The sequence below is a fragment of the Styela clava genome, chromosome 3 (genome assembly GCF_964204865.1).
Source record: "Styela clava chromosome 3, kaStyClav1.hap1.2, whole genome shotgun sequence".
Classification (NCBI taxonomy): Eukaryota; Metazoa; Chordata; class Ascidiacea; order Stolidobranchia; family Styelidae; genus Styela; species Styela clava.
In genome coordinates, this window is record NC_135252.1 from 23228675 (window position 1) to 23300023 (window position 71349).

Below are 71349 nucleotides of genomic sequence, written 5' to 3' on the forward strand. Positions count from 1 at the left end.
CTGTTCTTGTAACACTAACACCGCACTATCGCAATGCTTTTAATATCAATTTAAATGATAAATAAATAAAATTTCATGGAGTTATTTCAAGAAATTAATTGAAGATACTTTACAATATTTATTACTTATCGATAGGTATTTGTCTGTCTGTTTTTCTGTTAGACACTCGCGATATCTCACGAAAGCGAGGTTGAATCTGCTCCAAATTTTGCATGTGCATTCATCATTAATCGGACCAGAAGTCTATTGATTTAAATCATGTCGTATAATTAGCGAGTTATTAATTAATTAGTGATGGGACATGCGGTGTCGCTATTGATTCAGAGCGAAGGATACACACCGCTAGATCGATAAGTCTCCGATCGCTATCTAGTTTTAAATGTCGCCAAAATCTGGAAAAAAATTATGCCAGGCCCCGTCGGTAGTTTGGAATGGATGAAAATGATCTAATGATGGGACATGCGGTGTCGCTATTGAGTCAGAGCGAAGGATACACACCGCTAGATAGATAAGTCGGAGGTCTCCGATCGCTATCTCGTTTTAATGTCGCCAAAATCTGGAAAAAAATTATGACAGGCCCCGTCGGTAGTTTGAAATGGATGAAAAATGTCTCGCGCTCACAATTGACTGTCTGATAAATGTGAAATGTTGCGAAAGCGTTTTTAATCTATCGCGGGCCTTTCAAACACACAACACATTTCAGCACTGTATTTTATATTCTCGCTTTCTAATCTAGGAAATTGGGATTATGGATTCATTCCTTTATTTATCTTTAGATGATTATATGATAACTCGCTTTTCCCAATGGAGACGACACAGTCCCTGGCGAAAACAAAAAGAAAGTAATTTTCATCTTCCTGGTGGCACATTACATACCGGTATATCGTCGTACCGAAAAAGACCGCGCGGCGACGTTGCAGGTTTTGCACACCATAAATTGCGATTAACCGAAATTAGAAAAAGCTATTCGAATACAGCTCTAAACGAAAACGATACGAAAACAGAAACGATTAGGACATTCCTACCCACAACTATATCATGACCTAATAATAGGTCTATGAAAATTGCTTAGCACATGAATGTGACCTATTCATGCTCAATTGAATATATTTAATAACTAGCCAACTATAATTTACTATATATCACTATGATTTGAAGTGTATAAAGCCTTCATAATTTGCTACTAATCACACTTCATGCAGTTTCTCAACTCATAAGCTATCGGCATTTTCGATACCTATTTTTAGTGATAAAATTAATTAAAAAACAATCGAGGCAATTACTGGTAGACCCATTCTGTAATTTCTGAAAAATTAGAAATTTTCATTCGGCGTTTCGCAAGTAATTTAATATTATATAAAGTGTTCTGAGAACCAAAAAAGTTGAAAATCACTGTTATATTTAATGGACGTAAAGCTGACTGCCAAGCAGCCTATAATAGATAGTAAATTCAAGTTGTTTTTCGACACTAGCATTTCAAGGTAGAGTGGGAAAAAAAACAGCAACAATTTTCACTTCCTATCCATGTCGCCCGTCTACCGAATTTAAAAATCTAAAATACCAGTTCCTACGGGTACAAAATTTTGTCTCTTAGAAACCTATTTTCGCTTGAATACGTGACTTTATGTTTTGCAAAATAAGCATGCCCTCTGGTAATACTGCAAAAATAATCCACAAGAAAATCGTTTTGTGCTACGTGACTGAAGAAATTTTACTTACGCGCTGTTGAAACAGACGCGATAACTAGTAAAGCTTAAATTAATTACTTGTTGAATAAATTGTAGGCAGCGCCAACAGGTTATAATATACATACAAGTATACGAAGATGATGAGATTAATTCTGACACCGTTATAACAAATATAGGAACCGCGACATGCTATCCGTTTATTAGTTCATGTTCTCATGGTGATAGACGACCGGTTGGTTGTTCCCTGGCTTTTCTGGTGTAGAATGTTGTATCGCGAATCACCATTCTACTGCGAGAAGAATTTTAATTATGTCGTTGATATGGTCATCCGCGTGGTGGAAGCAGAGCTGAGGAGTCGGGGGAATTTACAGTAAAATCCGGGATGGAAAAAACTAGACCCCGACTTCGTGTTGATGAAAATTTTGTCTTCAACTACATCTCAGAACTTCCATTTTGCTAGTAAATCGAATTTTGATGATAAAACTTTGACTATACTTGAGTATTATTGAATAGACAGTTAGAAGCGCTTTATTCGACTGAGTTAGTTTCACTTTTAGTTCACATGGAAAAGTTTAACTTAGATTATCACCATTGAGGTTTTAAAATTCTGATTCCTAGTACATTGAGACTGCGAACCCAATGCTTTATACGTATACGATGCTCTTGTACAGAGTCACAAAGCAAGAAATGGTAGTTAGTCTCGGGCAAAGCGTATATATAATATAAGCGAGGCAACTTTTAGACAATGGACGCCATCTTGTGCCTATTGTTCTCGTGAATTCAACACGGTGCCTTATGGGAAGTTCCAACACAATTATTGAAACATATCTATTATTTTCACTAATATTTTAGGTAGAAAAATTTTGAAGGTTGCGTTTTGAAGTAGAATCTTAGCCGAACATGCTTATATCCTTTCATGTTGGCCAAATTACATTTATAGTACATTAAATTGTTTTTGAAGACAAGTATACCGGTTCCGAGTTGCTTCCGAAGTAAATTGGCCATTCTATTCGTTATAATTACCCATTTGACAATGGAGGTCCTTATGACGTCACAGATGAAAAGTTGTATTTATTCGTCGAAATTACCGGCCGACCCAACTTTGATTCAATGGCCGTTTCTATTTTCTGGTTAACATTTTTTGTCTGTCAAGCTCCATAATGCCTTACTGCTCGGCTCCAAGCTGCGCTAGAAGAACAATTGACATTGTAGGATTGTTGTGGGGACATTTTACTGCCTCAAATTAGCGTATCACTATAAAATCGTCGAAAAAATGGTTCTACGCTGTGTTTGGGGTCAAATTTAACGCATTAGATGGTTTTTTATTCTTAATTGCGTTATATATTTAAAAATTAATTAACAAAATTATCAACGCAGGTAAATACGCATATTTCTGACTTACCAAATTTTGATTTTACCAAAACACTCAAGGTTAAGCCGGGACAGTCCCAGTTTTATCATGTTATTCTGCGTCACGTCGATAGACTTGAATGTCCCGGTTTTGCAGTATGACATCCATAAACAGTTTTTCTATTTGATTTAAAACGATTGGAGGCAGCCGATTTACCACTGATTTGCGTCTCACTTCACTGGTTCAGAAAAATTGTTATGTCATAGTTATGATATAAAGTATGAACCATGCGTTAATTTAACACCCAACTGTACTGTCGTTGTATCATCAAAATGATGATATTTTAATAAGATTTACAGTTAATTTTGATGCCCAAAATATACTCACAATGATATGAAAAACGTTTAAACTACTACTAAGCCCCTGGAACCGAACCAAGGTTGGCTTGTCCAATCCGCGCCGTTCGCTTCAGAAATATGGCAGGCCTAGTCAATGGTGACATACGTCTTTTACGAAACGGCGTATACGAAGCTTCTGTGGCACTTGTGGATCTATTTGTAATTCCGTCGCGTATTTACTTTTCTATTTATTATATTTATTACACGCTCAGAACAAGGCCTATCAAGCTTCCACTGATAAGTAATCCTCTCATCCTTGTATTAAGTGGGAGAGGTGGTAGGTATGGGATTTTAATCTGCGATGGCAACACAGATTAAAAAAAGCTTCAACCATGGCATCAACAAAAAAGTGAGAAGAAAATTGTAACAGGGCAGTGGTTCCAAACCTTTTTTTTCGAGCAACCCAAATTTTCCAAAAAACAAATTTTGTAAAATCTCGCAACCCAACGATATGCGCAAATACTAAACGTTATGTTAAATTTTCATGGCCGAAAAAATAAATGACTAATATAAAACAAAGAGGGAAAGCTGCGCTAGTCTTTAGCGAGGTTTTAATATCGCGGCGTGGCTTTAAGAAAATAGAATTTTTACGCTGTGATTCTTCCTACGTATATAAATACTATTGAGCAACACTTACAAACAATAATATCAAATGAACAATAAAGTTTACTATAAATTAGAATTAGTAACTTTTTTGTTGAAATAACAAGCGACCCAGAATAATTCCGGGCGACCCAGTTTTTGGGTCGTGACCCATAGGTAGGGAAACACTGCATTATAACACACGGAAACGTAATACAATATTTCAGGAGATGATAATAATGGACGATCAAACGCGAAGGTCGGAGAAGATGATTCGGATCCAGGTACACTGCGCTCAGCCATTGGTTCGAATGGAAGAGATATCAACTTTTCTATGACGAAACAAATATCTAATCTTATCGATGAAAAACTGAACCCGGTAATTGGTAAGTTAGAGCTCAAACTACGCCTAAGTCAGAAGTGACAACTGTGGGCGCTCCAGAAGTATGTGTACCAATATGGAAGTAACTAATTTTGTTCGCCTACTTCACATCAAGTTATGTAAAGGGACTAAAGCCTATGGGCAGGGGTATTTTTACTTGGCTAACAAAGACAGCCCTGAACTCGTAATATAACTGAAATAAGAAAAATTGGAATAAAATTATGGCCTGACCCTAACCTGGTGCACATACTACGGGAATAAACCCAAATGTGAATGTATAACATAACCAGTGGTGGGAACTCAAGTTTCAATAATAGTTTCTCTTTCGTATCGGACTCGATAACAACATGTTCCCTTCATTCCGAAAATGTATGTATGTTACTGCGTGAGCAATGTTAACACGACACGATTCAAATATATCTAACAAATAGTGCCAAATATGGTTCTAGGTAAATTCGCCGCAGGAAATTTTGCAGTGGGAAATTTCGCCGCATAGGACAAATCGCTTTATTTAAAAAAAAAAATCGTTATTTAAGAGCATATTCTAACCCTATAAACCTAGCTGTTTTAATCACAAATACTTGTTTTGCAGCAAAATGCTTTTGCGATTTTTCCTATGCGGTGAGATTTCCTACGGCGAAATTTCCGGACACGGCCAAATATAAAGTTAATAGTCAGCTGAAATGCACGTTACCCATTTTTGTGTTCATGTTATGTCCAAAACAAAAAACGTATTTTCTAATATCATGATATTCTAAGAAGGGGTTCTCTAAAAATCGCGAGATACAAAATACGGGTTCGCTAGCAACACGATATTTCAATAACGGATTCGGTAATATATAGTGATAATGCAAGATGGTATTCCATGGGGGGGTTCTCAAATAATGAGATATTCCAAGAACGGGTTCGTTAATACCATGATATTCCAAGAACATGTTCGCTAATCCCACGAGATTTCAAGAACTGGCTCACTAATATCATGATATTCTAATGGCGGGTTCGCTAATATCACGCTATTCTAAGATTGGGTTCTCTAATATTGGTAATCCGAGAACGGGGTCGCTAATAACCCGATACTCGCTATATATCGTGATATCGCCAGAACGAGCCCAGTAATATCGTGATAGTCCAAGAATGGGCCGCTAATATCATGGTACTCCGAGAACTGATTAGCCAACCCCCTGAGTCCCACCGCTGAAGATGACCCAATGTGTGCAGCTTGTTCCCATCTGACCTAACGTAATATGCATATTTACCCGGGCCAATCGAGTTTTATTCTGGTACTATTTCGGGAGACGATCATAATGCATATGTTTAAATATAGCGTCACAGTAAATAGTTTTATTCAGATCGAAAATTGCTGCTGTTCATCGAGGTTCAGATGATGATTTACGATAGAGTCTACAAAATCGCTAAGCTATCTGAAGAGTGAATAGAGAGAAATCGATCAAAAATTTCAATTTACCCAGTGTTCGAAAAATTCGGGGATCTTGACAGTTACGCCGCCCAGACTTTTTGATAGCTTATACGTCAGCGGTTCCCACAGGGACTGATTTGCTAAGTGCGCCGCGAAAATTAACAGAATTGTGTTGACTGTCACTGAAATATCTTTAATATTTTTTATTTATCATAAATGTTCATCGTTTTAATTGATGTGTATATGAATAAATAGATAGAATATAATCCATGTCGTTTCACGGACAAAAAGTTTGGGAACCGCTGGCTTACGCAATGACCAGTATAGTCGATTCATGTTGAGGTGCCTTCAAATGGCCTTAGTTATAAAAAAAAATGTTTTTATATTTAAATAGATCATCTACAGCGATTGGAAAAGAAAGTATCGGTTCTAACAAGAAAGCTAGAATATATCGAAGTCGAAAAAGATAAAAATGGCCGAGATGACAGTAAGTATGGTAAGATGATACGTACAGTAGTAGAAACTTTACCTAGAAAATTAATTCGTTCCGGAAGCCCTTTCGTAGTTGGAAAATTCCGTATGTAGGGATATTTTAGTGTAAACACCCCAGACCGTTCTAAAACCCCACAAAACTCCGACGTAATATTTGTATAAACTATAATACTGTATATGCAGTGGTGGGATTCAAAGTTCTAAAAAAGGGTTCTCTTTTGTATCGAATTAAGTCAACCAAAAGACAATAAAGCTTGCAATCGCGTGCGGTGGTTGAAGCTTATCGGATATAACGACGAGAATAAAAAAGGATAAGCAAATAAGGGCCCATCTAAAGCCATCGTAAAATATCACACAGACTGACAGAGCAACGCTCTTTTCAAGACTACACTATATATACCCAAAAAACACGTTATTGTCTATTTGAAACTGCTATACACATAATATAGAACAGTATTATATGATGAATATACGATTGCTACAGTACTTCCCTGTTGAACAGTAAAAGCACATTGTTAGGTGTTGTGTCTGAAAGTCAAGAAAGATCTAAAGTTCCATTCCAAGAATTTACATATTTATCCCGGGAACATGGAAAGTCGATAAGACGGCTTAATCATATTTTCACGATCAAGTAGCAACATCTGCTGATAAAATTGCTATATCGCATGAATATTATATTTCGAATTTGAACAAATTATAAAATACATTCATCTCAACACCACAAGTAGTTTCGCCACACGAAAATTTCAGTTTTGTTTTCTTAGTCGAGAATTTCTAAACTTATTATTTACAGAAAGTTGTCCAGAGCCAATGATATACAGCGATTGCCCGACTATGTGTCCGCGAACATGTGCGGCTATGGAGGGATCAAGATTTTGTACTCGCAGGTGCCTTAGCCCCGGCTGTGTTTGTCCTGACGATATGTATTTGTTGAATATGAAGACACCAAAATGTGTCACTTACAAACAATGTGTCGGTAAGTATTTAAGTATAATCAATAAAAAAACGCAACAAATTCAAAAATCGCTCGTGAGTTTTTGCACGCAAGGGGACGTTAATTATTCTACAGACAGTGCTTCATCATTATTATTTAGAGATATACTGAGAAAACTATGAACTTCGATCGAAATGTGTGATGAGTCCAAAAATTTTAAAATCGAAGTTCTTAACTATTGGCTGGGGTTACGCAGGACTAACTACCTTTCCTTGCTCTATGGCTACGCCCTTGTAGATGTGGATCCGTATGTGTGTAACGCAGGGATGCTGTGGCAGCAAGAGTAAAGATGACTACTATTTGATCAAATAGTATCGAAATTCCTATTTTTAATTTTACATATAAATGCTTTTTCACATCAAACAGGACCCGGTTCGAGTATCCCTTGATATGCCGGGACCGTGAAAAAGTCACTGTTATTGTAAGAATCATTAACTAGTTCATTACCGTTTTTACCAGGGTATTGCAAAGTTAGGTTTCAAGAAAAATGTTACTGGGTGTCTGAGATATCTGTACTCGTAACATACTCAGAAGCAGAGGTCTTATGCAAGCAGCATAACGCATCATTAGCAAATATATACAACAAAGAACAGGCCGATGAAATGAGCAAGAAATTTCCGAATTGGTTGGTTGGATGGATCGGAATGTCAATCATAGGGAAGGTAAAAAGACTTTCTCATATTCGAGGTAATGTCTATCTTCTGACAAGTTCGCCTCTTCGCACAAGTTTTCCATGCTTTTTTTATCACGTTCAATTTGACTTACGGCTATCTGCCTCAATATTCGAAGATCTGTGCGGCGCCCTTCCAGGGAAAAAATAGCTTTAGCTCCAACCTCACGAAGGAGTTGATTATCAAAAACAATTAACATCAAAACAAATCTGTCTTCATTCGAAACAATATTTTTAATTTTGATGATAATATCATTGGCTAACCAATCTATTGAAACTGCCATTTCTTATTTCTTAGTCTACTTAATTAAGTGATTTGGACAGCGCGTAGAAGAATATACTGCAAAAAATGTTGCTTTTTAAATAAGTTGCTGAAGGCAAAGCAATGAAAATAACTGAAGCGAAAGGTGTGTGGCTACAAACCCCAACTGACGTGACGGAAGTTATATATATTATATGTATTTGTCATCGTGACAAAAATGTAGATATATGTTGATTGCGAGATCTGAAGTAATTTTCGATTTGAAGCGCGGGGAAAATTTGTGAAAACAAAATCAAGCAATTAGTACTGATGCAAATTCAGAATACCTAATCAAGCAAGCGTGTGTACTGTGGAATAGAAAATTGATTAAATTCAAGTTTTATGATATGGAAATGTGACCGATCTTTTGTACAAACACCCGTCAACGCTCAAAAGAAGAAATTAGTAATCATCCATTAAGAGTTAAATATGCAAATTGGGCTAAAAATTCAAATTTTTAAATCATTCCTGAATAATTACTAATTTGTTGTTTAAAACGTGGCGTGTGTGTTTTTCTCAAATCTCGCATTTTTGCTTTGCAAATAGGATTTACATATTTAGCCCAGGGGAGAGGAAAGCCGATAAGACGGCTTAATCATATGGCGAACCACGGCCTCTCGTCCGGTTACCAGTCCAGGTCGGGTATGGGATTAGTTAGCCAGGTATTTGTTTTCGGAAGCCGTAACCGACCAGCGGACCTACGGCGGCGAGGAGTCCAGCAATCCTCTCGCACATAATCATCCCCGCATGGGATTCGAACCTGCGAACCCACGCAATGTAATTAGGGATGCGGTGGCGAGCGTATTCCTAACGCTTAGCACGATGCGCCACACCGCTACACAGCAAGTCTCGCTTTGTTCAAAAGATGCAATATAACAAATATTCAAATGAGATGACAATAAGCTGAAGTCAAGTAGAACTCCTCAATACGCCAAAGCTAGTATACAACACAGACCACAGAAGAGGATTAATTAATAGATGAAATAATTACACAGTAAACAATTTCGTCATCATGACCAGAAGAAAATACCATTCGCCACAATGGAATTTCTGATATTTAAATTTATTGCGGCAGCCAATATAAAACAAGTTTCAATACGCGTTGAGGTTATCAACGTCAGTATTATTCTAATGGACCTCACAAAATAATAATATATGCGATGGATGGTTAAAATGACTTTGATTTGAGAATCAATGCTAAATGGCAGTGTTTGTCTCTTATTGGCAAGTTTAGACAGCCATTAAATGTTCCACCGTCTCTGAAACATTACAAACATTGCAAAGAGTAGTACAGGGTGTCCATGAAGGCCCTTTACAACTTCAATTTTGTTAAGAAGTCAATTCTCGATTTATCTTAACCAGGTTTGTTGTTTTTTAATTGGTAATTGTTTAAGTATTTTTACCTCATTTAATACATCAGTGAGGACCAAAACAATATATGGTATCGATGAATTCCCTTTGCAATTTAAAAATAATTTACGACTTTATGGACACCCTATATTATGACAGTTTATTACATGAAGGTGCTGGTTAAAGTTAAATGAGTCACAGGGCGCCTTTATGTTTTGATATTGACACCAGAACGCACAATATTGTCAATTTGAATACATCGCTGTTGTTTCAGGATTCCGACAAACCAATGATCGCTAACTACAACGGATCACAAGCTAGTTATGTTTCATGGCTCAATTCGTATCCCAAATTAGGCGGAGGAAAGAACAACATTGCGATCAAATACGACAAAACCAAGAAAACCTTTTCAATGACGAATTATTATCCAGATACAAAGTTTGATGGGGCAGTATGTGAAATATGAAGAACACGGAGATATCGTTGGCTGTAAATAGGAGTATCTAATGCCCTGAAAATATACAGGGTGTCTATAAAGTCCTTTTACTATTCCATTTTTGTTATGAAGTCAGTTCTCAATATATCTTATACCGGTAAGCAGATTTTTTTTATCAGTACCTGTTTCAGTATTTTTACCTTATTTATTACATCTGTGATGGCCAAAACAGTATATGGTATCAATAAATTCCCCCTTGCAATTAAAAAAAAATTTACGACTTTATGGACACCCTATAAATAGCGCAGCACTATTGCTCTTAAAATCTACTTTATTATACACGAAACTGGCCTATCTATAACCCATTAGTGACAATCGGTGTGCGAACCCGTCCCTGCTATTGTTTTAGACGTTAAACAATTGCAACTAATGAGTAACATGCACCTTAACTGACGACTAGCGTTAAGTTGGTGATTTCGAAAGTTACGTTTTAGATTTATGTAAAGCGTGCTATGTTGTTTATATCATGTAATTCTATGTTAGGTTCTTGTTGTTACAAAGCTATAAGTTCAGCATAGTTTTGTAAAACGAGGCAACCTGCATTATTAGATCTATCCAAAGTATGTCATGTCAATGTAGCTTTCTTGAAGTGAGGCAACCTGTTGTTAGTGAGTTCAATACGTACGGGAATACTTTTGAAACTCGCTGTAAATCAAAGGTGATCGCATTTGAGGCGGACTCATCTGAGAACGCGGACTCGGGTTGGGAAACACTGATATAAATGTGATGGAAAACGATAAAATTGTCTGGTGATAAAAATTATTATTGTAGAGGTCGAATTGATATAGTAATGTAGAGGATGAAATGATCATTACAGGGATCGAATGAAATAATAGAATGAAACTTTGTCTGTAACAGATAAGTTCCAAGGTCAACTACCCATTCGGGTGTAACATCATCAAAAAAGCTTAAAAAAGGAAAATGCTAATGACGTTCGTAACTCTGTCATTCAATTACATTCACTAATAGGCCTACCCGCCGGCCAGCACTAATTTCACTTTCCAAGTTTCAAATCCTAGTCACTGGTGTGCGTATGTTTAACAGAAATTGGGTGACCCCGGAAAATATTCACAGCCAGGGGTCGCGACCCACACATTGTGAAACACTGTAATAGATAACGCTTATTGGGTATAATTTGCTTTCCCAAGGTTTGACGTAAACAAGGAATTTCAACATCGGTTGTTTCACGTTAGGATGAGATTATGAGTCGAGTACGCGCCACGATAATATTCACCAAGGTGGGTTAGAAATTGACCATGCGCAGCTCTAATTTTGAAAAGTATGCTAAACTGTACTTACTTCGAATCTGTTAGAAGTTTGCCGACGGTCTTTAATTCTTGATAAAGTAATATAGCATCAAAACGACCATGCACAATATATCCAAATATGACGCAAACAAGAAATAGCAACACCGGTTGTTTTACGTTGAGGTTATTCGGATCAGCCACACCTGGACAATATCCCACCAGCTATTGGAGTCAGCGTTTCACTAGTTATAACAAGGCTTACCAAACGTCCCGCTTTTCAGTGTTTTGTCCCGCCGTCCCGATAAGTCAGCCAAAAGTCCCGCTTTTCCAGCATAATACACAAACATGTTCTCGTTACGGTTGTTTCTGTGTAGCGCAGCGCTAGCCTACTTACTGAAGGTGAATGCGATCGTTTCCCGCTGATTCCCATTGATGACAGACGTATCGCATGTAATACCAATACTAATTAGTCTAAGTCAGGGGTCTCAAACTCAATTTACCTGAGGGCCGCCGAGACGGAGCCTTAGTGAGTCCGGGCCGCATCAGTTTTTTCACAATAAAAGCATTAAACTTAAAAAGTTAAATCTTTTCCTCTGTTTTCTATACGCAAAACATGTCAAAAACATAAATGTAAGTAATTCCGCGATGGACCTTTCCCCGAGCATCTACTTCCTTGTTTAAAAAATGGCGTACAATAGACTTTTTCGCAAACGCTCAGACACTTGTCACTCAGAAAGATTTTCAGGCATGTTAGTAAACATTACCTCGTTTTTGCATGCTATTTGTTAGTTTTGGGTTGTGTTTCAGAAAATCAAGTATGAATCAAAGAGCTCAATGATCATTCTGATTTCTTGCGCGTCGTAGCTTAATTGCCGTAATCAAAAATCAGTCTAGAAATAGCTGTGATAGACTAGGCTAAACTTCTCCACCGGTACCGTACTGTTGAAAAACAGGTTGTTGAATGTTTTGAATCAAAATGATGACGTGAAACATAAACCCCAGTTTATAGGGTTCAACTCGCGAAACCACCTCTAAAATAAGCACCAAGATTTTGCAATGGTAAGGTAAAAAAAATTTCTTCGGGGTCAAGGTCCATCGAATATCATGCCTACAGGTACGGTACCCGGTACTAGTAGCCTACCGTACCGCATATTATCATATTATTCGGGAGATAAATTATAAAATATTTTGTTTTTCTCTACTTGTCCTGATCATATATTAAATGCATCAATCATTCTAACTGAGCTGAGTGACTTACGGGCCGCACTGCATCGCACATTAAACTTTCATACCAAAGCGGGGGCCGCAAATAGGCCGCGAGCCGAGGCCATTTATCTTTCAGTTTCGTAGCGCACATCAGGTAACTACCTGAAAATGATTTTAAAATGTTCCTTAGAAATTTAGTAACAAATATTGCCTTGTTCCCACTTCCAAAAGTTGCACGTTTTACAGAAAAGACGCTTTTACTACAATAAATATGTGTTACCATCTGTCCTATTTTCTCTGCTTTTCCGGTATCATGGGCCAATGAACGCAGACTTCTGCACGACGTAACAGTCAAGTTAGTCAGCTGTAGGTGGATCCCCAGTGGTCGGATGAATATCAGATATACTCAACTGCTCGCTTTTGCGTTGAGTAGCCTTTCCATAGTTTTTTTCAGTTACCGGTAATATTAGTCCAGTTATTCTAAGGAGGTGTTGAAAAGTATAGGTAAGATATTAAACACTTGTATATCCTTGCCATAAATAGCAATTTTAGTTGAGCACTAGCTCATAAGACGTTGTTAAATAGGTACGGTACGGTGCGGTAACTCCAAGGAAGGCTAGACCTAGAATAATATGTCACAAACAACGATACCGGTATTTTCTGGCTTGCATGAAATGTTTATGATTAATTTAATGACTCTTCTTGACTATTCAGCAGACTTATACTACTATATAGGCCACAGCATATTTGGAAATAGAAATGAATGGCTGTTTCTGTAATGCACGGTTGTGTGAAAGAGAAGAAATTAATCAATTTTACTAATGTCGGTTGGTCTAAATCTAAATTCATAGAGTCGACAAGAACCTGGGAAGCAATGATAAGTTATGCCGGAGTGGAAAGAAAGGTACCGGTAGCATTGGAAATGATTGAGAGGTGAGAAATGAAGTTGTAGACAAACAGTTGATGTTTCAAAATATAGTCTATAGTCCATACTCATACTGTCATAGGACATTTCAGACTGTGATATATCAAAATTTAGTGTAAATATAGTCTAGTAATGGTATGCAAACACTGCTGGACTGTAGAACATGCAATGAGCATATATACGCTCATTTAGTACATCAGATAAAATGCATTATGTATTCAAGGTATTAGTTAGTATTTAGGGGTATTTTTAAAATCATGCTGCTCCAAATATTATTTTCTTCCTTATTTTAGATACTGTACTACAAAAGAAAACGGCAATGTTCCACCAATCCGACCTAACGCAGGCTCTGATCCCTGCTGCTATCAGTGCTATAAAATGGATTAAACAAGAAGTCTTGAAGCTTAAAGGTATATGAGAATCATAATAGTTGCAAACAGCTTAGATGGGCTATTCATATTGAAATACTTTAGCATTTTTCTGCAATTGGAACTGCCCATCAAATTCATGTTGGGGACTTCATTGAGATTTTCAATTCATTTTTTCCCTCGACTATGAAGATCTTTTGAGGTTAACGAGGTATTAATAAATAAAGCTGAGGAATTTGAAGAGGATATGAAGAATGTAAATGATACCAGGGCACGTCTATTTAACACTGTCAAACATAAGGATTATACTCTCCACCCAACAATGATTCACTGAAGAAGCATGTGGCCCTCAAATCAGTTCTTGAGTTGGCAAACTGCAAAGAAAAATAGTCAAAATAATTTATGAAAGTGTGCCAAAATCAACTTAAATTGCACAGGTTTTTGTTTTTGTATTGACTGCAGAAATCACAGTACACCTATAGAGGAAAAGTCGATTTTTGAGATAGTGGATTTCGAAAACAATTCAGAAGAAAGTGAATTAGATATTACAGTTGATTTAATAAGTATCATACATTTTTTTTTTTCGGACATTTGTTAGTGTCGTAGTCCTGTTTCTAGAAATATTATTGCCTTTGTTCAAATACATAACCACATAAACTAAAAAAAGATTAATTGTAAATTGTAATATTTCTGTTCACTATGTTATGTACATATTGTACATTCATTTAATTTTCTTGACTTTTGCGGTAAATTTCTAAGTGAGAAATAACTGATTCATTTGTGTTTTCGTGCTCACGATGTTAATTTGTGACTTCATTGCTTAAAAATAAATACGTTTGATACTTGATAGCTTCTATAAAATGGATGTAGCTTTTTATGCTGTTCTTGTTGTAAACTGCTTGTGGTTATTACATAAAATTTATTCTCAAATGTGAATCAGCGTTGTTGGTGTCGCTGCTTTCGAGGTCACTCCCGACTCCTGTCACACAATTAAAGTATTTTTTGTTGTTGGTTACATGTATGCCATATTTTCCGTAATCTACCTAATAAATTATGATTGACTGAGGAAGTCCGATTTTGGTCAGGCAAAACATTACAGGAATACATTTGTGTTAGTGTGCTGTAGGGCTCTCGAATTGTATAGTTCTTATGTATGCGTTGTAAACTTATGGTTATTGAATTTCCGGGAACCTCCTATATTCAATTTCGCACCAGGATTGTGGAACAAGCTGTAATGCGTTCATTATGTTCGTTTTCACACAAAACTGAAGAATTTATTTAGTTACCAGATGTGCGCTACGAAACACATTTTCTGGGCGTTTTCATGGTTTCGTCTCACGGCCCATATCCGTGGTAAGGATCTACAAGTGTTTAATAATTTACTTATACATTTTTCAACAACGTCTTAGCATAACTTAACTAATAATAACTAAACAGGGCTATGGAAAGCCTGCCCAACTCAGCGCAAGGTCGAGCAGAAATAACTAATATTCATCCGCTCGCTAACAGCTGGTTTAATTCAATTGTTACGTCATGCAGAAGTCATTGTTCAGTGCCGAAAATGTAGAGAATATAGGACAGATCGTAGCACATATTTCTTGTAGTAAAAGCGTCTTTTCCGTAAAACGTGCAACTTTTGGAAGTGGGAACAAGGCAATATTTGTTACTAAATTTTTAAGGAACATTTTAAAATCATTTTCAGGTAGTTACCTGATGTGCGCTACGAAACTCACTTTCTAGGCGTTTTTCAGGGCCTCGGCTCGCGGCCTAAAACTATGGTCCTGCGGGCCGCAATTGGCCGCGGGCCGCGAGTTTGAGACCTCTGGTCTAAGCGATTTAAGAGTCTTGCTGCACACTAACTATGTATGTCTGAAGAAGTCTGACCTTGGTCAGACGAAACGTTACAGAAAAATATTTGTGTTAGTGTGCAGCAAGACTCTTGAATCACTTAGGATTGTTATCTCTACTCTTGCTACAGCATCTTTGCAATATATGCATACGGATCTACCAGCACAAAAGCATAGAAAAAGGATAAGTAGTTAGTCTCGCAGAAACCAAATAATCAGCGCTAATTAGTCTAAATTCGAATTATTGGTACCGGTATCGTTAACGTCAATTTCTTCCTATTTTTCGAACTGAACCGATATTTGGACAGAGAATATGCGCATGAAATTTCGATAACAATATGGTCAATAAAGACAGGCGAAACAGCTTTAAATGTAGGCCTATGTAGTAAAATCGGAAAATGTGAAGTTACAAAATCACGGCTAAGGGGTTGTTGTCTTTTGAGGCGTCCCGATTTGAAGTCACAAAAATATGGTAACCCTAGTTATAACTATCTGTTAACACGCGTCCCAGATTGAAATATATTCTCTCCGCACACTACAATTTATGCGCAAAACTACAACCAGCTCGAATACGCGGCTCGTTTAGTTTATGGAAAATCCACAACACACACACACAAACTAAAAATGGAATATTTTGGAGAGTGAGCAAAACTCCCACCCACAAACCTGGGTGATAGAGGCTTGGGACAGAGATAAACACACACAAAAATACGTGAATGCCTTGAATTCCCGGGCTGTTGTATTTTTACTGAGACTAACAAGGACCAATTTAATCTGATACAAAGATAAGGTATGGAATGCAATGTGATAATGTGGCGAGGTTTGTAAACAGGCATGAAAACTACACTGATTAAATCAGAACTATACTGGTAAATTCTGTGTAACGCCTCTCATAAAAATATTCACCAAGGTGAACTAGAAGGAAAATAACGCACTTCTTATTTTGAAAAGTATGCAAAACTGTACTTACGTATAATGCCAATGAGAGAAGGCTAATATAGAAGCAAATGTCCATTCACAATAAATCCAGATATAGAAGGTCGCCTGCTTGTAAGGGCATTCAGCTAAACGAACGTGGGCTGAAGGCGCCTGTTCTATCATAATGCAGCTAACGTAACGTCACAATTGCTCCCTACCTCTTTTTCTTCGGAAATCGGTATACATATGCAGGGTTGCCATATTGGCTTTTTAAAAACACGCTTGGCGCCAGAATTCCCGTTTGGCGTTTTATCTTTTTGATTTTTACTCGTAAGAGCATATGATTTATAATATTAGGCGTGCAACAAAAGCCTATCGCTTAGCTACCTGACGTTTTGATTTCTTTGTTTATTTCTTAAATCATACCCGATCAGTAATAGTCTACTTACAGTGAAAAAATTATTGGGTTAGAAATATTGGTTTTAATCTAAACTTGACGTTTAGATTTCTTTGTTTATTTCCTAAATCATACCCGATCAGTAATGGACCTTTCCCCGAACATTGACTTCCTTGTTTACTTCGTGATATTGGCGAATCAGCAAGATGCAAAAAGTGACGTAACAATGCTCCCTTTTCGCATCCGTACAGCTATTGTACCTATGAATTTTTTGTTTTGTTTTACTGATAGTTGAACCCATACTAACCCTAACCCATGGGTTTTAGCACCCGCATATAGATTGAACCCGTGTATATACACATGGGTTCAAATGTATGATCACTACTAAAATTAGTACGGCAGTACCGGTAAGCGCACGTGATTGAAAAATTTTAATAAAAAACGATGTTTTTTTATTAAAAAACACGTAAACCAGTTGATAATCGACAGCACTATGAAAATAAGCATAATTTTTTTCAATAGTAACGTATAAGACACGGGGGAATTTATATCGAAATTTGAGGTAGAAACATGTTGGTATATCGCATACTAAAGCGGCACGGTGTATTGTGTATATTAAATTGTGAAATATTGTTGCCCGATCGATACCACTTTTTACTTGGTCTTTATATATAGATGTCAGCTTGACTGTATTGTATCTGGCATTCAATAATTCCTTCATACTTTTAAACTCCTCATCGTGTCGAAACTACACAAAATGCAACCTTCAACGGAAAAAGACCTTTTTGTGGCTCACTCAATTAACTGATGGCTCTAAATCAGCATATTGCAAACTGTGCAAATCGACTATTTCTTCAAGAGTTTTCAAATATGACAAATCATGCAGTTTTGATTAATGAGATCTGGCAACGCTGGCCGTGAGTAATGTGTGCAGAGTCTTAGACACTTTCTCGGTGTCAAAACTATTTTTAATTCGTAAATAAATCGACGATAAAGACAGTTTTAGGCTAGGCGGGTCTCCACTCCGCAGTCGTAAAGCAATAGATCCAGATGACAGCCGGCCACGCTGCATGTCGGTCGTATCGAAAGGACTCTAAGATATTCAGGCCGACAAACACAAGTGGCGGCGGCCCTTGCATATTCTCAAGTTCAGCCTTGATCCCTGTATACGTACGGACAAGTGAGCCAACGTTCTTGTTTATACCGTCCATTCTATGCAAGAACATATATTTTCATACTATATTGCTCGTTTGCCTGAACAGGTTTTTAAAAAACGATTTGATCGGTCATTTCAATTCCCAACTACAGTATTCAAAATGCTGGGATCAAACAACCCACGAAACGGCGCACTGAACTGGACGTACGCAACAGAAAAGCACTTCCTTTTGCAACGTGTCCTCCCGTGCAAAACAATAAAACTGATTTTTCACGGACCATACTTCATAAGTAACTCAATCCCAAGACAAAAGTCTTAGTTGGTGTAACATTTTGAAAATATGGTATCTACAAAAAAAAATGACCGATCAACCAGAGCAGGGATACTCAACTGGCGGGCCGAATCCGGACCTTTCGGGTATTCGATTCGTGCATATTCTTTATTTGGGATCCTTAGCCCCACCTTTGAAGTTTCCTTTTATAAAATCACTTTTATAGATAACGCCATAACAAACAATCTTGATTAGCTAATAATCATTAGGTCGGCCGAGAAATTAAGTGTTTAAAGATGCCGAAATATAATTTCTGGAAAGTCCGGACCCAAATATTTTTGAAGTTTTGTATGCGGACCTTCGGTAAAAATAGTTGAGTAGCCCTGATCTATTGTAGGCCTTTGGCAGACAAAAAACCAAGCGCTAGTCACGAGTTGAAATAAAAACCATAAAGATGAACTAAGCAGTCGAAATCTCCAACGTACGGACACAAACTACTCAATTTCTATCACTTGCATTTTAGGGCGCTCCCGAAGTATGGCGCCCAACCTGAACCACATACTATGTTCAGGTTGTACGCCATCTTGGTGTACATATTTCCTGAGGTCCCATTTTAGTACGTTCCTCGCTTTAATTAGCGACGTTTTCACTAGTATATTTATTGCCCAGAGGGTCGGATTTGTTATCCTTGCAAAGACTCCGGGCTCTTCTGGCGACGTCACTCAACTATATCAGTGTTCTTTTTCCCTCTTCGTTTGGTTCAAATCAAGTGTTTGAAAATATAACAAAACTTCTTTCAGAAAGTTTATTACATGGCGAAAAAGGACGTAAAAATTGAGAGAAATAAGTCAGCTTGAAATTTAAGCTTCAAACACATTAAGCATAAAACGCGCAAGTTCACAGAGACGCAGTGGGATAAGAAATATATTTCACGATGACAAGGTGCATGGGCAGGGGGCTGAATATGCTTCTGAAAAAGGTAGGGAAATGAAAATTATGATACAAATTTACAGACTTTACAGTATTTCGGGCCTTGAATTGCTACTGCTTCCTTTATAGAAAAGGAAGATTATTTAAATGTAGCAGCATGGTACAGATTTTGAAATCGTAATATCCATTTGGAAGTATTTTCAACAGGCTTTTTAGCTACTACTACTACTCCGGTAGACAACATAACGCATTAACAGGGACTTTCAAATTACCGTATTTTTGCCAAAAATATCTGTTTTATTCAGTCCCACAAATTTTGTTCTAGTCTTTGTCTACAGCTAACCAGGTAAAAACGAAGGTTAACTTATTTTGCCTACAAATATCATATAGAACCACTAATGACGTCAGGAATGGAATTTGTCATTTCATAAAAATCCAATATTAATAAATAGTCAAAGGATCAAAGTTTTGGCTATAATCCGGTTCTAAAGAGATCGATTCAGTGATTTTGAAATAAACCCCTCGATGTAGGGACAAAGTTGAAACGCTGAACCATAAATAATCAGAAATTGATCCCACATTCTAATGAGATATATCAAAGAAAAAAATTTCATCATCTAGGGACAACTCCCTAACAGTATTGATTATTCACAAATAGTCAAATAGATCAACTCCATATTTTATTGACATAATCCCTTAAACTAGGGATTTGGGAGAAAATTCCCTCAATCTAGGGACAAATCCCTAAAAGTTGGTTTCTGCTCATTCTCTAACCCTACAGGGTTAATGTTGAAATCTTCCTATCGTTGTCTCCTACTCTTATCATCAATTTATCGTTTGAAGTTGCCTATTTCTACAGGATTCGTTGAATAAGTTTGCTAGCTGAAGCCCTAGGCTAGTGGAAGCCTTAACAATCTGATGACACCTACTTTCCCTACCTGTGAAAAACGATAAATAAACTAGGTAGTACAAAATCTAGGAATTTTTACAAGGAGAGAAGAGATTTCGAATCTTGGATCGGAATTGGCTTTCTACTAACAGCCACTTATATGCGAAGAGGTCTCGAGATTTAGATGTTTTTGATTAGTTTTCCAAGTTTGGGACCTGGTTAAACCTATCTTCAATCAGCAACCCAATTGCAGAGAGCTCACGGGAGAAGGACGTTCACAAATTATGGGAGTCATGATAGGTGATTTTTAATATAGTTTTCCAAATCTATGATCTCAACAAGGCTATCTATTTGAGCAGCCATTAAATGCTGGGAGTTGGGTTTCATTTTGAAACCAGAATTCAATCAAATGAAGTGAAAATACATAGGGTGTCCTTCCCAAGGTTTCCACCCTCTTTGCAATCGAAAAAATTCATTACTATAGGACATATTATGAACACCCTGGATACATATACTTACTAAATCCATAAAAGCTTAGCTCGGCCATTTAATCAAGTTTTTATTCTAATTTAAGACAACGGTTTGAGCCAAAATACATTTTTTCACATCCCAGTAAGGCACTGGTGAAACTTTTAAATGTCAACGCGTAGTGTTCGCGTCCAATTTTATCGTTTTATAATTATGTCTTCTGAATCAACTCAGTTAAATTGAGAAAAAATTCCAATATTATGAAGCTCAAATTGAAACATATTTCAGGCCAAGATTTTTAATTATCAATTTGTAATGTTAGTGTCCAATTTTAACCTTTTAAAAATTTAGACTTCCGAATGGTACTTAAATTTGTATAAAAAAAATTTCGGTGCTCCCGAAGTATGCGAACCAAGATGGCAGACATCGGAACGTAACATGGGTAACAGGTTAGGGGTAATTTTTTTCCAATTTTAGTCCTATTATCAGTTCGAAGACTAGCCAAGAGCCTCCCGTAGTATTTATACTTAAAATTATGGCCTAACCCTAACTTAGTACACATATTACATTCCGATGTCCACCATCTTGGTTCGCATACTTCGGGAGCCCCAAAATTTCAATATTGGGAACTTTCAATTTAAATTATTTAGACATTCGCAGCCATACTTACCAGCTTGCAGTGTTGCCACATCCATTCACTTTCTTTGCAAAAAGGCAAGGGTTATACAAAAGAGCGAACAAAACTCACTTTTCCAAATGTGCAAAAAATGTATTTAAATTTGATGTTTTGGGAATTTGGTATTTTTGAATGTATGATCTAGATATACACGCAACAATAAAAAAGACTTTGCTTTTCTAGTAACTATATGTATCGCCTTTATCTGAACAATTTGTCCCAAAACTTTTCTAATCTTTGAAAAGATAAATATTTGAAATCGAGGTTTTCTCAGGGGTGTTTATCCATCTCAAAAAACTATTTTTAGTTGGCACTTGCAACAGGCATAAAATCCCTACGACCCAAAGGCAAAAAAAGCAAACCCAAGGCTGAAATTTAGAATACCAGGCCAAAATTTTGAGCCAGTTAAATAGAAATGTCTTTTAGAAGCTGCATCTAATGGTGCAAAGATGTTATGAAGATTTACAGTTACGTATACGTAACTGGTTGAGCGAACTTCACTGGGGTAACACATTCTCACCTTTTTCAGAAATTTGTATCGCTTGTTGAATTGGAATGATGCATTAGTATCTATTGTATCCACCGCCACCTCCGCTTCCACTATAACCTCCACCTTGCCCATATCCACCGCCTTGCCCCCCTGCATATCCACCACCATAACTACCTCCGCCGCCTCCTCCACTGCTTCCATAACCACCTTTGGGAAAAAAGGATTTGTTAATGCAAAAGGAAAGCCTTTTACCGCAAAATGGAAAATCGTTTCAATGCAAAATTAAAGCGAGAGAAATATTGGGAAACCAGTTATGCAGGGGCGAGAGTCGTTCAAGCATCCGGTCCGGCTATGGCCGATATATATCGGCGGTTTACTGCCGATATGATATATCGGCTAACACGCAATATCGGCCCGATATATCGATCAAGCTCTATTTGAGACTGAGAAGTAAATAAATGGAGTTGATTTTAACAGCGGTTCCAAAACTTTTTATATCTTAACCTCTAAATCGAATTACCAAATGCTCAACTAACCCTTTCATAACAAAAGAGCGAAGCTCAAATGTATGGACACGAAAGCTAAAACGACGTCCCATGGATATGCAAAGAGAGCCGCCATGTTTAATGATTTACAAACTTTTCTAATATTGTTTCCTCTGAATCGAATTACCAAAATATTAATTACTCCTTTCAGAATAATACAGGTAAAACTGAATTGTTACGAATAAACACATGCTTAAAATGTGATAATGACGTAACAATTGGCAGTATCTAGAACGCAAAAATGTAGGACTGCCCACAGGCTGCGGTTTGGAAACCACTGATCTAAGTTGAGTGGAATAAAAAGGAGGATCCAAGCATTGATCAGAAAACCTGTCAGTCATATTGGAATCAGACTGGGGCGGTAGTTTATCATCATTTGGAAGCTTGGTTAGTGGCTATGGGTTATTTCAGGGGTATGCAACTAGTTTATCATCATTACTTATCGATTTTAATCCGTAAGTATGTTGATAGATATTTGTCAGTTTGTCTGTTAGATGCACGCGATATCTTACGAAAGCGAGGTTAAATCTGCTCCAGATTTTGCATGTGCATTCATCATATGTCGGACCAGAAGCCTATTAATTTTGGATGAATTATGTCGTATAATTAGCGAGGTATTAATTAATTAGTGATGGGACATAAGGTGTCACTGTGGAGTAAGAACGCTGTTTTGGTGGATCCCCTAACTTTCGATCAATAAGTCTTCGGTCTCTGACCGATATTCTTGTTGAAAGCTTGGTGTGACAAGAGGCTGCTGAAGTAAGATATCTATTTCAGAGATGCCGTGCAAGACAAGGACTGTTAGAGAACACTTGACATAGTTCAGGCAAGTCCTCTGCTTGTGTACGGTTTTGTTTTAGAAGAAAATGTTCTTTGACTGTACCGTTCAACTTTCTAGTGCAATGGTTCTCATAAGTGGGGCGTGTAGACAATTTTTTGAGGGGGCGGTGAAGCTGATTAAAAATAAAAATATTGTTAGATTTAATCTTGCCCGCCTTATTTTGGATATTTACGTTCCATCCACGTATTTTCAACGCGTTTTTTGAATAAAACATACTTTCTCCTTACTGTTTGGTATTTGTAGCTTATTGTTAGCTAGTTATTTTTGATGTGGGCGAGACTTGACAAACTGTAAAAAGGGGGTGTGGATGAAAAAGTTTGAGAAGCGCTGACATAGAATATGGGGCGCGAGGCTTGACAAATTCTTAAAGGACTTAAAAAGTTCGTAAACCACCATTTCAGTAGGAGCAGCAAAGCCTTCTGCTTGTATAGAGCCTTGTTCAGAGAAAAATATGGATTATAAAAAGACTTCCATGCCTCCATAAGGTCCTGATGATCTTTGGCTGTATTGTCCTGTTTTCATTGGTCCATAACTTGTGGATCCTCCGCCATAACTCGACCCGTAGGCAGATCCTCCATATCCATTCCCATCAGCTCCATAACCTGAACCAGAGAGAAATTTGAATATTACAAAATTAAGCGTGATGAAATATAGGTGCTCCCGTAGTATGTGAACCAAGATGACGCACAACCTGAACACAGTATGTGTACTAGGTTAGGGTTATCAGGTTGTGTAACATACTAGAGGAGCGCTGAAATATGTACAAGTCGCAATAGCTTTTGACATTCTTGTAGTTGTCAAAAACTTCGCTCAGAGATCAATCTCCTCCGCTCCCGAAGTATGTGCACCAAAATGACGCACAACTTGAACCCTAATCTGGTACACATACTATGTTGTTGTACACTATGGTTGTTTGCCATCTTGGTGCAAATACTACGGGAGCTCCCAATCTTCCTCATTTCTGAATGATGAGTACGCGTGACCTTGTAATCATTGTATCAGCTAGCAGGTCTGGCCAGAGGCTAGAAAACTTGGGTTTTCATGAGTTTTGGGGCTTATTAAAAAGCGTTTCAAGCTATGCATGATAAGGGTAAATGCTTTTTGTACATTTTAATGGGGGTGGGGGGGGAGGGGTTTCCATCCCCCTGTTCATGTATAGTGCCTTGTTTACAGCAAAAGTGAAAGTAAAAAAACTTTGCTCCAAGCATTTTTCAGAAAACCTGTCAGTCATATTGGAATCAGACTGGGGCGGTAGTTTATCATCATTTTAAGCTTGGTTGGGGACTACGGTTTATTTCAGGGGTGTGCAACTTCAGTAGTACAGTAGGGCCAGATACAAATAACAGGGTGAAACTGCGGGCTGCACCTTCATTTAACATTGGCTTTCTAGTGGTTACAGGCACAAAAATTTAGGTTATTGATCATGATATACGTTGTTCGCATCACTCAAGCTGTCAGGGCAGCATTGTAACGCCACAGGCATACATAAAAAAAAATTTGGAATCGGGTATAGGCTCGGAATTACTCACACGAAACAGATTTAAACTAAAAACAACTAGAGCAGGGCATCCCACAAACTTGTAAGCTCGCAATCACCCTCCAATATGTTAAAATTATCCGCAACCCTATTCACATTTAAAATGCAAGACAGTTGGAAATATGCAAGCGTGACGCTGCTCTAATCCTATCTAATAATAGTGTTTCGAATCAAAAGTCCTAAAAAAGTGCAATACACGTAGTACTTCGTGTGAAATTGGTGTACTCTTGAGGCCCCCAAAATCCATTGGTGCCCCCAAGGCAGGCTCAAGACACCCATTTTTGGAATCCCTGAACTAGAGAGCACATTTCACATACCTCCACTATATCCACCACCTCCTCCTGCAGCACCTCCATACCCTTCATATCCACCGCTGAAGCCGCCATAACCTGGAATAGTAAAAAATGTAATATTACTTCTCACTTAATGTTTTTCAGCCGTGCTGGGAACTAGGGCGGGTGTGGGCAAGTTATGACTCACGGAAGTGTCTCCTCCGACCAGGGTCGTAGCCAGAAATTTTCAAAGGGGGGGGGGGGTTCTGATTTTTTTTTTTTTTGCTAAGTTAGATTGAAACAGCTTGCGGGTTCGATCAAACGCTGGAATACGCGTGTTTTTAACAGAAAATTGATTATATTTTTGTTACATTTGAAAAAAAAAGGGGGGGGGGTCGACCCGCAAAACCACCCCCTGGCTACGCCACTGCACCCGACCCACATGTGCCTAGTTTTATGTATATAAAATTTCAGTTGAAAATATCGATGAAAATCACGTCATATTTCGAAATTCTTTGGGTTTGCATCTCTAAGCAAAGTTACAAGTCAATTGCCCAAGATTTACTGGAACCAGGGATGGCCAATACCGAATAGTTCACTATTTCGAATACATTCGAAATTATTTTTTTCGAATATGAAATTTCGAATACTTCGCAAATAAAATCCACTAATTGAAGCTAATCTAAATGTATGTAGGAATTTCCATACAATAAGCAATGGAATAACTGCTATCTACAAGTTACAACCTATCTATATTACAAGGCATTTCATATTTGCAGATTATTGCAGTATATATTTTATATACCATGAGTCATGTTAACAGAATTAAATTAATACGACAATAGTGGTATCGATGATAGATTTGAATATTTGCGCAACACAAAATCACCCTAGTAAAACTCCTATACTTTTACATACCAACCATTATCCGAATTATTTGTCGAAAAGCAGGATAAAGTATGAGGTATTTTTCCGAGTTGTGACAATTTTTTCTTGAGTACAAAAATACGAATCAAAAATTAATTATATTTGGGAACTTTACCACACATTTTGAGTCCGCAGATCGCCGTTGTATTTTGTAGCTACGAAAGTAGGAATCAAAAATTAATATTAATCACGAGTTTGCCACACAATTTATGTCCACAGATTGCCGTGATATTGTGCCGAATATAATTAGTTTTGATTCTTATTTTCGTACTCACAAGTCGGAAAAATAATTTATATATTATCCCGCTCTTTGGAACTTATTTGGATAATGGTTGCCATTGGTTTGCATTTAAAAGTATGGACTTTTTACTAGGATGATTTTGTGCTGCGCAAAATATTCGAATCCATGACCGATACCACTATTTAAAATGCCTTACCGTGTTAATTCAATTCTATTATCATAACTCAAATATTGGTAAATTGGGCAGTTTACCACACATTTGAAGGCCACAGATCGCCGTTGCTGTTTAGAATTATTAGTTTTATTATTTTGTAAACACGAATCCGAAATTAATTATAATTGGGCAGTTTACCACATATTTCATGTCCACAAATACCCGTTGTATTTGGCATTAATACTTTCATTATTTTATCAATATGAAAATAGGAATCAATATTTATTAATATCGGTCAGTTTACCACACATTTTATGTCCACAGATTGTCGATACAACCATGAGTTACGTTGAACAGAATTAAATTAATACGGCATGACATTTTAAATGCCGGTACCAGTCATGGATTGGATTATTTTGCGAAACAAAAAATCACCCTGGTAAAGGATCGATACTTTTAACTATCGTTATCAGAATTATTTGCCACAAATTATTTTCTAATAAATCGACTTGTTTTTCCAACTAATAAGTCCACATGGCAAATAGGACGATGTCTATTTTTAGCACTCAAAAAAGGGGTTTTTCCATATAGGCCTCCAATAAGACGGGTAGAAAAAATCGCTAATAATTTTATATGTTTAGAACCAGATCATGTTAGTTTGGTAGAATCATACTCACTGAATTAACTATTTTTAACAATTGAGCTGTAAATTTAAGTTGTAAAGCGGCAATCATTTTGGACAACCTAATAACCGGAATGTTGAAATAATTTTGGAATGTGATAAGTGTAAGGTCCACGGGTTATTTCACAGCTGTTTTTCCTGTCCCTGTCGTGTTTTGCTGAATCGGCAAAACGAAAGGGTCACAAATCACTTTATCTTGGTGGCCGTGTTTCTCTTTAAAGTAACGATAACCAGCCTTCGATTAAGTATCATGATTGGCAGACCCTAAGACCCAAATATAAGGTTACACAAATCATGCTTGAGAAGACTCATGCGAATGATAAGCTGGCCACATAGAAATAAAATAAACATACTTTCTCAATTTCTCGACGTAATGGAAATGAATTTGTAAATTAAAAGCCTCGTACACGAATGTCGGCAATGTCCACCAACGCAAACGTGTCGCAACACTATGCGACGTACGGTCGCACAGAATATAAACAATCAAAGTGCCGATTCTATTTCATCGTCATTACGTGAGACAGCGTAAAAAGTCGTTTAAAGATTTCCGTAAAACGAAACACCACGTTTACGGCGAAAAAAGGCTACTATTCGGAATTATTCGAAAATCAGCCGAAAAGGTATTCGAATACTTTGATATTCGAATACATTCGAATATTCGATTCGTTTTGGACAACCCTGACTGGAACTATTTATAATCATGGTTGTGCATTAGATTTATTGAAGAAAGAACTAAAGTTAAACTTACTACTTCCTCCTCCATAGCCGCCTCCGCCATATCCACCTGTGAATAAGAAAAAAATAAAAAACTCAGCATATTTGAATAGTAATAGATGACAGGACGACGGTTTCCTTAATCACTATCAGCTTCTTCTCTAAAGCCTTGCTGTAAAACGGTTGTTCTCAACCTTTTACTTAACATGTGCCACTTCAATGTTTTGGGTCTGGCCGCGTACCACCGACAAAAGCCGATTTATGGGGTGGTGAACAATGGCACAAAAATCGCGCTATGGGAGTATTTTATGATGTTGCACAATATCATTTGTGACGTAACACTCAATACAAAGGAGAACGACCTCTTGAAAAGATGAAGTGGTAGCGCTATAAACGAGGTTTAGCGAATACATACGGTATGGACGAAAAAGCGGTGCCGGCAAATTAAAGCCAACTTAAAGGTTAATTGTTGAAACTTGATAAACCTATCAGTCATAAATATCAGACTGGGGCGGTAGTATTTCATCATGAGCAATTGGGTTTTTGGAGTCGATTCTAATTCAGGTAAAACTTTTCAGATTACAGGAGTAGCAAATATCAATGACATTTGCGAAATCCCCTGCCAGCGAATTGCCATAACAGTTTTAAGAATCTAAGGCTGAAATCGCAAGCTATCCCCCCCCCCAGGGTATGTTAAAAAGTTTGTAAAATCATGCTATTATAATCCGTTTACCAAATAAGTTGGATGACAAGATGTTCATCTATTAACTTAATTTCAAAATGAGCATCCCGTCTTGGCGAATGGGTTGAAACAGCAGTGAATAGACTTGTGGAAATGGGAGAAGACTAACAAAATGTTTTTCATAGATTAAAATGCCCCCCATGTCTTCCGACAGCAACTTAGCAATTAGAACTGTTAGAACCCTTTCCTTTTTGGCCCTTACATTGGGGATATAAACTCAACTTTGAGACTCAAAATTGTTTTGGTCTCCAAACCTCTATTATCAAAACCAAATATCTACTCACCTCCACCATATCCGCCACCGCTATCACCATAACCTCCGTATCCACCACCTCCTCCGCGTCCACCTGCTGATATAATAAAAGAAATATTTAGGAACTAGTTATGAAAATGGTTTCAATCTAGGCACACCGAACTGGGGGTCGCAAACCTTGCAAAGTGGGCGCACAACAGATTTTTGGGGTCGCAAAGAGCATACCCATTTCACACAAAGTAATATAGTACTTTTTAGACTTTCCATTCGAACGGGAGCTCATCTGGGAACCGCTGCGCTACGTGTCCAAACAAATGATACATTGGTTGTTGCTTTCGGAGATCATTCAAACACTAGAAGACGTCTAGAATGCATTCTTGCTTCGTTCAGAAAACCTATCAGTCATAGTGAATCAGACTGGGGCGGTAATTTATCATCATTTGGAAGCAAGTTGACAAGAAGAGGAGTGCCAGCATCAATTCGATGACAAGATATTTATAGCTGCCCTATCGTTAATATCGGGTTTTGAAAGTGGGCACGATAGACTAGAGTAGAGCTACTCAACTGGCGGACTGCAGTTCGAATCCTGACCTTTCGAGTGCTAAACTTGAACCGCAAGTCGCTAAAAGACTTAATTTTATTTATTTTCAGGCGTGGTATGGGGACGAATATTTTACAATATCCCATGCGCTCACCTACACAACGGAAGCCTTGTCATACCGGTACCCAAGCGCAATATTGAGAATTGCTCTTTTACCGTCAAACGATGCATTTGAAATTTTGTTTTAAAGTTAAATTATATTCTTGGAATGACCGGACCCGGGTAAACTGTAAATTTTGCGCACAAATCTTCGACGAAAATAGTTGAAACATCAGACTTAACTGGTTGGCATTACAGGTCATATTCTGGGGTCCATAGCTTTACCCAGTGTGTGTGTAGTGCAATGGGTAGGCAAACGCTGAATCGGAATGATCACGGTGTTACCAAGCAGAAGTTGCTTGAGCAGAACCTTGTCGTAGAAAAAGCAGCTGTCGCTAGATATAACCTACACGCAATTTGCACTCACCTCTTCCGCCATATCCATTGGATCCTCCTCCACCATATCCACCCCCACCACCTAAGAACAAAAATGGCAATCAGATTTGGGCGTCAACATAATGGAAACTCCTTGGAAGACAAAATTTTCATTTTATTAGTACAAATGTGCTTAAATAAAACTTTCAAATTTCAACCAAAATTAGATAAAGCATTCATAGAGGTTTCAAAATTCAAACTGAAGTATCAAAATCACAAGTTCTATTTTTGAATCTTTAATACTTTTATCACAATCAGTCAAAGAAGTATCCCAGTTTTTCGAACTATAGGGCAGTGGTTCTCAATCTTTTGAGCAGCGCCCCCTATTTAGAATTTGTCAAGTCTCGCGGCCCACCCCAAAAATAACACAATAAAATCACAACAGCTCTCTGCAATCTTTAAACAATAAAGAAAAGTAAATATCCAAAATAAGACGGCAAAATGGAATCTAACAAATATTTTTAATTTTATTAATTAGCTTCAAGCCTGCTCAAAAAATTGTCTATGCTCCATTTTGTGGGGGGGAGCCCAACTGTTTGAGAACTACTGCTATTGGGATATATAAAATTACTAAATGAATAATACTCGATAGCAGGTAATTAGTCCTCATCCTTCTACTCTCAGAGGCTACATCTACATGTTCATGGCCTTCACTTCACTCTCTTAAAACCATCTCAGAATGTTATAGATGGGTCTCTTTTACTACATAGTTTGATTGTATAAAGTTGGGTACTCCCAAAGTATGTGAACCAAGATGGCAGACACCGGAACGTAATACGTGTACCAGGTTAGGGTTAGGCTTGCAATTTTTCCTTATTTTAGTTCTATTACGAGTTCGAGGACTAGCCAAGTGACTCCCGTAGTATTTGTCTCTAAAATTATGGCCTAACCCTAACCTGGTACACATACTATGTTCCGGTGTCCTCCATCTTGGTTCACATACTTCAGGAGTACCTTAAATTGTCATAGAATTTCTCCTAAATCATGTTAGAATGCCGGAGCTTCAAGCGATCCACATAACCTTGGTTTAGAGCGGGGAAATATTTGGGTGAAACTGCGGGCCGCACCTTAATATACATTATATTGTGACATGCGTTCTTTGCACAAGCTAGCTATTAAGGCATTGTAAAGTCATAAGCATAGATTGGACTCAGGTATAGGCTAGCCGATGCAAATGGATTAGAATTACTCGCAGCTAACAAATTACATTAAAAACTCGTCTCGCGGTCCGCACAATTTTTCCTTGAGGGCTGTATTTGGCTTGCAGGCTGTACACCCCTGGTTTAGAGCAAATTTTGTTTCAGAAATGACAGATTTAAGAAAATGGGTTCCCTTTTGCTCTAGGCAAGTGTGCATAATCCTGCTTCAAATAAACTACTCCAAAAAAATTATAGACGTCTAGAATGCATTCTTGCTTTCTTCAGAAAACCTATCAGTCATAGCAAATCAGACTGGGGCGGTAATTTATCATCATTTGGAAGCAAGTTGACAAGAAGAGAAGTGCCAGCATCAATTTGATGGAAAGATATTAATAGCTGCCCTGCCGTTAATATTAAGTTCAAAAGTGGGCACCAGTGTTTGCTATTAGCGCACCCTACCCCACCAATGAATTGGGTAAACAAATGCTGAACTAGGAAAATTGGACTGGTATAAGCTTCACAACACAATGGGGATTGGAATTACTCGCACCTGAGAAATTGAATCAAAAACTATTTTCGCGGGCTGCACATTATTCAAAACTGGCACTTCTCCGTGAGCCACACAACTTTCCTGTGAGAAACGCATTTGGACGACAGTCTGCACACCCCTGGTTTAGAGCAATTTCCTTTAAAAACGTGACAGAATGCAAAAAATGGGTTTTCTTCAGCTCTAAGTGTGCATAACCAGTGGTGGAATTCAAATTTTTCGTCAACCAGTCTCTCACAAAAGTCATATTTTTCAGCGGTTCTGTTACAAACAGAACATTGACAGTAACCAGTAATGCTAACCAGTTCGCTGATCTCATAAAATTCTGTGAGACGGTTCTATAGAACCGGTGCGAACTAGCTGAATCCCACCACTGTGCATAACTCGAGCTTCGAGCAAACTCCTCAAAAAAAAAAAAAAATCCGAATCTGAATACTAATAAACTATTATTTAAATAAACATAACCTAGCAGTGACCTACCGAAGCCTCCACCTCCGTAGCCTCCATAACCACCTGTTCAGAGAAGAAAAAGAAAAACCCTAAGTATCTTCCTTAAACGTGATCTAACAAAATAAAAAAGGAAACCTAATTTACAAAAATAACAGTTTGATTGATGCTAGCGAACCCCCCTTTAAGATTTAAAACTCATAATAGCTTTATGGTTCGAATGTTAAACTTAACCAAGTAGGCACATTAGAGATCCCTTGTTCAAATCTGTCTGCCATTTTTATACAGTATGGTCGCTAGAAAACTAGAAAATTTTACAAACAGCTAAATTTTACAAGTTGACTCACCACCTCCACCAGAATAGCCATCTCGTTGCGCTTTTACTTCAGCTGTAAAGAGAATAGGAGTGTTGAACTAGCGGTAGAGATTTTGTTCCAGGCACGGAAGAAAATTAAGGGGGCTCCCGAAGTATGCGAACCAAGATTGCGGACATCGGAATGTAATATATGTACTAGGTTAGGCCATAATTTTAGGTATAAATACTACGGGAGGCTCTTGGCTAGTCTTCGAACTGATAATAGGACTAAAATAAGAAGAATTGGAAAGAAATTATCGCCTAACCCTAACCTGTTACCCATGTTACGATCCGATGTCCGCCATCTTGGTTCGCATACTTCGGGAGCACCAAATTAAGATATCACGGTAGGAAAGCATAAGAAGTTCATGCATTACCAAACATCAAACTTTGCGATACTTCATAGGTATACAATTACTTCAAAACCAAATATGGAATGAACAATAAAATTTACTAGAAAATAAAACTTGAAAAGTCCTCATTCTTTTCAATTTCATTGCTTGACAAGGTTATTTCACAGATACCGTATTTGCTCGTTTTGTAGCCCGGGCCCATATTTTTTTCAACCAACTCACTAACCGGGCCCTTATTCAAGCGCTGGCGCTTGTTATTTTCGATTATTACAATAATTAATATATTGTTATTTCCAGTTCTCAAGTATGATTTAAACGAGAATAACAAATATTTTGACTTTTTCTATGCGCCGCCGGTACAGATCCGCAAATAAAGAAAAGCTTTGCGACGCCCTATCAATATTGAAACGGCGCACTCGGGCGTCGCAGCGCCCAGTTTGAGAACCATGGTGTTACGTAATCAATGCTATCTGTTATGTACTTGGACGCGAGTGTTATCGAATTTTGTTGAAAACACATGCGACCTAAGAAAATTTTCATGCTACCAATTTGGGGTTGTGATCCATAGCTTTGGATCAGGTATGGATTATCAGATTTTTTGAAATAACCTAATACAGGGAGTCCTAGGGTTACGATGGTCGCGACTTACGCTGTTTCGAAGTTATGAACGCGCACTCCATAACGCTGTTTCGAAGTTACGAACGCGTACTTCATAACGCTGTTTTGAGGTTGCGAACGCGCACTCAATAATATTGTTTCGAGGTTACGAACGCACTCTATAAAAATATGAAAAATAATACTGTACAGTATTTGCTTTTCTTCATGTGATATGAAACTGTTTTTTTAATAAATAATTTTTTGCATTATTTGTACATTTTATTACAGTACCATACTTTACAATACAGTACGGTATGTATAGAGTAATTTATGTATAATGTTCCGACTCACACCGCAATTCGAGTTACACCGTGTCTCAAGAACGGAACAACGTCGTAAGTTGAGGACTCCCTGTATATCTTTTCCAAATAAATTGAAATTCAGAATTGCAAGCATGAACTACTACAGCGTTTTCCAACCGGGGTCCCCAGAGTAGATTATTGAGAGTGTTGAGAATGAAATGTTTGAACATAACGGGATTCGGAATAACACTATAAATACCACTGGAATGATAAACAGTGGATCATGAAATCTAAAAGCCTCTGGGACGAGGACACATACCATAGAAGGTTACTGAACTACTATTTGTTAATAGGAAATTGAAATTACAGACTTTGACTAATTCAACACAAAAAGCCTCACCGTCTGCCTTGGCTTTGTCCATCTCAGCCCTTGATAAAGCTTTCTTGACTTCGCACCGACAACCCGGAATTACTTCGTGATGCCTCTTGGCTAAACAGAAAGAAAACATGTGATAAAAACAGAAAGAAAACATGTGATGAAATTGAATTACCGCCACCTAACATGGCACCATAGCCGAGGGATCTAAAGATGTTACTAGTTACGTGGCAAAGCGAGGGTTTTATTTGGTTAACGTTCGTCAAGATTGCTACAAATTGTACTTTTTTCCTATTTTAGTATAGCAGTAATGCTTGAGTTAATAAAAGTCTAGAAAACTGTCTAAATGAGTTTTCCTCAAATAGTTTCACTACACATACCATATAATTACTTAGCAGTACAGGGCTGGACCTGTGCTAGCATCAATGGTGAAAGAGCATGGTTCCAACCCTTTGCCTGGCTAATCCCCAGGACATAAGGTAGTCAATGAGTATCTGAGAGATATTTCCTATTCATCAGTGGCTGATGCACAAAAATTGGTGCTTCTAAGTATTCGTACCAAGATGGCGCACAACCTAAATAATAACTCCTTGGACATCAGTGGCTGCTTGTACAAAGCCTTATTTAGGGTGAAGAAGATGAAAGCCACATCAACTTACCGACAAGTTTATCCACAGTATCAAAATCTGCAAATGTGATGAAACCAAACCCTCTTGATTTGGTGGTTCCCCTTTCTTTCATTATTTCTATCGTGTCTATGACACCGAATTGTTCAAAGTAACCTGGTAAAGTAAAAAAAGAGTTCTGAGAAGTCAAGCCCAATAGACCTAATTCATTAAAAACCCATCCTACACGCAAAAAAAAAAGTGATGTAAAAAACCAATTTTAACATTAGCTCTTATGGGGAATGTGATCACCAGAGCAGAAATTTACATTTTTTGTAATTTTCTAGACATCTTTCATTGTATAAGTGAGCAGTTTTGAAGATAGAATATCTTTTTAAAATCTTTTCTTAATATTTTTAGCATGATAAACATGGTCAAGATTTTTGATAATCGTTCACTGAAATTTTAATGAGCGCAGTGTTTCCGATGACGACATTCTCATCATACCATGACATTCTGCCAACGCTCTGCTCTGTGGGATATGCGGCCAGGGTTGTCCAAAACGAATCGAATATTCAAATACCTTTTCGGCTGATTTTCGAATAATTCCGAATCACTTTTCTTTTTGCACGTAGGATGGGTCTTTAAAGAATACGGTCTATTATAAGTGAAGAGTGAGAATGGGAGCGATGCTATAACATAGAGATGGGCCAGGTTCTTGAACCAGGGGCCAAAAATCTTGCCTACCTAGACTGGCGGGCCTTGTAAGTGTGACGTAAAAAGTTACATTTTATAAACAATATTTACAGTGTTATGAAGCAGAGGAGGAAAACAATAATCCTCGTGCCAGAAGTAAATTTAACTGCAATCTCAACAAATTCTTTGAGCTATTTTAGCTGAAGCATCAAAATTTGATTTTAGTTTGGTTGTGGCAGCATCAGGCGGGCCAAATTGAATTACCCAACGGGCCTGATTTGACCCGCTCGGCCACACAAGCCCGATTATTTAACTGTATTTGCAAGCCCGAGCCCTAAGCAAACCGGAATTTCATATTTTATTTAGGAGTTCTTTGAATTCCACACATAGTTTAGGTATATATTTTTTATAAACATATTTTTATTTAAAGAAGTGCGCGATAGAGAAGCCCGACCTGACCCGATCGTAATGATTGACATTTCAGGCACAACCTGGCTTGAATTTCAGGTATAGTCGGGCTTCCGATCTTAACTCTACTGCTAAGCCCCCGTGACAATTCTAAGCTCAAATCAGGCTAATCTATTTTTACTAATTCCTCGAATTCGTGCAACAATCAATTTTTTTTATAAGATGCTATATCTGGCACTTCTCTCTAACAAAGTCCTATAAAAGCAGCTCCATCTGTTATATTGAGCTTAGCTTTAGCTCCACCAAGCTGCCACGGCTCCAAGCTACAACTACCCATCCAGCTTATGACATTAAAATTACCTCTGATATCTTCTTCAGCAAGTTGGTCTTTCAAACCTCCAATGAAAATCTTTTTAACAGAAACATGGGCGCCAGGTTTATCAGATTCCTGAAAAAAAAAAATTAGATTAGCAAAACTTTGAACATGAATTAAATTGGATACTCATTACTTATCGATTTTAATCGGTAAGTATGTTGATAGGTATTTGTCTGTCTGTCTGTTAGATGCACGCGATATCTCACGAAAGCGAGATTGAATCTGCTCCAGATTTTGCATGTGCATTCATCATATGTCGGATCAGAAGCCTATTGATTTTGGATGAATTATGTCGTATAATTAGCAAGTTATTAAAAAATTAGTGATGGGACACAAGGTTTCACTAAGGAGTAAGAGCGCTGTTTTGGAGGATTCCCTAACTCTCGATCGATAAGTCTTCGGTCACTGACCGATATTCTTGTTTTTACTTTTGCTACAGAATCTTGCGTTATACGCATACGAATCTACTTGCACAGAGGCATAGCGCAAAGAACGGTAGTTGATTTCGAGTGGACCATGGAAACTAGAATGTGAGTCGTTCATGGATACGATTCCCGCTGTTTCAAAGTATAATAAAATAACACACATTTTCGATTTGGAGTCCTAAAACATAGGGTATTTATATATAAAAAAAAGATAAGTCTATAAGGTTTCAGTAACTCCCGCATTTAAGCAGTCACTGACAAGTTTCCCCAGATACGAATCTCTCATTTTTAGGTGTACATGACCTCAATTCGAGCAAACTTTCTCAGAAGCAAATCATTAATGGTGGAAGTACTACTACTACTGTAAGTTACTTCAACGCTGTTATCGCTTGTAACTTAGCTTAGATATAAATATTTTTGCTGCAGAGTATGCGCAGGGGCTTAGCCAGGATTTTCCAAGAAGGCTCTGAAATTCTAATTGCAAAGTTAGATCATAACAGCCTGCAGGTCCGGTCGGGAGTGTAAAACATGGGCTTTCAAGAATCTAGACCAGGGGTTCCCAAATCCGGCCCGCATAACGATTTAAAATGGCCCGCCGAGCTTGAATGAAATAGTGTGGAAGTTAGTGCAACAGATTTTGTTTCACCTTTTTGCATTCTAGATAGCGCCAAGTGTTACGCCATTATCACACTTTAAACACGTGTTTTTATCGTAACAATTCAATTAAAGCGTTATCTCAGTTATTCGTACCTGTATTATGATTACATGGGGCAGTAATTTAGTTATGAACCATAAAAGCTTAGACATGCCACAAACTTTCGGGCGCTACACTCTTCCGGCCAGCGGTCAATTAAGTTTGGGAACCCCTGATCTACACGGTCTTGAGCAGGGGAGGGCAACATACGCCCTGCAGGCCGGACCCGATGAGATTTTGACTATTTATTTTAAAGTTTAAACTTTACTTTAAACGCAATTTATAACTTTCTTTCTTGCATTAGCGAATAAATATGTGATTAAAATATTGAATACTATTCATGTAATAGAGGGCGGCGTTAATGACCCCCATGGGCACGCATGACTTTACTTTGAAACGACTCTCTGAAAAAATATATTCCATACTTCTCGTGATACTGCTCTCTTGACATCGACAGGTCTTCCTTGAAGTTCATGGGGTCGATTATTCATGCATTCATCTGCTTCTTGCTCTGTTTCATAAGTTACAAACCCAAATCCCTTCGACCTGAACAGAGGTGGGTTATTGTGAGAAAAATAAAGTACGAGGCAGGCAGAGATTTACCGTATTTATTCGCAAATACGCCGAGTTTAAAACTGAAAAAAAAAGTTGCCCAACTAAGGGACCGTCTTATGCGCGCATAACTCAAGTAGCACCAAAAAATCGGCTCCTTCGCGCATCGAGACTTTGATCACGCAACGAAATGATATAATGCTGACTTACAGTAATTGCAACAGCTACAAACCATGCTTAATTCTCACGATAAAGAGCGTGCACGCACACACCACACACGCGATCGCTTGTTTAGGTGTGATTGTCTGATCATAAACGTGACCGCTTGTATTTGATTAAATTTAATTGTATCTTTTGCATAAGAGCAACAGCATTGATCTACCAGCCGTCTCGTGGTCAAAACGTTATCATTTGTGTACAAGTAAGAATCAGATAGAAGTTTCAGGTAGAATAATACTCACAGCATTAATTCTTAACAATACAACTGTAATTTCAATCATTTTGAACAACCATTTACGGTAACTGAAAGGTTGAAATAACATATGATTATGATGTGATAAATACTGTGCTGTACGTCCATGGATTAGGCAACAGCTGTGTTTTCCGTTTTTTCCTGAATCAGCAAAACGGAAGGGTTATAAATCAATCACTTTATTTCGTGGTAGCCGTTTTCTTTCGTTATCGGGCAGGGAGTGCTTCATCGCACCGGCCATGTTTTTGTTTTTAGGATTAAGACAAATAACAGCTGGTATACAAAGTCAATTAAATAATCGGCAGACACTTTGGCATACATTATAAAATATATCAGCCCATATATGAAGCTCACACAAATCATGTTTGAGAAGACTTGCGAAAAATAACCAAATGTATTGCCGTGTCCGCTCAGGATATCTCGACTACCTTAATATAAAATAATGGTTGTAAAATATTTTCAATCAAAAACGTCCTCACGTTATACGTTTGGTACTTCAGGTCGGCGCTGATTTAATTCCTTTCATGTTGGTAGTAATTTATTTGTGCCGCAAAGGGCTGTCTTCTATTACGATAAAACAGAAAATATAATAATCGAAAATTGTTTTAATCAAAATGTGGACAGCGGCGCTAGAATGTGTGTGCCATATACAAGAAGGTAGCGAATCGCGATATTTGAATATTAAATTTGAATTGAACATCATTGACTGTAATAGAGGCGTGCGCCGTGTTACGATTTGTGGAAACGGCGTATATGCGAATTCTTATAAATTCACTATTTCGAAGCTGTTATTAGGGAGTCGGCTTATCCGCGTGATAGGCGTATAGTCGAGAAAATACGGTATGTATCAAATCAACAATTAAAAACATTTCAAATTGAGAACAACTGATTCGAATCAAGCTTAGTGCTTGACAATAAAAGTAATTGAATATTTGAATGCAATTAAATTGGGGGCAGAAATCAAATATATTTTACTTAATTAAATGATTGGGCAGTGGTTTAAAAGACAAATCATATACTCATGAAATTCTAAATTAGGAGCAGTACTTCTACATGGACAGCTGATCATAGCAGCATAATGTAACATGGCAAGCATAGCGCACGTAAGCGAATTGGACTTATGATATGATCAATATACTGTGGGAAGCGAATGCTCAAATTATAACGGTCAATTTTGAATAGGCCTATATCGAAAAAACAATTTATTAAATAGTTGGAATGACATACTGAACACAACTCGCTTATTCTCAGAAAAATCTGACAAAATTTGGAGCTAAATTGATGAGTCAATTTCGACTTTTTTGATTAAAATATACATAAATATTAGTTCTTACATAATAATTACACTAATGAAGCGGTATTACACTAGTGCGTCGCAACCAGTTGCTAAGTGCGTCATAGAACCCCACAGAATTGTGTTAAACATAATTACAATAGATGCCTAACGCTTAGAACGATTCCCAAACCAGCAAGCCAATGTAATATCGCGAGCTGCATCTGGTGAACAGCGTTGGGTAAACATGAGTGATTTTTTTAGCATTTCGAAGAAAAATCAGACGGAGGGAGAAGAGTTGACTATTGTGTCTTTATCCCCCAGACTAAATTTAATATAAAAGCAATATTTTATCGTGTGAGTGCACTGTGAACCTCACCCCCGATAATTTGGCGCCTACAGAACAAAAGTTTGGGAACCGCTGCACCAATGCATATTCTTGTACAAAAAAAAAAATATATCTAGAGTCATTCATTTTATCCACCTTTGAGTGTGTGAATTTTTATCTTTTATAACAACAGAGTCTGTAATTTTTCCGTATTGCGCAAAATAATCTTTTAAACTTTCATCGGTCGTATCCCATGATATTCCTCCTACAAATAATTTTCTACTTTGTTCCTCTTCGTTACCAAACCGCCTTCCACCGCCTCCGCCTCGTCCACCACCTCGTCCCTGAAACGAGAGAAAGATAATTTTATAAAAAATTTTTATGTCTGAAGAGTGAAGTAGACGTCAGGCTATTCAGATTTCTAGGATTACAGGTTCAGGCTTCTTGCTTTCCAAACAAAGCTGAATGCCAGCGACCTTCAACGAAAATAGGGCACAGTTTACAAATTCCAAAAATGTCCCGTCATTTGGTTCAATAAAACAATTATGTCTTACAAACGAGGGGCGTCTGGAACGACGACGGATGTGTCAGACGCGCCATGCTTGCCTCGATAATATTCTAAATTATTCGTGGCCCTCTTGTGACCAAAATTGTTGTTTTTTTGCTAAAAACTCTCGAATGCAACGGTAGGGTAGGGTGGCTTACCCACTTTGCGACCACGACCTATTTGCGACAATCAACTTCATCGATTAAATTAATGCCGAAAAAATTAACGAACCGCGGCAATATTTCTCATGCGTTATCGTCCACTCATCCCTCGTAGCTCTGCGAAATTACACTAAAATGCAGCCACAAACAAAAAAGTTATGACCGAAAACGCGACTGAAGAAAAAAAAACGGACCATTTTTCCTACCCAACTACCCATTGTTCCTTTAAAAAAGCTTGAAAATCCATACAAATATAGGAGATAAAGTGATGGAACTTGGCAGGAGGGTAGAGTTGCGTTTCTTTTAACCATCTTTATAAAGTTTCGCGTTTCTACATATAAAGGAGGGGGAATAGGGGGGTGCGCATTTCCAATACGTCGATAACATCTTTGTCGACCAATTTGCCACCATCGTGTTTTTGTCTGTTTGATTGCTGTGATGCTGTGCTTTGTTTATAATTAGACAAATTTTGTTCGAAATAACCGTGTCCTTGAAATATATGACGGTCAGAAATGCAATAAGAAGCCCATTTTTTTTAAGCATGGCTGCGTATGCCCTGGTCTCGACGCAGCAGAAGCGATGTTCAAGGCTTAAAATCCGTGGTCGCACACTGGTCGTTCGGTCGCAAAAATGTCTTCAGAGTGTCGTACTTTAGTGGTTTATATAGCTTTAACCCCTGGTCGTAGAAAGTTAATTCGAGGTTTAGCATGTAGAATAAATGACAATGCACCTACGGTGAAAAAATTAACGGGTTAGAAATATTGGTTTTTGTTTTATAGCCGTTTGAATGAAATTGTCTGCAGACTGGCTACACCACCCTAGTAATTTTTTTCCTTCAGTAAATCGGATTATTCTTTCCAAGAGGAATTCAATCACGTATTGAGATTGCGCTTCTTTTTAGTTTTATTGCGCAACTTCATTTTACCAATACAGAGACAACAATGTCCAGACGTCCCCAAAAAAGGGATCTGTTCATCTGCAAAATGGGATTCTCTGAAACGAGACAATGTCGCTCGATCTGTAAAGTGTGCAGTACTGCAAACCTGAAAGCCAGAGACCTTCTGACCTTTCAGCCTTCAAAGAGCATTTCCAACAGACATTTAAAATATTTTCTATCATTTGAAAATAAGAAAACTAACAAACACCAGAAACTTAGCAGAGAAACGACAAACACTTTCCGGTCAATGTAAACACCTTTTTGCATTTATTCAATTTTAGTCTATCTGGCGAAAGCTTAGAATGAATACATCTCTACATTTTGAATCTTGGGATTTCAAGTGCAGCAGTGTGTTACAGCTCAACTTGTCAACATAAAAATATAGACTACCACGACCCGAAAACGGTACGGTAACGTTAAAACCGCATCATCCAGCTACTGGTATCGATAAGTAAAACTAAAAGGATATATTAATAAACGAAAGGCAGTAAATACCAAACAAAACATCGAAAAGTTCAGAAGAAATGAACGAAAATAACTTACCGACATGTTTATAAATTTTCTGAAAATGAGTCGAACCAGCCCGAAGGAAAGAGAAGTGCTGAATGAAACGCGTGATGAATATCAAACTCCCGGATGTTAAAAAGCGCTATAATGAAAACGAATTTAAAAAATTGCATTCAAGAAAACTGTATGCGCGTCGAATAAAACAGTTATAAACAAATTTGAATGCTAATTTATACATTAAATATTTTTATATTTTTTGTAAATACCTAATATTCAAAATTAAGAAAGTTTCAAACATTTTGATGACGTCACTCGCACGTTCAAACATTGCGGCGCGAAGCGTGATCCGCTGCCTTTTTTCCGTTTTCGCGCCTTACGCTCCCGGAGAAAAAATGGCCTCGCCGTGACGGGTTTTATATATTTTATTTTTACAATATTCATTCATAATTTGTAACTAATGACGTTTGTTTTGTTTTTAATATTTGAATAGCGTAGTATTACTGCGTAGTTTGACGTTGAACGCTGTTTTATTTTTTACGCCGGGGAACTACTCTGCCCAACCGTTGTTGCTTACTGCTGACTTGCAACAACTGACAGACTGACGTCAGGACTATACACATACATGCACACTTGCTGATAATTGTTTTACAGAATCTACCTCAAGTTTTATTGAGTTGGTAAGCATTATTCCGTATTTAGTAATTATTATGTTTTTAAAATCTTTTTGTTATGCAATTCAAAAATGCCCTCAAATTCTGAAATCAGCACTGCTGACTGCTTCTGTTCCTGGAGCTTTTCTGCAGACTGACAGAGGCAGCTTTTATAAATACAGAAAAGCGGTATTAATATCTTTTGCCTTTAGTTTGCTTCAGTTCCCTAATTTTAAACAATGTTATTCAGAAATTGTTCGTAGTCTACATTCAGTGCAAATTACTAAAGTGTGGTTTGCTTGAATAATTCATAAAATTTATTAGACTGTTACTGTATTAGCAGAGCGCTGGAACATTGAAATTTCACTGTATGATTTTCGGGTTTTGATACAGTAATATTTTGTTTTCGTTTGACCACAGATTATAAATAGGTTATCAAAAAGACAAAGTAGACAAGTGCTCTTGATCTTGATATAATACAATTATAATTTAACGAATGAAAGAATTGAAAAACAAATAAACTAGCTCATGATGATGAATATTTGCCTTCACTAATGTGATAATACCAATCTCTCCGACAAAATCATCACACACACAGTTGAGCACAGTTCTTCGATTCCAAGATGTCTTGACATTTGGTTTAATAAAACAAACACTCCACGTTTCTTTGAAATTAGGACGCCTGGCACGACGACAGATGCGTCAATTCGAGTCACTTTGTCTCAGTAATAATTTAAATCAATCGCTACATGCATCGGCCGTCAAATGACCAAAATTGCTCATTTTGCAAAAAACTCTCGAATGCTATGGGGAAATTTAGTCTCCTTTATTAAATGGTTTTTCAAGAAATCCAGTGGTGTTTATTTTAAGTGCCAGTTTGGTGTTTTAAGTAGCTATGGATGCCCAGGCTGCCAGACCGTGTCATGAATGAGGGGTTTGCATTCACTGTTATAATTGTTGTCTTTTAATGTGGTGGCTATACTTGGAATTTGAGAACTGTGCCCTGACACCATACAGCAATATTAGTGGCATCTCACTACTTATTAAAAACAGAACAAAACGCAGAAAATGGCATGTGACAGGGAAAAAATGTGTGAAATATCCCTTCTTGTTTCGTGCTGCCTCTGTTTGTGCTTTATTACCTGTTTACACAGCTTTATTTCTCATCGCTTTGCCCTGACTTGCTTTTTACAGTTAGTAAGACCAATGCTACTGTGTTTAAATCTTATTCCAAGGTCCAATTTGATTCAGAAATATCTGTTACTTAATTATTTTTCGTTTCAGAAATAATAAACATGGGAAAGAAAACTGCCAAGCCCCAAGAAGAAGTTCCCACTCCAATAGAAGAAGAGGAAGAAGAAGAAGTTTATGAGGTTGAAAAGGTTTTGGACAAAAGACTTGTCCGAGGAAAGACACAATATCTCATCAAATGGAAGGGATTTTCACTGTATGATATTTTGTATTTTTGAGAAAATTTCAAGTCCAGGGTTGAATAGCTTCAAATCATAATGCTTCTAGGGCAATAGCATATTCAAACTACGATAGGATTTATGCTTCTTGAAACTTGTTGACGAATTAATTTAGTTACCGCACATATGGTCAAAAAATTGGTGTTGCAACAAATTGCTAGTCAATATAACAGTAGATCACAACTTTGTTCGGTGTCTGATTACCGGGGATTCGCGTTGATTGTTTCGTGAACGTGGGGTACTTGACAGAAAAAAGGTTGAAAACCCCGATTTACATATTCATCTTGGGGAGAGAAAAGAAATAAGACGGCTTAATCATAAGACGAACCACAGCTCTCGTCCGGTTACTAGTTCATTGATGTTTTTTGTTAATAAACCAGTTGCAATTTTGTGGCGGTGCGACCTTAAACCCATGTAATTTAGGAATTGAACTTTTAATTATTCTTGATTATGGAATATTGAGTATATTTTTCTAAATAAATGACATTCAACGGAGAACATACAGGAACAAAAAAGCCTTTCCTAATTCAAAATTCGATTTTTTTGGATATCTCCACATCAGCGACACTTGGTTTACTTTTATGGTTCTCTCTGCTTTTGTGTTCGTGGATTCGAATTTTTTCCTATTCAAAATCAGCATTGCACAATCAGCAATGTTTTATGATTCGATGCAGAAGTAATATCTGTTTTGTCATTATATCAGTAAATTTCGAAACTATGGCTAAGAACTGTAGAAGACATATTGGTCAAAGTTTCATAATAAGTGAAGTAAAGGTTTAGGATTATTTTCAATCATATTTGGGATGTCAGACTTATATTATGACACTCAGGGTCCGAAGTGGCTGTTTGTTATGTGGCTGCATAGTCTGGATTTGCCATGTTTTTAAATAAGCTTGAGTAGTATTCTTGAAATTCCCATAATCCCATTTAAGACTTTTCGTTTGTGATTCCACAGAATATTTAACAAAATTAACTTGTCTAAGCATACACAGCAGTCTATTATAACAGTAAGCTTTCAAACGCCAAATTTATTTTTATCAAAATTTCCCTGGAAGTTGTAATCGTCTTGAATTTATACTGATTACAAATCTGCTCATATTGAGCTTGAATTGGACCAGAGAAGCATGTAAAATAGAAATCAGAAAAAATCAGTTTTACTTGTCTACTAGATTAGAATCTTCTTCAATCAAAATTGAATTCTTTTTCTTGTTATTTTAGAGAAGACAATACCTGGGAACCACAAGACAATCTTGATTGCCCAGATCTCATCGCAGAATACGAAACAAAATCTGCAAAGAAAGAAAAACCTTCACAGAAATGTAAGTATTTGTTTTTTGTTGATAAATTTTTTAGTTTTTTCTGTTCATTCGACTTGAAGAACTTCATGATGGCGTTATGGAGGTAACTGATTTTGTCCGCCTGCTTTACACTAAGTTGTGTAATGGGACTGATTACGGGGGTCGGGGTGTTATTCACTTGGCTAACACAGACAGTCCCCGAACTCATAATAGAACTAAACTAAGGTAAATCGGAATAAAACTATGCCCCAACTTTACCACAGGAGTGAGTACATAGCTTTCTATATAGCCTAACATATTGAATACACACTTTTATTACAAATTAGGGGACTAGCCAAGTGACTCCTGTAGTATTTGTACCTGAAATTATGGCCCAACCCAAATCTGGTACACCAAATCTTGGTTTACATACTTCGGGAGTACCAAAAAAATTTAGAACGTATTCCATTGTCAAAATATTATTGGGCATAAAGAATATTTGGTGCAGTACAGGTACTGTAAATAAATTTGCATCGCTTGGCCTTTGTGACCATATATTTCAAGATTGCGTTTCTCTTTACTAAATGGAAAAGTATTCAATTATTTTCGGTCAATTTGCAATTGAATTATCAGGACCTGGCCTTTTTAATATTCACACTTTTTATTTTACAGCTGATGAAAAGAAACGTAAGCACTCACAAGCACAATCGGAAAAAAGCGAATCAAAAAAATCCAAGACAGAAAATGATGAAGTGAGACCTCATGGATTCGCTCGGGGACTCAAACCAGAAAAAATTATTGGCGCAACCGATTCCAGTGGCCAACTTATGTTTTTAATGAAATGGTAAGATTTGTATTGTAGCCCATAGTACGGTACGATTTGGTTGTTGATTAGCCTCAAACTGACATGAAGCGGGCCAAATTCAATCTCGCCTGCCCGATGCTGCCACAACCAAACTAAAACCAAATTTTGATGTTTTAGCTAAAAAATAGGCCAAGGAATTTGTTGAGATTGTGATTAAATTTAGTTTTGGCACGAGGCTTATTGTTTTCCACTTTTGCTTTTGTAACACTGTAAATATTGTTCATAAATAAAACTTAAAACAACTTAGAAAAAAAACAGAAACGTGAATATCGGTCAGAGGCCGAAGACTTATCGATCAAAAGTTAGGGGATCCCCCAAAACAGTGCTCTTACTCCATAGTAACACCTTGTGTCCCATCACTAATTAATTAATAACTCTCTAATTATACAACATAATTCGCCCAAAATCAATAAGCTTCTGGTCCGAGATATGATGAATGCACATGCAAAATCTGGAGCAGATTCAATCTCGCTTTCGTGAGATATCACGTGCATCTAACAGACAGACATACAGACAAATACCTATCAACATACTTACCGATTAAAATCGATAAGTAATAAAATAAAAAAATTACATGGCCCGCCAGTCTTGGTGGACAGAATTTTTGGCTTATAGTCCATAAATCTTGCCCACCCCTGCCCTAGTATTACAGTGTTAGGATTTGATTGAGCTTCTATCCCAGTGCTTCTACTTTGAGTTGGTAGTACATAGACTAGATGGGAGTTGTGGAGGCGTGGTTAGTTTAAGCTGAGAAGCGAATCATCTCATTCATTGCTTAATGATATTTGGCCTGGAGAGATGAGAAGTAATTATCTTGCGACACAAAGTTCACAAATAGATGTTCTTTTCTACAATAGTGTTTTTGGTATTGAAACTTTGGCATTTATAAGCTTACTTTGATAGATGGTTAATAACACTTAGTAAAGTAAGTGCTTTTAGTGTTTAAATTTGAGGTTTTGGCCATTGAAGGTCGTATCACCAACGAAGGTCGTAATTTTGACTAAGGGGGGTATTCAGAATTTCAACTATGTTGCTGAGGAATTTAAAAACACGACCCATACTCCAGTTATAAATACCATGTCAAACTAGGACTGCTCAACTCTGCTCACATTAAATTACGACTCACTCAATTCAAAATTTCTCGACGTAACTGAAAATAAATTCCGTAATTCGTAAATTCTAAAAATTATGTGCAAGCCTAGCAGGAAGACAATGTTTTTTGAATTACCCGACATAACTGAAAATAAATTCTGGAATTTGTAAATCCGGAAATTACGTGCAAGCGTAGTAAGCAGAAGCTACTCTTTCTAAATAACCATCAGCCTTCAGGTCCTTGGGGGCCGGAGTCACCAGTTTGAGAAATCCAGTATGGTGGTTTTTTTTAACCAATATTTTTTTCCACCCATGGAAAGCTTAGTCCTTTCTATGTAAGCCAGTGCTCTTCAACAGGGGTTCCGAGGGTTCCGCAATACATACAGTGGGGTTTCGTGAGTTTATAGGGTTCCTTAGGGGTTCTGCTTTTTTTCAGGGAAAATCATTCCTTGCTTCAGCATTCAACAAGATTGCAAAGGAAATGCAAGAACAACCTAGTCATTGAATTTCACGCTTGTTACCTTCTTTCTGTTTCGTTGTTGAAGTAGAAATATTTGAATTAATGATATTTCGTGTTACGAGTTTTTCGTGTTTTTTTAATTTTGTTATTTGGGGTTCCATAAAAAACGAAATATTATATCAGGGGTTCCACAACAACAAAAAGGTTGAAAAGCACTGATGTAAGCAGCAACTGGTCTTGGAATAATACTCTGGCCCTGGGGGCCTACGTCACCATTTTGAGAAATCTATCATGAATGTTTTTTTAAACAAATTTTTTTTCACACAGGGAAAGTAGCGATGAAGCCGACCTTGTGCCAGCGAAAGAAGCAAACGTGAATTGCCCTCAGATTGTCATTGGATTTTACGAAGAAAGGCTGACATGGCATACAAACCCTTCAGATGAGGCTCAAACTTGAACAACAGTTTTTCTACGACGAATCGTCGCTGAATAAAATATTAAGGAGTCTACAGCGTCGTTAATGGATATAAAAAAAGATTAGTTTTTAACTCTACTCTGCTGATGCAGTTTTTCAAGAAACTTTAGACGAATTTCATGAACTGTTTTTATCCGAGTGTTAAGAAATTGTATTTTGAGGATTCAAGCTAAAAAGGCAAATGTTAAAATTAAAAAAAAAATCATTTGAAAATATAACAAAAAAAGTGACGATTATTACCCTGGTATATGATCATTGTTAGAAGCAATATTCGACAAACTATTTCAATAAAAGTTAGAAAATTTAAAAATATAAAACATACATTTCCATCATTTTTCAAAAATAGCTTTTTAAAATTTCGCCTTTTTGGTTCAGAAACTTCGATTTAGTTTATTTTGCCGAATAGACTTATGCTGGGACAAGCACCGTTAGCCAAGCAAGGTATTAACAAATTATGAATACTGGGCCGAGAGGATTTTGATATCATTCACTATTTCTTTGGTATTTTTGTAATACATAGTGCTGTTTGAGAGAAAGTAGTGTTTGGTAGATCATTGATATGATTCATGTTTCACACTTTATTGCATCAAGCAGCGTTTCTCAAACTTTTTTGCTCCTGAACACCTACGCTTTTTATCTCGCCTCGCGGAACAATAAGAAATGAAAAGGTTAAATTGATATTAAAAAAATTGGGTGCTCCCGAAGTATGTGCACCAAGATGACGCTCTACCTGAACATAGTATGTGTACCAGGTTAGGGTCATCAGGTTGTGCGCCATCTTGGTGCACATACTTCTGGCGCGCCAAAAATTGTGTAACGGATTTACTTAGTGCATCAACTTACACAACCAGCCTATCCAAGGGCACAAAACACCTCGAAGAAGCTCACAGAACATCAGTGTTTAAGGGAACACAGTTCGAGAAACAGTGAACTAGTGGAATAATTTACCATATATTTTGTTATAACCAGATCTGGTTTGAAATCATGATAGCTCTCGAAGCTTCATTTTGCCGTAGAGCTGGGCACAGTAGTCATTGATGTATTGACCATTACAATGGTACATCAGCCCAAATGCATTTTTACTGCATTTGGTCACAAAACCATAATATGGAGTATTCAAATTTTAAATCAGACTTTCAATTATACAAAGTTAATTTCAAACATATTTGTTAATTAGTGTTGGAAATTGAATAAATAAAAATTATAGCTGTAAAAGAACATGTAGTTTAGTAGAACGTGTAGTTTCTGAAAATTTCACATTCGCGCCCATGTTGCAAAGATATAAATGGTTATTATTGCGTCAGCTATTGGTTGCAACTTTTCTGTTGAAACTATTACCACTTTTGAGTTGGAGGCATATCGCCTTGCTTTGAGTAAACATGTATAAATCTTGGAATGTATTCATAGTGCCAATGAGTTTCCATTGTAGTTTTCCTGTATTAGATCTCTACATTCATATACAAACTGAAACAAATACTTATTCTAGGGCGCTTGCCAGTTAAATATAAATCTTGACTGCTTGTCTGAAGCCTATTTTCGAGCTAAGGTGTTTATAATCAAAAATATGTAGCAGATATTTCAGTTAGATTGTTTCATCATTTCTGGTAATATATCATTTATATGGCCCAGATATTTGAAGATGACCCCTAAAACGAGGGAAACAGATTCTAGAGGAACATAACTTTTGGGTACAAGCATACTCAAACAGAAGTGTTAAATAAATTTTTGTAGAAGAAATTGGAACTGTGTAGCAGACATTTCAGTTAGACCCTTATAATTTTCTGGTATTGTATAGCCCAATGTTTCAGGGTGACACCCACACACACACAAGCGTCCCCCCGTGAAGCGTCCGAGGTTGACTGGAACTCTTGTGTACAATCATACGCAAACAGAAGTGTTGAATAAATTTCAACAAAAGTAATCGAAAAATTTTATGACTGAAAAGCGGACATTTCAGTTACATTGATTTATCATTTTTGGTATTATATGGTCATTCTGAACGTATTCTAGAGAAAACATAACTTTTGTGTGAAGCGTCCTAGGTTGACTGGAACTCTTGGGTACAATCATTCACAAACAGAAGTGTTGTTTAATTTCCTTCAGTTTCGTATATGTAATTGAAAAATTTTGTGTGTTCTGTTTTTTGGGTCCCCTTTACTTTAATGTACTCAATCAACTGCCAAATTCTTAGATACACACTAAATTACAGTGCTGGAAAAAGTCTTCTATTTCTACTTTACACTTTGAGTTGTGCTTATCAGTTTGATTTGCAAATTTCATTCCTTTTCAATGATCCGAACATTTTAGTCATTTGCTGAAGTTTTTGTATCATATATCCTCTCATGGCCATGATCAGCGTCAAAAAAAAGGCAGAGAAAATCATATGCAGGCGTGTACACGTATTATACCAATTATGTCTGCTTTTATATTAAAATGCTTGAAATTCATCATAAACCCTGACATAGGCTAGAACTCTGGTTCATATTTTTAATGTTTCATTTTAAGTTTGAATTCTCAGGACATAAGGTAACTCTAATTAACACTTTTGGACTCGAAATTGGCATATTCTGTACTAATTCATGTCTTTTTGCTGTAATCAAGTCAAATGTCCAGTGGTTGTATCCGTAATTTTGATCAGAAATGAGATTTCTCAACTTTCGAGTGAATTTTATAATAAGTTTGCTCCTTCACTTTCTGAGTTGTGCACACAACTTTACTCAGAGATGAGTGTGCTATATTTCTTTGTATGTGCCTGCAACTTTGCTCAAGGATTAGTCTCCATTACTTCTGAGTGTGGCTTTCCTGAGCAAATATCAAAAAAAATAAAATATATGACATAACTTAGTAATTTTTTGTAGTGTGCTTGTCTTTCATATAACGAGTACTAAATCGAATGAAGCCAACTTTTTAAATCATCTTACAGTTCTAGGCTTTTTGAAATGACTTTGAATTTACAGGTAAATGTTATTGGCATAAACGTTTTTAAAAGCGTTTCTCTTCTATGGCCCAAGCATGGTTTATGATAAATTTCAAGTTCTTTATGCCGTTCATTTGGTTTAGTTTCTTGTTTGTAAATAAAAAACCAGTTTTGTGTAAGTTTTATTTTTTTTCGTGAGTCTGCTCTAGTTTGCAATAGGGAACTTTCTATCCAAACCCAGAACATCATGAATCCTATATATTTTTTTTATCATTTACCCAGAACAGAGATTCTCAACTGGGGGTCACAGTGCAGTTGGGTGAGGGGGGGGGGGGGGGGTGCAAAACTGATTTAACTTTACAAGAAACTCCCCATCAGTGTTCCCTTTAATTTTTTATAGTATGTCTGCGCAGAAATTTTGGTGTGTGCGCACTTTTTTGAAAATGACTAATATTTGTGCAAAAACCAATGAAGAAATTTTGGCGTTCTAACCGGGTAATGGGTGGGCAAACAACAAACTTTCTCAACCTGCCAATCGAGAACATTGTTACATTACATCAAAATACGTCTGTGCGTAGTAAATCTATGCGTGTGCGCAGCCTCTGAAAGCTGTGTGCGCGCGCACATCTTAGAGGGAACACTGCCCCCATTCTTTCTGGCTTCCTTTTTTTGATAAGATCATTTCACAGGCTGTTTTGAATTGTTGGGCATAATCGGATTTGGAGAAGCAAAATACCACTGAAATGATAAACAGATGATGGGGCAAAAAAGGTCGGGAACCACTGACCTTGAGTTTTATTTATAGTATAGCAAGAATGCACCCCCTTTCCTATGCATACTTCAACAATTTGCATGAGGCAGGGCCGGATCAGGACTTTTAGCTGTCATAAACACAAAACTTTAGTTCCCAATATATGAAAAATAACAATGCGATTGGTTTTCCATGTTATCTGAAAGCGAATAAGTAAATTTCGGTGTTCATCACATATCGGAGGCCAAGTTAGGATTAAATTACATGTTTTATTTAGAAATAGTTTAAACATTTATAGAAAGGTTTAGGACGATATTTGAAATAAAAAATAAAAAAAAATTAATTTCAACCGGACGAACATTACCAACTTTCATAACCTTTGACCAATGCTGCCAGCTACGTTTTTTGTGCTGTTTAGTGGGACGCTCGTTGCCGAGCACGGTGTGTCAGTTTTATACTTGTTGCTTTGACTTGTTTCAATATCTCGCTGTGTGTTAGCGTTTTTTCAAGACTTTTTCTCATTGTAGATTGTATACAGACTAGCTTGTATATCTGTTATACTTTTGAGCTGCTTTGTTACACAGTAGACCTATACTTCCACACAAGGCAGACGGAGCTACTTCAAAAGTGATGGCACTGGCAGACTGGATTCCTATAGGCCAGTGTTTCTCAAACTGTGTGCCGCGGCACACTAGTGTGCTGTGAGAGATTCTCAGGTGTGCCGCAAAGCTTTTTGGAATTTTAGAAAATAAGCTTTTCATATTACACATAGGCATGCATGCAACGGGGGAGACTTCAGTGCGCATTATCCGTTATTAGACTGATAACATCATTGCATTTGCCTTGTGGTTGTAGTAAGGGTAATTGCCACGCTATAATTGTTATGTTGTAATGTATATTCAAACAAGACGTTCATCTTTCACTATGTTGACTTCCGCGCCTAGTTGGGTTAACAGGAAAGCAAGTTTGTACAAGTTTTGACTGTGCAAAATTCATCGAAGTAATCTGGCCATTTGCATCTCCATAGCTCTGTGAAAACGTTTTTTTTTTGTGCTCTGACTGAAATTAAAAGCAAAAAAGGGAGCGATGGAACCTCGTTTCAATTGTTTCTCAAAACAGACACACACATCGAATCAACACCTGCAGAATAAGTTTGTTACTTTATTTTTTACAAGTGTGCCGCAATTTTTATTTTATTTGCCTAGTGCGCCGCGAGCAAAAAAAGTTTGACAACCACTGCTATAGGTAATGGATTTTCTCATTGCACTGGCGTACACCGAGCACGATTTGTCTTATATTTGGGAGGTAAACTTTCCAGAGGAGAAGAATTACATACCTAAGAGTTATCCACGAAATGAAGTACTTTGCAAACTAAGAGTAATGAACTGCAAAAGAATGTAACTATATGGAGGGAGAAAGCAGCTATCAGAAAAAGGAAATTTCACTCTTGATTAAGTACCAAGCATGTCCTAATAAGAAGATTACAATTGAAAGTTTTGAAAAGTTTCCGCATTTATAACTTGCGATAAAATGATCAAATTTGTTAAAATTCCTATTTAAGTCTCTTTATGAGTATATATATGCACTGAAAATCAACTATCGCATTAATTATAAATGTATTATGAACCTTTTTTTTGCAATTTAATACTAAAATAGTCAAATTTTATTTTCAATGCGTCGTGATTTGCATTACAGAAGGAAAATGCGTCGTGACTTACCCTAATACTCAGATTCGACAAAAAAGCATCGATTGAATAAAGGGGTAAACATAAGAAAATATATACACAACATAAACACGGACACGATGTTCCGTGAAACAAGGCAATAGTGTCGGATGTTATTTAGAATCAGGGATTCTCAGTTATATTATTTTGATGCAATGCTGTTCTAGCAGTTTTAGCTAGATTTTAGAAGGAGAATTCAGAGAGACTCTTTGTGACATACTATATCAAATTTCTTTGGACTGTAACCAATCGAAAAAACTCCTTCATCAAATGACGGTAATGGTTTGTCTTTACTTGCACTGATCTTAAACCTTCGGAGCAGAGTTGTGAAGAATAAAAACACTTCCATCCTTGCAATGTGTTCTCCAATGCAATGACGATTTCCAATAGAAAACGGAATCACATCATCACAAGGAATAAAACCGCCATTTTCATCGATGAATCTTTCAGGTCGAAACTTGTTTGGGTTTTCGAATGGCTTTGGATCACGATGAGCCGCCCAAATGTTTGGTGTAATCTACATAAATTAAAAATCAATGCATAAAAAAATTTCGCTGGCTAAACGACTTCAATAAAAAAAAATGGGGATTTCACCTCGACCATCGGCGGAAGAAACAAGGGTAGGCTACTCCCGAAGTATTTGAACCAAAATGGCGAACACCGGAACGTAGTATGTGTAACAGGATAGAGTTAGGCCATAATTTCAAGTACAAATACTACGGGAGTCACTTGGCTAGTCCCCGAACTTGTAATAGAACTAAAATGAGGAAAATTAAAAATCCAGTTATAATCTAAGTAACCCTAATCTGGTACACATTCTACGTTCCGGTGTCCGCCATCTTGGTTCACAAACTTCGGGAGTACCAAAACAAGATGGCGGCGATTCAAAATTTTGCTCTGAACGTATTCGAAAAATTTACTATTCGATCCCAATAATCGATTTGAAATGCCCAGACTTCGTATAAATTGCATGTAAATAATTATTCCACCATTGAAAGAACGTTTACTTCTTACCATCGTATTTTTTGGTATCTTGAAATTTCCGATGCGGATTTCAGATGTGGTTTCGTGGGCAATAGCAAGCGGTAATGTTGGTCGATACCGAAATATTTCTTGAATAAATGCGCGAGTGTATGGCATTTTCTCCTGGTGCTTCATAGCTACCTTTTCTTCAGTACCTAAGATAAAATATTTGATTTAAATGTTTTTTTGTTTTATAAGAAATACAAAGAACTTTGCAAAATGTAATTCTATGTTGAACTTTAGAAAATATGTCTTTCAAATGTTATAAAAAAAAAACACTTTAAATTATTGTATTGGAGTCAGTTAGTTGCATAACTTCACCTAAATTTTTAAAACTTACCTACAACATCATGTAGTTCTTTTGCAATCTTTTCCTGACAATAAGGATAATGCAATATTGCCAAAATGCACCAACGTATGACACTTGCAGTTGCCTCTGTTGCTGCCGCAACTAAATCTATAACTGTTGCCACCAATTCAACATTCTATATCGAAAACAATTAAGATGAATAAACACTCGAACAGTTTTTACAATAACCTGAATACCCTCCAACATGTGAAATAGACATCAATGAAATCCGGTCAAATGCGGGCACAGCAGTCCTAAGTCCTGAGTTCAATCAATGATTTAATTTATTATTATACTGAAAGCACATCAGGTATATAAATATCAATAATTTAGGAAAAATGCATTTTAGGGTGAGGGGAGCCGCGGAAAACCAATATTGGTCATCGAGCAGCACTAAGAAAGTCTAACGAGAAAACAAGATAGCAATGGTCGAATATAAGTCGGCTGCTTTCTCTCTCCGAGATGGACATGGAAAGCGTACCACGTCCTAGAGTTTATGAATTACGGTTCATAGAGAGAAATTAAATAAAATTCCACTGAAGAGGCTGACCGACCGTAAAATCAGGCACGGCTCCCTTGTTGACTTCTGCAATTGAGTAATCAATAAAATCTTTACAATTTTCCTCATCATAGTCGCCTCGATGTTCGGCAATAATGTTTTCAATAGCTCCGGCAAATATAGCTTTCACATATACGGGGTGTCCATAAAGTCCTTTTACAATTTCAATTTCGTTATGAAGTCAGTCCTCAATATATCTTAACCAGGTTTGTTGTTTTTAATCAGTAATTGTTTAGGTATTTTTACTTATACTGCCCTAGAATTTTAGTCTATGGAGCACATCTTACCTTGAAGAACTTTGATATGAGAAATAAACTTTCCATAGGATTGTTTCAAGAACGGCAAATGTCTCATAAAAGGAGCAATTATCAGAATTCCTAATACAGTACCAAAGTAATCATCCGTCAAACTGAAATATAATAACATAATGTTTGGAAAATATATATAGCTTTTTAATCACATATGTATTTGAGCAAAAAATCAACATAGGCGTAGCCAAAGGGCTGAGGGGTGCCATCACTGCCATGTCGCCTGTATACCTCGGTGACCTCTACAATGATGTAAGTCTGTAAAGCTATTCTTTACGATATTGTAGATATCAGTTGCTACTATAATCTGACTTTGTCTTGAGAAAACGGCACGAGTGAGCGTCGCATTACGTCATTATACAAACGAAAAATCCCCCCCCCCCAAAAAAAAAATGAGACTATACCTTACTTTAACACAGGTTGAAGTAGAATATTGAATCGTTTGTCATCATATGAAAATCTTGATCCGAATGTAATACGAAATATGACGTTGGCAATGGCTTTCGTATGGAAGCCCTTCAAAATCAAATTTAAAATTATGTATTGATTGATGAAAGTTTACGTCAGTAAATATATGATCTAAATATGCAAGCAGATAGAGTTGAGGGATGGGAAAGGTTAATGGACCAGGGGCCGACAATTTAGCTCACCTAGACCGCGGCTACACAACTGGCGGATCACGGTCCGAATCCGGACTTTTCGAATATTTGATTCGGACCGCACCTAATTCTTTATTTTGAATCATTAGCCCCACTTTTTAAGTTTCATTTTATAAAACAATTTTTATTGTTTTGAATATATATGAAAAGAACTATAACACCATAATAAACAATCTCGATTAGCTAATAATCATTAGTCGGCCGTGGTTGCGCGTTTAAGGACACCGAAATATAATTTCTGAAAACACCGGATCCAAATAATTTTAAAATTTGTACGCGGATCTTCCTTAAAAATAGTTGTGTAGCCCTGACCTAGACCATGTAAGTATGACTTAAAAAGTTACATTTATGAACAGAATGGCAAGAATGCGTTATCTATGAACACAAAAGTAAAATATGAACAAGAAAGAATGAAAATTTGTGGCAACCTAAAATACAATTTACACAGGTTCTCAAATTGGGGGTCCGAAAAGGAAATCAGGGGGACCGCAAGAACCTTTAGTTTTTACGTTATAAGCTAAGGTTGTCGTTTTGCATCTTCTTTATCTTGTGAAATAATCGCCCTGTAATAATCGTTGTTAGACTACAGAATTAAATGCTTCAAGATTTTTGCTGGTAACAGATTGTTATTGTCGTTAGAAGGCTATTACTTTTACTTATTTTGAAAAATTCTGTGTTCTCTATGGAATTCGTTTACCAGTTAAAATTTTTGTGTGATGACGTTTCTGCGCCGTGGTTCCGTGACCGCATCTTAGCGATCTCGTCAAACTACCGGTACTGTAAACTTTCGTATTCATTCCGTCAGCAGCAAAATAGCTATACAGCAAAAATGCGACAAAGACTTATCCCAATTTAGGCCGTTCTTATCAAAAAATTTTTTCCATTACATCGGCATTTTTTGCATTAGTTTTTTAAAAGAGTGCAAAATAGAAATTCAGTTTTGATATCATCATGAATATATCGCACACATCAAGTAGTTGTGAGCACACCGACACTGCATTCAAAATCATTATCCTCTTCGTCTCCGCTTACTCCTGTGAACGTGATATTTATACACTTAAGTTCAAATTAGGACGAAAGCAAGGAACAAATTTGATGTGCAAGATCACATGAGATAAATCAGTAAGCTATTTTTGTTGCGTATGAGGAGTGGCAGCTAATATAAACGACGTCTGAAATCCACTATGCTATGTTCTTCTATCGTGTTTGTTTTGTTTGAAAATTTTGGGGGCCCGCGGATACCACAGAGAAGCATAGGAGGTGCGCAAGCATATAAAGGTGGTTTTCAACCACTGCTCTATGAAGCCTATTCCATAAAATATGCAACACATGTCACAAGGTCAATAACCAAAATTCTTGTGCATGCAACTATTAGATAACTTATGTCCAATAAAGGTGCAGCCCGCGGTTTTATCCAGGTATTTTTATCACCCGATGTTACACTTACCCGATGTAGTACATGCAGAATGGGTTGAACACAGAAACTTATGTCACTATCAGGTGGACCTGATTGAATCACCCAATGGGCCGGATTTGTCAGAGTTAGACCATTTAAACAAGGGGGATCAAGGTATAAAAACCCTTTAATTTATTTATGTCCTTACGCGAACATCCAAATCTGCTCCAAGTTTCTCTTGTATTGATTCACACAGATAATTTGCTTCTTCCGAGATATGTTCTTTTATAATTCGTTTATTGAAACTATACAAAATCAAAAATATTTTTCAAATAAAGTCGACAGCAGTTGCGATCAGATATCTCAAAATTATTGGGTCTATCACAAAAAATCCTAAAGAATTTATTTGAAACGCAGAGAGGGCCAAAGTTCATTACTATTTCATTACAACCAATTCAAATAATCCTATGACAATTTTTTGATGAAAAATGTTGGAAAATGAGTCATTGGAATGCAAACTGCTTCCATTTCACATTTTTAATATTTGGCAATATGGGCTATTTAATTGTCAAGTAATCAATCAAATCAGAAAATGTATTCCAATCCATATTCACGTGTTATTGCTGTCTTATATAGTTAAAATAGAATAATCGAAACAATATGCAAAAACTCTTCTCGTCTTTATTTCAAGGCAGAAAAGGTAAAAATGGAGAAAAATATTAGAAATCTAACTTGTTTAAAATCCGAACTGCTAATGTTCGGCTAGTTTTCCATATTTTGCCGTTGGTCATTGTTATTCCATTAGCAGCTATGTCAAGCATAATTCGATTCATTGGACGAGCAGACGTCAGTCTTCCTTGTTTTGAGAAAGCCTTCAAAAAATAAAATACAATAACAAGCAGGTAGGCGACAAGGATCTTCGCTGATAGTGGAGGCCCACACGCGAGTAACCGGTTAGTAAACGGGTTACCGATACTGCCAATTTATTATCGAGTACTGCACGTTTTGTAGACATTCTTGCGTGAGTGTTATACTGTAGCTAACAATTGAAATAATGTTCTCTAGAATTCTTAAGGCTTTCCCGGTTTATAGAGTATCGACACAAAAGTCTGGGAATTTCAATTTTCGACTTAGTTGACAAGTAAACCGCGATAAATTACAAGAAAACTAGAAATTTCATAACGAACGACGCGAATTTTTACTGTTAGCATTGAAATGAAACTTTAATTCGGACTTTTAATGAAACATACATTACTAGGGTGACAGGATAACCCACGTGAGTTGGCATTCACAAACAGGCTCACTTGTTCAAAACCATGAATTTTATCCAGAGCAATAAACCACGTGCCGCTTACAGGCACTAATAGCTAATTTTAGACTAGTATATCGCAGCGTTTGCGATATCAAATTCTGATTATTGTAACTACTAAACTGAAGGTCCCCCAGAAAATCTAACAATTATGATATTTGATTTACAACTATCAGAATATCAAATAATAAAATACTCTACCTCGCGAATTGACCACCGATTGTTCAATATCACGCAATACTTCATACCGATTTGAATCGAAAAAACAGGACCATATTTTTGTGATAAACGACAATAAGTAACAGCTGGATTTCGTTCCAAAAACGGCAAATATCCGACTACAGGTAATCCTGATGACCCCGGCGGGAAGTGCTCAAGTCTTTTCCTTCTTCCGAGATGAACCAGCAAAATAAACAGTATGGTCATACAAAAAATTGTCAACATAATGCTAAAAATTAGATAAATTTCGATCATTATTCGTGCACAAATATATTTCTGTAACGTTTCATCTGACCTAAGTCAGACGGAACGTTACAGAAATACATTTGCGTTAGTGTGCAGCAAGACTCTTCAATCACTTAGGTTAGTTATCTTTACTCTTGCTACAGCACTCTTGCATATTATGCATACGGATCCGCCGGAACAAAAACATAGAAGAAAGATAAGTAGTTAGTCTTGCAGAAACCGATCTTTTACCGCAATTATGAAACTATTGATGCCATTTTAGTATTTCATGTTGGACTCATCATCTAAAAAACCTAGATCATTATATTTGTCTTAGTGCGACCAAGACATTTCAATCACTTACGTTAGTTATTTTTACTCTTGCTACAGCATCCTTGCATTATATGCATACACAGCCACCCGAACAAAGGCATAGATAGTAAGTCCCACAGAAACCAAATTATTAGCGCAAATATGAAACGTTTGATGCCATTTTAGACTGATCACCTGAAAAACTTTTACCAGACTAATAAGTCATAAGAATCACTTTTGCGCAAATTCTGAAGTCAATTGTTGAAATACGCCGCGTTTAAACGTTAGCCTCGACCTAAATTATGTTGCAGATACGCCAGTAAACATTTGACTCTCAGGCCAACCTTTTACGCACGATTGTAACAAGTACAGACGATTATTCCTTCTATAAATATACATTGAACATGAATTCAACTTGAGGTAATCAATCATATATGTTGGACAAAAGCCAGAATCAGATTTTTGCAAAATCATCCAATCAATAAATGTAAAGTTTTTTCCAACTTGACTCGAAGTTACAACGACAAGCCCTAATATTGGTGGATGTCAGTGGAACGAACTTTATTGCGCTTAAATCACTTACGTCGATCACTCAAATTTTTACAGGGAATTTGAAAATGGAATTTGGAATTTTTTTCTATATTTTATAATTGCAACATTTTTGATGCCCATTTTATAAAACGCACGTTTCTTCCTTACTTGACCTTTGAATTTATTCTCGTGTATAACGACATCTATAATCTGTTTATCACCCAAATTATTTTAGAATTACGTATGAGGGGCAGCATTATCGGAAACTCGCCCCGGGCAGCAGACTAGTTTGGCACGTCCCGGCCCACAATCCATTGCGCATACCGTGTTTTCCCGAAAATAAGTCTGGGTCTTATTTCAATTTTCGTCCGATAACTAACACTAGGGCTTACTTTCGGGGGATGTCTTATACTTTCATGTATCTAAAACAAAATTACAAAGTAGTAACATGTTTTTATTCAACATAACTGCAAAACATAGATTACTATTAATCATTTAAAACGTGTAGGATAGATATCTTGCTATCGACTAGGTCAAAAAAAAAAATTCGCGTTATCGACTAGGTCTCATTTTCGGGAAGACACGGTAGTAGGCCGTGGCGCATTAGACAGAGGCGCGGCGGTGTGGCTCAATGGGCTAAGCGTTAGGAATACGCTCGCCACCGCACCTCTAATTACTCTGCGTGGGTTCGCAGGTTCGAATCCCATGCAGGGATGGTTATGTGCGAGAGGATTGCTGGACTCCTCGCCGTCGTTGGGTGGTTCACGTAACCGCTGGTCGGTTACGGCTTCCTCCACCACCAAGTTCATGCTTCCGAAAACAAACAATACAGTAAAAACTAATCCCATACCCGACTTGGAATGGTAACCGGACGAGAGGCCGTGGTTCGCCATATGGATAAGCCGTCTTATCGGCTTTCCTCTCCCCCGGGATAAATATGTAAATCCTATCCTATCCTAAAGCCGATGCTGCATCTCGAATGCAGCAAGCCGGTGCCGCATTAACCTGAATAATTACGCATTACGTAATATTGCGTCAGATTTGTTTTGATCACGTTTTCTCGTGCAACTTCGTGCTTGTTTACGTGAAACTGCTGCAAAGCAGAATGGAAAATTGGATTAGCCATTTGCAGAGTTCTGGCATTAGGAACGCTGCATACCAAATTATAAAATCACGCGAGCTTTGTTCAGTAATAGTTAAGAATAAGAATTGATATTTGGTTTTAATCGCCATTTTAATTTCCTTCTTTTTTAATGAGTTATTGGGCTTTTATATGGACGGTATATCGTCTACATCAGTGGTCGGCAACCACCGGGCCGCGGCCCATCGCCGGTCCGCGGAAAGATTACTACCGGTCCCCAGAAAGATTGCATAAAACGGACAATGTCCCAAAAACACCTCTACAATCTAACAACAACGAATCCCCGCGATAAAATTTTCAAATGATAATGAGTTGAAAAGCGTATTCGCTATATATATATATCTTGGCAGTCTTTTGGTAAATACTCTTAGATAAATTTTCAGACATTGCAAGAGAAGCTTCACAGACAGTGTTACCTAAGCATGTGTGTCGAGTTTTCGATATATATTGACAATTACATCTACAAAAACGTAATACCAAAATATGGTGGACGTAAGAAACCCGTTACTTGTTTCACTGTCGCCCATATCTCCAATTGGGAACAGTTAATGGGCCAACAAATACTGATCTCGCATTAAATAGCATCGCCGGTACCTCTGTTTTTGGAGGTAATTTCAACATAAATTTTCTAACGCGTACAATTTTCTATGTAAGCTCAGTTCGTTTGTATAAAGGTGGTCCGCCAAAATTTTGGTCAGGCTTTACCGGTCCGTCACCTAAAAAAGGTTGCCGACCAGTGATCTACATATTGCCATTTTACCGGCCTCTTTTGTAGAAAAATGCCATACACAGGCAGCAGGTTAGGTATAAGGGTGATTATGGGTTCTACTCGTCCTCTGAATGGCCTTCTGCGAAGAATTTGTATTCCGAAAACATTGTCGCAACATTTTAAATGCAGCAAGCAGTTGCCGCATTAGAAAGTGATTATTTACGCATTACGTTATATTGCGTCAGATTTGTTTTGGTCACGTTTTCTCGTGCAACCTCGTGTTTGTTTGCGTAAAACCGCTGCAAAGCAAGATGGAAAGTTTGGATTAGCCGTTTGCAGTGGCATAGGAGACGTTACATTACATTAAAAATAACACGTGAGCTTTGTTTTGGTAATAGTTAAGAATGAAGATTAATATATGGTTCCAATCGCAATTTGCCTGTAAGTGTTAACAGGCTTCCATATAATTAGTAGGTGAGGAACAAGGGTGGACGTATCGCCGTTTGAATCGCCTTCTCCGAGGTTTCATTACATTTGAACTCACGACAATTGCACCTGCATACTATTACATACTATTAAATTTTTTTACGGATATTTGAATCCTTACTAACCCTAACCTATGGATTTTGTCACCCTCATAGATACAGGTGCAAAGGTATGAGTTCAAATGTACGGTCACCTTCTCCGAAGGTCTGCCGTACATACAGTAGATTGGGAATAGGGTTGTCAATATGGTCCCATTCTACAATTAAATCGCCTTCTTCGCATAGAGCTATTGGACTGCCCTATAGACAGCAAGTTAGGAACAGAGATGGATATATTGTTCCAATGTCAATATGGATGGCCTCCTTCTTTTGGGCTGCCATATATAAGCAGCGGGTTAGTATAGATCCGAGGTAGAAAGGTCCGAACGGACGTTTAAATGGCTCATCCGCTATTGGGTGTCCTATGATTAGCTATCTATACTGTCTGGAGAGGTTTTCACAAACATTTGCCCAAAAATTGCGTTGGGATTTGTGAATGAGCGTTCATGAAAAATGACGCGTCATGTTTATGGATGCATTGATTTCATTCGGCATCATCATGCTTTCAACGAGACTTCATGCTTAGTGTTTAGTTAGACGGAACATTAGAACCAACTATATTGTTTTTAAAGGTAACCGCCTGACAGAATGTAGGTGACGAGATGTCGCGCAATCTTATTAGCTTACGTTTGATAATAATGAATCCTAATAATTGCTGATTCTTTAAGTTGAATTGCCTCCATACGAAGCTGAGAGCAGTCAACTTGCGACAATTTGCTTCAAAATAACACACAAGGACTTGAGGCCCCTTTTTCGCTTGGCAGAGTGGTATCCTCTAACAGCGCTAAGGTTTGACATTTGCTAAAATACCGTTTCAAGAATAATGTTACGCCGGACACTTCACACTAATTCGTTCACTTGCATCTACAACCACCCATGAAATCATGCCGGTATCATATGATCGCAATAAACAAGTATGACACAGGTTTGATAGAATAGGATTTACATATTCATCCCGGCGGAGAGGAAAGTCGATAGGACAGTTAAATCATACACCGAATCACGGCCTCTCGTTCGGGTACCAGTCCTTGCCGGGTACAGGATTAGTTAGCCAGTTATTTGTTTTCGGAAGCATGGATTTGATCCGTGGCACGTTTTGTTAAATATCTGTTTGTAGTAGGTTGTCACAAAACTCTGGGTATGGTACAGAAATATGTCAAATGGAAAACTATAATACGAACAAAAAAATATTAAAAGAATGGTTGACAGTGAGGCTTCTGGCACTCATGCCTCCCCTGTTTAATATTCCCTAGTATTTATAGTGTTATTTTAATCGGTCGATTCCAAATTCCATAATGTTCAAACAATTCATGCTCAACAAAGTGAAAATACCCTGTGTAGTAACCAAGCAGCGGAATTAGAAAGAAAGATTGGTGCTCCCGAAGTATGCGAACCAAGATGGCGGACATCGGAACGTAACATGGGTAACAGGTTAGGGTTAGCGATACTTTTTTTCCAATTTTTCTTATTTTAGTCCTATTATCAGTTCGAAGACTAGCCAATAGCCTCCCGTAGTATTTATACTTAAAATTATGGCCTAACCCTAACCTAGTACACATATTACATTCCGATGTCCGCCATCTTGGTTCGCATACTTCGGGAGCCCCGAAAGATTTCTGTCAAGGAAAAAGTTAAATGAGTTTTGTGCGTGGCTTTTTAGCCTCCTACAAATGCTCTGTGCTCCCTGGGGATAGCACGCCCAACTCCTCAATGGAAACCGGTGAATAAAGTTATTTGAAATAGTGTGATATATTCGTTTTTGTTCAAAGCTCGGGTTTCATCTCCGCGAGGATATACTTGTAAAACTACAAAAACTAATTACTGTCGAATTGAATTACTGTTAAATTCACATCTATTTGCTAACTTTTCAAAACATGACATAAACATGGAATGCAATCTTGCGGCGACGAAGTATTTCATTACAAGTTTATAATTGCAGTTCTTCGTGAGAGTGTGCTTTGTTTTTTAAATGTTGAAATTTAGATTATAGTTAGGAGAAAATAGCTCTAATGACAAGACGACAGGGAAATAATAATAGTTGCGTGATTCAGAAGTCATACAAAGACAAATTAGAATAGTCTGCAATTCAAGATTCATATAATGTTTCGTCTGACCAAAGTCAGACTTTCTCAGTGAAGCAGTTTACAGGGCGCTCCCGAAGTAAGTGTACCAAGATGGCGAACAACCTGAACCCTAACTTGGTACACATACTATGTTGAGGTTGTGCGCCATCTTGGTGCACATACTTCAGGAGGTTCGTTTAAAGTTGTTGCAGAAATAGATTTGTGTTAGTAGCAGGACTCTTGAATTGCATGATAAAGTCATATTTATTCATGCTACAGCATTTTTGCAAAATACGAATACGGATTCACTAGCATAAAGGCATATAGGAGGTTAGTCTCGCGAAACCCAACTCGTAATTATACTAGAATATGGCGTGTACTAGGGTACTGTGTATTGAACTGCAGGTCCTTTCTTCTTGTTTACTTTCTATTCCGGATCCGTATGTGGCTGTTGCCACAAGAATGCGTGACTGAGATAGTATTATGAAGATAAATAAAAATAACATAATCTCTTTCCACGAAATATCAAGTATATTTATGAGCTTTCGTTAGATCATAGTCTAACTTCTTCAGATAAAACAAGATATAACTTAATCAAATATTAGACTATGATCTAACGAAAGCTCATAAATATACTTGATATTTCGTGGAAGGGGACTTTGTTATTGGACACGTAGTGGACATAACGATCGTTTCAATATTATGTTGTTGTTGTTCTTGTTGTTCTTGTTGTTGTTCTTGTTCTTTGACACGTTTTTAAAAAGTCGCTTTTCTCTTCGAATACTGGACCAATTGCTTTGAAATTTTCAGTGGTTAAAGATAAAAATTTTCTCCAGAAGGCTATTACTTTTTTTTCTCGCTATGACGTCATCAAAATTATGTGACTCTACGTGTCCATATATTTGAGCATAGCTCTCTTGTTTTTATATTAGAATAGTTAATTAAAACAAATTTCCGTCGAGTTTCTTTACTTTCGGAAGGTATTGGTTAGCGAACGAGCAAGGAATTAGGAAAAGTGAATAGGAAAACTACAAATACACCTGCCTTAACAAGTATTTATGGCTGTGATAGATTCTTTAGGCACGAAATGAAGCTATGAAGCATCTTGCAACATTATTTTTGTTAGTAGACGTTACACATAACTAACTCCATATCCTTCATTACTTATCGATTTTAATCGATGTGTATGTTGATAGGTATTTGTCTGTCTGTCACGCGATATCTCACGAAAGCGAGATCGAATCTGCGCCAGATTTTGCATGTGCATTCATCATATGTCGGACCAGGGAGCCTATTGATTTTGGATGAATTATGTCGTATAATTAGCGAGTTAATTATTAATTAGTGATGGGACACAAGGTGTCACTATGGAATAAGGGCGCTGTTTTGGGGGATCCCCTAACTTTTAATCGATAAGTCTTCGGTCTGACCGATATTATCGTTTGCGCTATTGTGTCATTATTCGTATAATGCAAGGAGGCTGTAGCCGGATAAAACATCACTATATTATGCAATTCTTGTCTTGCTGCAAACTAACGCTAATGGCATCATGAAGACTTGTCGTTGTTGTGATAAGATACGATAAACAATAAGAGATCAACCTAAAAATGTTTCAAGAAAGCTATTTACTGTTCTGTCGCGGCCTGATAATTGTTCTCTAACCTTATTGTCTTTATATAACCCGTATATTTATATCCCTATATTTTTATATCTTCTGAACGACTAACATCAGTGTTTTCATGTGTAACTTTCAATAAACTTATTATGGCGATTTATGGAAATGTGTTTTATTTTTTCGGAGTTTTCATTCTCAATGCACTCGGATGTCAAAGTCAATCACTCTTCGGCAAAGGTACAGAATTATTTTTTGTTTTCTGCGCTTATGTACACTCGTAGTATGTGTACCAGGTTAGGGTTAGGCGATAATTCTATTCCGATTTTCTTTATTTTAGTTCCATTACGAGGTCTGTGTTAGCCAAGTGAGTATACACCCTGCCCATAGGCTTCCGTTCCTTTACATATCTTGATGTAAAATAGGCGATCAGAACTAGTTACCTTTATATTGGTACACACACTACATGAGCGCCCACCTTTCTCTCTGAATTAGGCCTTATATCAGTGTTTCCCAACGTATTGGTCGCGACTCAAAACTGATTCGTTTGAAATTACTGTTGGGTCTCTTGTTTTTTACAACAAAAAATTGAAAGCTATTAATTTTATTTTCTAGTGAATTTTTTTCATCATTTTTTTGGGTAATGGAGTGTTGCTCAATAGTAGTTGTAAGTTATACGTGTGAAGTATCACAGCGTAAAAACTTGTCAACATCCATTTTGGTTAAGCAAAGCCACGCCACGATTTCAATAACTCGATGTTGAAAAGCGAGCGTTTTCTTCCTTTAAAGCAATTTCTAGTAGAAAAAGCAAGGGTGCCCCCGTAGTATGTGAACGAAGATGGCGGAGACCTGAACATAGTATGTGTACCAGGTTAGGGTTAGGTCATAATTTTATCCCAATTTTTCTTATTTTAGTTCTATTACGAGTTCGGGGAATAAGCAAGTGACTCCCGTAGTATTTGTACTTGACATTATGGCCTAACCTGGCACACATACTACGTTCCGGTGCCCTCCATCTTGGTTCACATACTACGAGAGAACCATAAAAAGTATGCGTAAAAATGATTGTTTTGTATTTGTTATAGCTCATTTTCCCGTCATGAAAGCACTACATTCCGTTCAGCATTTGAGAATTTCTCTGAATCTCGAATTTTTACAAAACCCATTCTTTGAAAAATTTGGGTCGCTCAGATAAAAGGCAAGGTGGTTAACGTAACCACTGGCTGGTTATTGATTGCTCAATCATGAATTCCATGCATGTTAAACAAATAACTGGCTAACTTATCCCGTACTGACATGAACTGATAACTAGTCAATAGCTGTACTATTGACTTCCCTTTCTCCCTGGATAAGTATGTAAATGCCATCTTAAGATTTAGTCAACAAGTAGCTTATTTCTACATTGGGGGCTCCCAAAGTATGCGAACCAAGATGGCGGACATCGGAATGTAATATGTGTACTAGGTTAGGGTTAGGCCATAATTTTAGGTATAAATACTACGGGAGGCTCTTGGCTAGTTTTCGAACTGATAATAGGACTAAAATAAGGAAAATTGGAAAAAAAATTATCGCCTAACCCTAACCTGTTACCCATGTTACGTTCCGATGTCCGCCATCTTGGTTCGCATACTTCGGGAGCACCCTACATTGTTTATATATCTTAACCGTGAATCTTAATAGGTAATTGGGGGAAGCTGACTCTGATGACGTTATGGTAGCATCGCTCCCTCCAGTCTATACCGGACTAACCTGCATATTTTGTATATATTTTATCGTACCATTGCGTGTTTTCTGATCAGTGAAACAATAAATCACTCTCTCTCTCTCTAACAGACCCCGGCGGTATCAACGTGACAGAACACAGCAGTAATTTATATCTCGGCGCCATTATTTGTGCGATTGTGGTTGTTGCTGTAGCAACAGTCGTCTTCTTATCATGGGTCGTCTGGAGATTCTGCAAGTTTGACTATCGACCGACAGATGAGAACGATAAACAAAGTGAGTCATATCTGCTAAATAGTGCGATTGATGGTGTTCCCGAAGTATGTGAACCAAGATGGCGGACACCGGAACGTAGTATGTGTACCAGGTTATGATTAGGCCATAATTTCAGGTACAAAAAATACGGGAGTCACTTGGCTAGTCCCCGAACTCGTAATAAAACTAAAATAAGAAAAAATGGAATCAAATTATGGCCCAACCCTAACCTGGTACACATACTATGTTCAGGTGTCCGCGATCTTGCTTCACATACTACGGGAACACCTGATTGGTTACTATGACCAGCTTGTTACCTTAGTGATATACAGGGTTGTCGATTAAAAAACAGAAAATTTGTCAAATGCTATTTATTTTACAAAGAATAAATATTACAAAGTTTTTTAAAGGTATATGTTATATTACAATCATAGATGCTCAAAATGTCGTCCGTGTACTTCATAGCAGTGTCTTAACCTAGAAGTCCAAGCTCGTGTTGCATTTTGAAGGTTAACTTGTGGGATATCGTTTCAATTCAACCTATACCTATACTTATTTTATTCGTGATCACATCTGATTTTCAAATTTGCTTCTTCTCTAGAGGCGACCCTGTAGTTACCTTATATATGTTACTTAGCTCGGTGTAAAGAATAGACCCACTTTGATAAGATATTTGTTGACGTAATTATCAATGAATTGGTCTGACAAACAACTTTCGAGAAGGATTGAAAAAATCAAGAAAAATGATATGCTTGACTGCTCTTCCAGCGGCAATAAAATCGAATTTTATGCCAAATTTTTTGGTTTGCGCAGACTTTATTTAAAGACTGTTAAAAACATTTGAAATTTCTGATGTAGAGCTTTTGAAATATAAAAAAGCATTTTTCTGTTTATAAATAGCGATTTAGTTGCAGAACGAAATGTTTTTCAGTATCTCAAGACCTTTAAAAGCCCACTAGATGATACGTTCTAATTATAAATTTTGCCCCCCCCCCCTCTTTTGAAAATTCTGCGCTAGGCTCCTGCTTAGAAAATATCTTCGTTCTCGAATCCGACTCAAACGAAAACATGCCAAGCACCCATAACATATCCCTGGTTTTCAGTTGTCGTGTTTTCCATCAGCTGATTAGTAACATATTTTAAAATTGTGCCTTTCATATGAATGAGTTGTTTGAACAGTTGGAACAGTTCACTAATTAGAAATTTGTCTAAATTCAGGCCTTATTTTTAGGCATTTGGGACAGTGGTGTAGAAGTTTAGAGCGTATGTTGCACTTGAAACATAAAGAGAGAAGAAAAGACGCGAGTGGGCGCTCAAGATCTGTATTTAAATAAAGAAAGAGTGCGCAATTTCTGCCTCTGGAATGAAAAATTACGAATTGTTCTATTATTATCTTTGATAGACAATTTTTTTCTATGATTCTGCGAAAAATTTGAAATATATTTATATACTTACTATAAGAAACATGGTATAGTGTGGAAATACAAAAGTAACAGAAAATATATAAAAATTTCTTAATTTAGTGCAAATTTTCTTTTCAGAGTGTATTTTGTTCATTCAAGATGTAAGTAGGTTTTTGCCCCATTTTCACATATTTATTCTATGGATTTCATTTGTAAAACAGAAAATATAAATGCATTATGAAAACTAATTATTGATGAACATTATTGCATTCTGTCACGGACCATAATCATCGGTTGCGTTAAAATCTTTTCTGCAGTCTGCAGCAAAACATTATAAGGAGTAAAGGCGCTCTAGAAGTGTGTTTACCAATATGGAGGTAACTCATTTTGTTCGCCTATTTTACATCAAGTTGTGTAAAGGGACTGAAGCCTATGGGCAGGGTGTATATTCACTTGGCTAACACAGACAGTCCCCGAACTCGTAATAGAACAAAAATAAGGAAACTCGGAATAAAATTATGCCCTAATCCTAACCTGGTACATACACTACGGGAGTACAGGGGTAAAATACTAATGGATGATAATCAGTCAGCAGAAAAAAGTTGTTTTTCATATTGGTAGCTTTGTAATAGCTGTGTTGGCAGTAACTCATGTATGATCTTTCAAATTATTTATCGGTCAAATTATTGACAAACTTGTTCCTGCCACGACGCAAAAAATGGCTGTAGCAAATTGGTAAAATAACGTGGCTTCGTGTGTGCAATTTTACTATAATAGAATAGTTTGAAGTCTCTTATTACATCACATTCGGGCAGTGGCGGATCATGACCATTTGGTGCCCTGAGCACTTGTAGATTTATGTGTCACTCAGAATTAACTACAATACTGTGACCTACATAAGTGTATTATCTATCAGAATTATAACAACTATCAGTAAAAAACCGCCTTTTCACTCTTCCGGGATTAATAGATAAATCCTATTCTAGCCAGCTCGAACCGGTTGTGTTTTACGAACCTCTCTGAATTTCTTACAATTTTTCAACTGTAAATTTTGCTCCAATCCCAAAACCTAGTCCTACATAGCACATCTTGTACATTACATAATAATATTTTAATTTTATCCATTAAAATAAAAACAAAACTAACAGCAAGACAACTTTTCATGCATTTACTCAATTTTTCCTGGTTTCCATATCGTTTAAGTTATTTTTTTGAGCTTGCTCGAAAACCGAAAATCACCATTGAAATTCAGCTATAAAAATTTCTGTGGTGCCCCCCTTTGCTTGGTGCCCTTAGCACGT

At 37.2% G+C, this 71349-nt stretch overlaps 4 protein-coding genes, 2 long non-coding RNA genes and 5 other non-coding genes across 14 annotated transcripts; 4 read left to right on the top strand and 7 right to left on the bottom strand.

Moving 5' to 3' along the window:
• Positions 1-7109: 7109 nt before the first annotated feature.
• LOC144421111 (uncharacterized) lies at positions 7110-10668 on the top strand. The gene is made up of 3 exons (XM_078111343.1): positions 7110-7286; positions 7764-7966; positions 9900-10668. The coding sequence occupies exons 1-3, from the start codon at positions 7121-7123 to the stop codon at positions 10089-10091; spliced, it is 561 nt and encodes a 186-aa protein (XP_077967469.1). The 5' UTR covers positions 7110-7120; the 3' UTR covers positions 10092-10668.
• Positions 10669-12684: 2016 nt separating this feature from the next.
• LOC144420983 (uncharacterized) lies at positions 12685-15047 on the top strand. Of its 2 annotated transcripts, none has more exons than XR_013474848.1 (3): positions 12685-13078; positions 13793-13909; positions 14330-15047. It is a non-coding gene; the product is annotated as an uncharacterized LOC144420983 (long non-coding RNA). The 2 variants fall into 2 exon arrangements; XR_013474847.1 differs by lacking the exon at positions 12685-13078 and adding an exon at positions 13094-13507 and having other exon boundaries at positions 14330-15042.
• Positions 15048-19247: 4200 nt separating this feature from the next.
• Positions 19248-42152, bottom strand: LOC120342922 (heterogeneous nuclear ribonucleoprotein A1-like). 2 transcript variants are annotated; one of them, XM_039411970.2, is made up of 15 exons: positions 42026-42152; positions 39994-40181; positions 37638-37758; positions 36078-36165; positions 34668-34790; positions 34033-34122; positions 32373-32414; positions 32059-32091; positions 29885-29935; positions 28849-28914; positions 27857-27892; positions 25150-25221; positions 23772-23897; positions 21940-22116; positions 19248-20324 (listed from the first exon to the last, which is right to left on the bottom strand). In XM_039411970.2, exons 1-14 carry the CDS (start codon positions 42029-42031, stop codon positions 21983-21985), a joined length of 1176 nt encoding a protein of 391 aa, XP_039267904.2. In that variant the 5' UTR covers positions 42032-42152; the 3' UTR covers positions 19248-20324; positions 21940-21982. The 2 variants fall into 2 exon arrangements, with proteins under 2 accessions (XP_039267904.2, XP_039267906.2); XM_039411972.2 differs by lacking the exon at positions 32059-32091.
• On the bottom strand, positions 22770-22837 carry LOC120343585 (small nucleolar RNA SNORD31). The gene has a single exon (XR_005569646.1). It is a non-coding gene; the product is annotated as a small nucleolar RNA SNORD31 (small nucleolar RNA).
• On the bottom strand, positions 24501-24568 carry LOC120343586 (small nucleolar RNA SNORD31). Its single transcript, XR_005569647.2, has one exon. It is a non-coding gene; the product is annotated as a small nucleolar RNA SNORD31 (small nucleolar RNA).
• LOC120343582 (small nucleolar RNA SNORD31) lies at positions 28298-28358 on the bottom strand. The gene has a single exon (XR_005569643.2). It is a non-coding gene; the product is annotated as a small nucleolar RNA SNORD31 (small nucleolar RNA).
• On the bottom strand, positions 29198-29264 carry LOC120343584 (small nucleolar RNA SNORD31). Its single transcript, XR_005569645.2, has one exon. It is a non-coding gene; the product is annotated as a small nucleolar RNA SNORD31 (small nucleolar RNA).
• Positions 31308-31373, bottom strand: LOC120343583 (small nucleolar RNA SNORD31). Its single transcript, XR_005569644.2, has one exon. It is a non-coding gene; the product is annotated as a small nucleolar RNA SNORD31 (small nucleolar RNA).
• A 301-nt stretch (positions 42153-42453) lies between the features above and the next one.
• On the top strand, positions 42454-51373 carry LOC120342924 (chromobox protein homolog 1-like). The gene is made up of 5 exons (XM_078110659.1): positions 42454-42666; positions 43924-44086; positions 45327-45427; positions 46058-46229; positions 48130-51373. Exons 2-5 carry the CDS (start codon positions 43935-43937, stop codon positions 48257-48259), a joined length of 555 nt encoding a protein of 184 aa, XP_077966785.1. The 5' UTR covers positions 42454-42666; positions 43924-43934; the 3' UTR covers positions 48260-51373.
• A 173-nt stretch (positions 51374-51546) lies between these two features.
• LOC120342965 (vitamin D 25-hydroxylase-like) lies at positions 51547-58278 on the bottom strand. Of its 2 annotated transcripts, none has more exons than XM_078111336.1 (6): positions 58172-58278; positions 56318-56424; positions 55592-56009; positions 55033-55177; positions 54684-54847; positions 51547-54186 (listed from the first exon to the last, which is right to left on the bottom strand). In XM_078111336.1, the coding sequence occupies exons 3-6, from the start codon at positions 55670-55672 to the stop codon at positions 53866-53868; spliced, it is 711 nt and encodes a 236-aa protein (XP_077967462.1). In that variant the 5' UTR covers positions 55673-56009; positions 56318-56424; positions 58172-58278; the 3' UTR covers positions 51547-53865. The 2 variants fall into 2 exon arrangements, with proteins under 2 accessions (XP_077967462.1, XP_077967461.1); XM_078111335.1 differs by having other exon boundaries at positions 56313-56424.
• Positions 58279-65724: 7446 nt separating this feature from the next.
• On the top strand, positions 65725-70577 carry LOC144421041 (uncharacterized). The gene is made up of 3 exons (XR_013474907.1): positions 65725-66908; positions 68502-68666; positions 69877-70577. It is a non-coding gene; the product is annotated as an uncharacterized LOC144421041 (long non-coding RNA).
• Positions 70578-71349: the final 772 nt, after the last annotated feature.

Excerpts from the sequence above, each read along its gene's own strand:
- LOC144421111 (XM_078111343.1), top strand. The coding sequence starts at position 7,121 with ATGATATACAGCGATTGCCCGACTATGTGTCCGCGAACATGTGCGGCT. Across the intron at positions 7,287-7,763 it reads CACTTACAAACAATGTGTCG|GGTATTGCAAAGTTAGGTTT; the intron begins GTAAGTATTTAA and ends CGTTTTTACCAG. Across the intron at positions 7,967-9,899 it reads GAATGTCAATCATAGGGAAG|GATTCCGACAAACCAATGAT; the intron begins GTAAAAAGACTT and ends CTGTTGTTTCAG.
- LOC120342965 (XM_078111336.1), bottom strand. The coding sequence starts at position 55,672 with ATGATGAGGAAAATTGTAAAGATTTTATTGATTACTCAATTGCAGAAG. Across the intron at positions 54,848-55,032 it reads AGAACTACATGATGTTGTAG|GTACTGAAGAAAAGGTAGCT; the intron begins GTAAGTTTTAAA and ends ATTTTATCTTAG. Across the intron at positions 54,187-54,683 it reads AGATACCAAAAAATACGATG|ATTACACCAAACATTTGGGC; the intron begins GTAAGAAGTAAA and ends TAATTTATGTAG.
- LOC120342922 (XM_039411970.2), bottom strand. Across the intron at positions 34,791-36,077 it reads TGCTGAAGAAGATATCAGAG|GTTACTTTGAACAATTCGGT; the intron begins GTAATTTTAATG and ends TTACTTTACCAG. Across the intron at positions 28,915-29,884 it reads CAATGGATATGGCGGAAGAG|CAGGTGGACGCGGAGGAGGT; the intron begins GTGAGTGCAAAT and ends TTATTATATCAG.
- LOC120342924 (XM_078110659.1), top strand. The coding sequence starts at position 43,935 with ATGGGAAAGAAAACTGCCAAGCCCCAAGAAGAAGTTCCCACTCCAATA. Across the intron at positions 44,087-45,326 it reads AAATGGAAGGGATTTTCACT|AGAAGACAATACCTGGGAAC; the intron begins GTATGATATTTT and ends TTGTTATTTTAG. Across the intron at positions 45,428-46,057 it reads AGAAAAACCTTCACAGAAAT|CTGATGAAAAGAAACGTAAG; the intron begins GTAAGTATTTGT and ends TTTATTTTACAG.